General features: G+C 31.8%; 1 protein-coding gene across 1 annotated transcript; it reads right to left on the bottom strand.

Annotated features, from left to right (window-relative positions):
- Nucleotides 1-40,328: 40,328 nt before the first annotated feature.
- Nucleotides 40,329-69,352, bottom strand: LOC135122972 (nose resistant to fluoxetine protein 6-like). The gene is made up of 11 exons (XM_064047470.1): nt 69,022-69,352; nt 68,510-68,706; nt 60,762-60,979; nt 60,654-60,712; nt 49,871-49,878; nt 47,348-47,536; nt 46,767-47,096; nt 41,438-41,625; nt 40,768-41,093; nt 40,496-40,638; nt 40,329-40,445 (listed from the first exon to the last, which is right to left on the bottom strand). Exons 1-11 carry the CDS (start codon nt 69,350-69,352, stop codon nt 40,329-40,331), a joined length of 2,106 nt encoding a protein of 701 aa, XP_063903540.1.
- Nucleotides 69,353-72,089: the final 2,737 nt, after the last annotated feature.

Below are 72,089 nucleotides of genomic sequence, written 5' to 3'. Positions count from 1 at the left end.
ATGTTCGATTTCTCAATGTCTCAGTTTTTGAATTTTTCGATGTTTCATTTTTCGATTTGTCGGTTTTTCGATTTTTTATTCTTCGGTTTTTCGATTTTTCAATGTTTCAATTTTTGAATTATCCCTTTTTTCAATCTTCCAGTTTTTTAAATTTTCGAATTTTCATTTCTCGATTTGCTGATCTTTCAGCTTTTCGATTTTTAAATTTTAGATTTTCGAATTTTTATTTTGTTTGGATTTCTCCGTTTTTTAATTTTACGACATTTTACTTTTTCAATGTTTTAAATTTTAGACATTTCGATTTCTCGACTTTTGAGTTCTTCAATACTTTTTAAATTTTCAAATTTTGATATTTCTGAATTTTCAGTTTTCCGATTTCTCAGTTAATCTATTTTTTGATTTTCCCATTTGGCAAAGTTTTGATCTTTTAGTTCTTCAGTTCTTTTTCAATTTTTCAGGTTTTGGATTTTTCAATTTTTGTTTAAGTTTGCGATTTTTCTACTTTGCTTTTTTGACTTTACGATTTCTCAATTTTTGTATATTTCGTTCAATTTTATAAAATTTTTCAGTTTTTCGATTCTTCAATTTTTCTTCAATTTTTCAATTGTTCGATATTTCTGTTTGGGGATTTTTTAGTATTCTGACTTTTTGAGTTATGGATTTTTCGACTTTTTACATTTTGGATTTTCAATTTTTCGTTTTTTAAATTTTAGATTTTTCAATTTTTCGACTGTTTTATACTAGGATTTCTCAATTTTTCAACTTTTCGAAATTTTAACTTTTAAAATTTTAGGTTTTCCGATTTCTCGAATTTTCAGTTCTTCTATATTTCAATTTTTCAATCTTCGAAATTTTAAAATTTTCGATTTTCCAATTTTTCGATGTTTCGATTTTACAATTTTCCGACATTTGAATTTTTCGATGTTTTTAATTTTAGATTTTTCGATTTCTCGATTTTTCAGTTCTTCAATATTTCTATTTTTCAATTTTTACATTTTTTAATTTTTGCCGTCTTGGTTTTTCGATTTTTAAAGTTTTTCGACTTTTCGATTTTTAGATTTCCCGATTTTTAAATTTTCGATTTTTGTTTTTTTTTTTAATTTTTCGATTTTTAAAATTTTTGTTTCTTAGATAAATCAGTTTTTCAATTTTTCGGTTTTTCGATACTTTGTATGAAAACTAAATAACTATCACAATTGTGACTAAAAGTATGTAAACATTAATACAAAATAAAACACCATGCTTCTAAAACATAAAAATAACTGCACTTTCCCGAAAAAAATCTATGGTTCCACTATAGCAATACTAGTGGAACCATATAAAGAATCTATTCTCAGTTAAACAAAAAAAAAAAAAAAACAGTTGCATGTCAAAATCGAGTGAAATATGTGAGATGTGATATTATGTTTGTAAATAAAAGCATCTAAATAATAACTATTTGGCGCAGAAATTCTGAACGCTTAAAGTCGATATTGGTCTGAGCGTGCTCCGGTCAGTGTATCAAACAAGTTCTCAGGCGATGAAATATGTAAGATATTCCATTTAAAAATAATGAGTTGTGTGGTATGCCTCAAAAACGGAACACTTTGTACAGTAGAAAATAATTTTAATGTATGCTACTTAATGAACAATACAACTTCAGTTCAATAAATTAATGATAATGATAATGAGAAATCGAGGACGGCACGTTTAGTGGGTCAGGTATCTAATAAGTCGATTTCGAATGATTACCTTATTTTTAAATGCTACTTTACGTAATTTTGAATATTCCACATTTAATAATAATAATAATTTTTTCTTTGGAAAACCAAAACCGGCCAGACACGTCAGAAGCAAAGGGAAATAATTTAGAATTACGCGTATTGCTATGATGATGTAAAATATTGATTAAAGACAACAATTTTGCAATGTCTACCTCCATTCGAACACTAGACGAGGGTAATCTGATAATTAAGATTTATTAAAGCATATCATTCAGCTTCCGTATTTATATATTTTTTGAGTGATGTGTAAAAATTTGACTAAGTGAAAATATTTATTGAAAAATGTTGCTTTTCAATTTTTTTTATTTATTTTAATGTTTGACGTTTTTTACAATTTATTGTTAACATTTTTGAAACATCAAGAATTGACCCTGAAATATCTAATATTTCGAACTTTTTGGGTGTTTTGGAACTTATGCTTCAGCTAACAAAAAAAAGTTGCTACATCGCACAATAATGCAATAATTACTACATAATATAGAATGTTTTGTAACGGGTGCAATTTTCTTGTGAAAAAAGTGTTTAAGAGCAACTAAAACTGCAATAAAGCAAACTATCTAGGGAAAATCGTCTCAAAGTAACTTTTTAGTTGTGCACGAATGCGCCTGTGAATTCTGTGGCAAACTGTTTGCACAGACTGTAGTAGTAGTAATTTATGCAGGTTTAAATGAGGGTACGCGAATGTTAAAAATAGCCTTAAAAGCAATTTGTAAATTCGCGGTGTTAGCAAGGAAAGCTGGTATTGACTGAGAAATATTGTGACAGAAACGAAATGAATGAAAGTATTTTCGCTGAATATACAACACCTAAAAATGTCGGTTGAATGAAGCCAGTAAAGTATAACCACGGTGGCTTTCGTCTTAGCCACAGGATTTGTAAACTAACTAACGTCAAATAACGATTACCATCAGCTTAACTCGCTTTGGGCGGAAAACTCGTTAATTGTACGTCTTGTATTAAACGCTATCGCGCTACGTCCTCTAACCGTGGGCCACTTTTTCCCCAAGTACTATGATTTATTAGAGAACATAATTAAATTGCTGATTTAATATCGTTCGCACACGCATTACTTCCGTCATCATTATGAGGGCAAAATTGTATTTTTATTAAAGGATCTTCCCACTCGGATACAGAAAGGGAGCTAATTGGATCTGCCTGACCTGGTTTTGTCCCGAAATCACCACTTGCTTTAGTGCTGTAACCTTTGATTGAGCTGACATTTCTATGATAAACTCCACATCAGATTGATTATTTCCTCGAAAAACGCGACTTTATCAAGCGAAAACCGTGATGAAGCAGCGAATGTAAAAAGCCAATTTTGCCATAAATGAATTCGTAACTTTATGTTTTCAGTCAACTTCTCTTAAAGTGCAAAGTTTTCAAGGACGAACTTTGCATTAACTTTATAAATTATTTATAACTGGTTGAAAAGATGTGTATGTTTACTGGAACGAGCTAACTTCCACGTTACGGACGCCTATTTTTCGATTTGCCGAGTTTTCTTCAAGGGAAAAAATTCAATTAAAGCTCTGGGATTAAAGGACGGCAAAAATAGTAAACAAGGTTTTTTGAAGCTTGACACGATACGCGTAATTGATTTCGTTCAACGTGAAGTTTAATTAAATTTTGTTTCATTGTTATCAAGTTTGTCCCAGTTGAAAACAAATTATTATTGTAATGAAGAGAGGCTGCATTGTATTATTGGTCAAGCTTTGTTCGTTTACCGAAAACGCTTTAGCAAGAAACAATGAGCTTCACTAGTTTGAGATTTCTACTGTAATGTATGTACTGTTTGCCTTAATTGATACTTCTCATTAAACACATACAGAATTCAATCAATACTACGAGTTCACAAAATTATAAGATGACGTCATGCGTTTTTTGGTGAGGATGAATAAAAAATAAAAATAATTATGTACATTTTTAAATGTCTTTTAAAGGCAACACTTTTTTATTTTTTTTTAATTTAAGCTCCTTTAGGAAAACTAGCTTGGTAGTTTTAATTGAGACCCCTTTATTACACAGAATACAACCAGGAGGGGCAATTCTAATTGAAAATAACTAATTCATAAGCCTCATGCTATTATTTAGTAGTTAATAAATCAGCAAATTGAAACATTTTGTGTGTACTATATGCGCGCCCACATAATTAGTGTAATGTACTTGTAATAAAAATTCAAATGTTAAAGCACAAACAAAGCATAGTAATAACAGTCCATTTATTAAACTGTCATGAATTATGAGTCGTATAGTCTATAAGTACATGTGAAAACCGATTGTGTGATATATTGATGTTAAACATAAATCAGAATTTAGAAGAAGAGGGGAACCGCTGCAATAAGATATATTGTACCTGTGACTTGACTAGTGAATATTTGTATATATTTTTTATAAATTGCTAAAAAGTTAGAATTAAAATGAAAAGCAAAGGCCGTATTGATTCGACAAAGCAATACGTAGTTCCCTTGTTTCGTAGAAATGCAATCTGAAATTTATGACAATTTAACTATTTATGTATGTACATAGGATAGTGTACGTTCAAGGCCTATTGTTAGTAGGATAGTTGTGGCAAGATAAAGGATGATTAAAAATTCAGAATTTAATCTTTGTACATATTAAGATCTGCAGAATTTTGTATTCATGAAGGGTAGTTTCTAGCAAATAGGGATAATTGTGGAGGGGTACTTTTTCGCATCAGAGAGAACTTACTTGACGAAAGTTGCATATTTATGAAGAGACTCGAAATGTGTTTAGTCTAATTATTCATAAATTAGTTATGGTAATTAATACAAGGAGTTTGAAGCGAGTCCGTTTTAAATGAGTAGAAATGGAAATTTAAATACTCTTATAATTTACAGACGTACCTGTCTTCGACGCTTCACTAACTTTCCGCTTAATTTCTACAATAATTATTACTAAATTACGAACAAATGAAATAAGTACGGTTTTAAATATTTTCCTGAAATATCTTAATTAAGAATGCAGATGCGAAAGATGCGGAGATTATAACTGGCAATAATGCAAGACGGACAAAGTTTCAAGAAACGAACAACGAAGTTTCTTACCGTTTTTCCAAGGAAAATCCTCCACAGGATTCTGTAAAAGCAGGTAAGAGTATGTTTAACTGACGCAATTCTATCAAAAGGACCGAATGAAATTTCTCCTTCAACTATTTTATCCAACTTTATGGGAAATCCATACGGAATTCGCATCTTGTTTACAATCTGGTCACGCTCAAGAAGGTCCTATAAATTTCTTACCCATTATTTCCACTTTGTATCTCATTTATTTCTGTACTGGATTGAAAATGTTGCGAAAATCTTTAAAATCCCGGGAAGAATTTTGATTAATGTGTAGTATTACGAAAATGAAAAAACGTTTCTCCGTCTTTTGTTGTTTCCTTTACGGAAAAATCGAAAGCACTAAGAAATTCCTCACTCTCGACGGAATTTGTTTATAATATTAAGAACTCGCAGTGCGCAAACAAAGCTTTGGGGTATTTGGAAGACGCAAACTTAGCAATATTTATCGTCCCGTCCCTTACGAAAATCCACACAAATTGTATTTGAAAGTCTATTGTTTGTAAATTGATTCAGAATTCAATCTAAATCCCATTACACAATTAAAACTTGTACAAAAACAATTCACCGAAGTTTCAAAATTAGTTTGTTTCGAATTTCATTAAAATAATATGTTTAGATTTAGGACAAATTTGTTAATTGATCGAGCCGGAGTTCTTTGTCTGTAGCCGACGTCTTTTTAATGCAAAATTGGGGGCCCAAACACTGTTAAAATTAACCGAGTGCGATTGTCTCAGCCACCGCTGTAAAAATAAATAATAGAAATCTCTTTTGCCACGAAAAATAGCGCAGAATTTCTGGCTCATAAATCTCCCGGTTTGTTTGTTATCTTTTAAACCTCCAGTGACAATTTTAAATTACATTCTACTTACTCTTTATCTCTCAAAGTGCTCTTTTTTGAATGAAAGAAACCGATGCTTTCTTCTCACCGCCGATGATTTTCGCATCAAAAATTAAATTGAATTCATCAAATATTCGCGCAATTTTTCTCTCAAACAACGCTCGTTACACAAAAGAATTTAGCATTGCAGTATCGATTGCACAAATGTACAACACAGATTCGCGCTTTTTGCTTTTGTTGTTCGTCCGCTCAAAAACACGCTCCTGAATACATGTAGCCTATTTCAGGGCGAAATTTTCGCGAAACCACCAAATTGTGGATTCCAAACAAGCAAATATATTAATTTATGATCAGTGTGTTGTCTTGCTTGAGGAAGGATAATTGATATAGACTGAAACTTGATTATGCGCGTAATGTTCGCAACGAAATTTGCGTGTGGGATTAGACGATCTTAAATTATATGTAAATGCAATCAAGTCGGCGAAGAGGGTGTGTGGGTGGAGTCTGGCACGATTTTACGTGGCAGTTAAAATTTCCAGGAAGTGGGGAAAGTGTTACGAACTTCAACTTTTAGGAATTAGCTACAGGGACCGGTTTGTAAGCGATATGTCTTAGTTAAATGGAAATCTATTTTTTCCCACTGCGTTGCATTTATTATAGTGTTAAATGATAATATCTACGAGAGTTCTCAGAAAGAAGTTGTTTTTATAAAGGTAATACAAACTCGTGCTGCATAATGTATAACGGTATCTGAATATACTTGCTGGTGACTTCGTGGAACAGTTTTATTGCTAGACTGACACTGATCCATATCATACAGAACAAAACACCGTTTATATTCCGGATGTTAAATGAGTGATACAGATCTGTTTTAAAAAAATAAGATTATTTTTTAACTAACAACACAAATGGATCAATCAAGACTAGTGAGAGTGACTGTTGATTGCAAAACACCATGTCGTCGATTTATCATTGAATTAGACCCGTTGGTTTTTTAATGTTATTAATCAATAACCATATGTCTTTATTTCTGGAACCAAGAACCAAGGCAAATATTTACATAGATATGTTGATAGATAGAAATATCTTCTTAACAGTGAATTTTGGTTTCGCGTAAGGTTCATATAAGTAAGACCAGGTCAGATCAGGTCAGGTCAAAAGCGCAATCATGTCTCTGACACAAGTAACCAAGAGGAGGAAAAAGACGAAGAGCTCTACAAGCTAATGAAGGAGGTAAAGAACATAACGGTGAGAGAAAACCGACAGGGATTGACAATGACTATACCGGAAGATGTTAAGACCAATAGTAATAAGGAAACTAGTGGAAGTGATATTCATCGAAATGGAATGTATGATCGTACTGAAGGCCCCACAAAAGAGAAACAACGAAGATAAAAGCCAAAGACAACCAAAGGGTGACGCAATCATCGTAGATATAGGCGATAACAGTTCCGAAAAGTCGTACTTGGAAACACTTAAAAGACTAAAAGACAACATAAAAGACGAAATGATACTACAGGACAGAAGGAGGGTGAGAATGACGGCGAAAGGGGATTTGCTGGTAGCCGTAAAGGGTAAGGCTGATAACATGAAAGGGGTAGTCAAAGAAATCCTACTTATATTTGACGTATGAAAAATTACTACGTAATTCTTGTCATGAATAAAATACTATACTATACTAAAAAATCCTCCAAGATCGGCATGTTAAGGGGATTAGGGGACCAAAATGAATGTTCTGGAGCTATTTCCAGATGGTTGACCTTCATCCAGATGTTTATTTGGAAGAGACTCCGGTTTCCGATATTGTCAGGTCATCCGCATAACATATCAGTTCCACTCCTTGTGGAAAGTTTCATCAGAAAGGTGATCAGTAGAAAAGAAGAGGACGAGAGAAAAGGCGAAGAATATGATTAAAGATATAAAAAGACAGGACTTACCCTGAAGTTATATGCAAACAGTACCGGGGTAACTCCAAGAAGAAGAGGAGGAAAGATTTTAGTTGGTAGGCACGCCATAGATTAGCGCGAATCCAACACGCTCGGGCACGTTTTGAATACCAATGGTCCGAGTCTCTTTAGAAGATGCCTCTGAAATATAAAAAAGTCAGGTCAAGTCAGGTCAGGCCAGGTCAGGTCAAGTCAGGCATCAATACACATCCAAATAAGAGCGAGGCAGTTGAAAACAAGGTGCTAATAAGATGATAAGACACTAGGAGTTGTTAGGGTTATCTAACATCCTGACATGTGAAAAAAAAAATTAAAAGCCCGCGAAAAATTCAAAAATTCAAAATTTGGCCTTGGCTGTGATCGTCCAATAAAATATAACCCAACGTTGTGTTTTTGAAAAGTGGCGTGCGAGGGTGACTCGTGACTTACCCTCAGGGTGCCCAATGGGGGCCGAATCGCAATCGCTTCTCAGTTCCAAAAAAAAAACTTATTGAACCTTGGATGAAATTTAAATGAAATCAAATTAGACGTTCTGAATCAATGCAAATATTTTAAAATCATGAATTTAATAAAAACAAAGCAAAATCCGAATTAAAGTAACTGGATGCAAATACACAAGTTATTACAGACGTGTGGGGGCAAATTTAAAATTTTGGCAGTTAACAAGAAACTCTTCCCCCCACGACTGTGATTTTATCTCTCGCAAGCACTACCGGACAGCATCTCTCTATTACGGACGTGCCGCACAGCAGGCCGTTAGGGTCGCAAACTCGCAGTTGGGTCTCGACTGTTGGGCCAAGTCGACAGCGTTACGTCATCTCGATCGCCCCTGACTTCTATTCTAACCTGCATCTTTGTGCAGATGGCGCGATAAATCCCGTTAGCTCGACTAAGAACCGCGCACTCCTCTTCTGCCACGTTTTTTTGTATTATTTAACCTCAATTCCACTTAAATGTTCAATTTCTATGACTCTGATATTAAACTACAATTGAACAAGTGTCAAAGTTTCAAAATGAGCAATGCACAACATTTAAATTCTCCATACAATCTGCTGAAATTTTAAATAACTAATAATTCTTATTTGAGATTAAGATTGGACATCAGATAATTTCTATGATGAAAGCATCAATCAACGAAATGTTTACATAACAAAAAAAAACTTTTTCAATCAACAAAAGATCTGGTGTGGAGCAAACTTGTAAAGGTAAAATATTACGTGAAGTTAAAAACTGCAGAACATGAAAGTTTATGCTAAAAAATTTACATGAGATTAATATTGGCCACACTTTATCAACGATTCAAACGAATAATTTATATGATGTTACATTATGCCATGATTCAAGTGATTGGATACTTAAAAGAATTTGTTTTGACGGTTTATATCGTTAACGGTTTACCCCAAACAAAAGACATAATAAATAAACACAAAATGCGTCAGGAGTTGCGAGGAAAGCTTCTCAGTGAGGTAATTATCCAATTTGCGAGGACAATGCGTCTCGGTGAAGTAATTTTTAACGTTGTAAGAAAATAGGTCTCAGTGATATAATCTTTAACGTTGCGAGGAAATGCCTCGGTCATGTAATCTTTAATTTTGCGAGGAAATGCCTCGGTGATGTAATTTTCCACCCTGCGAGAAAATAGGTCTCGGTGATGTGATGATGATATGATGATAACAACGAAGTCAACTGCCTAAGGAGAGAAATCTTTAATCCCCCCGTCAGTTCACAAAATTATAAATTTTGTTAATTTAACTGCCGTTAATGAACTATTAGCAATCTTGTGTGAAGAATTTAAGAAGTGTTATAATGTAACACTTAAGTATATGCATCCAGAAACCTCATTCATAACTTTGTAAACAAAGGGTGTTATCCTGACTAAGTGAATTTCATGAAATCTCCTAGTAAGTATTTACCCGAGCAAGTTCCTTATTGTTAAATTGTGTTAGAACTAGTTAACGATTAAACTCCTAACATGAACTGTGAATTTACAAACAATGAATTAAATTTACACGTGTCGGCGTCGATCAAAAATTCATATTTTCCGATTAGAAAGCCGCAAGAATTAGCTGCGTGTGTTGGAGAAAACTGGGCGCCGTCGTTACGATTAATTTTCGTTAAACAAAGGCTTCCTCCCTTTTATTAACTACTAAATCAACTAATTTAACCTAGCTAACTTACAACAATGACACTTTCACCTCCCTCCATCAAGCCGTCAGCTCGTCTCCCCTCTAACTAGAATCCCCTAGCGAGCTACCAACTACCCAACAAGCGTTAACGTGCACATGGTTGCCTATGTTTAACGATTTTTTTTATTGAATTTTTTTCAGATTCAAATTATTCAAATGTGATTTTGCATCGCTGTTAATTCTTTCCAGCGCGAAATTTTGATTCAAAGTCGATCACAAGTTAATAATTAATAAGAAATTATCGTTTAAAAATACCTATGAAAAATGGCCGAAAAAGCAGACAGACTCTTCGGGGCGTTAGGAACTGATGCTTAACCTTGACGGCCTTGGAAGCAAGAAGAGGAGGATCATGGGATTAGTAGGTCTCTTGATAATAAGTGTATAAGGAATGATGCCCATAATGTGTTGGACGAAAGAGAGAAGGGAAAGGTTCAGATACGGAATTAGAAAAAAGGAAGAAAGTTAGAACCAAATGGACAAACAGCAGAAAAAACGGGAAATACGGTATAGACGAAGGCACTAATTCCCCAGGTCAGGGTATAGGTTAATAAAAAATAGGGGAGATTAAGTTTAAGCTAACCCAGTTGCTGACGGGTATGAAGAATTCGGAAAATATAAAGAAAGCAGAAAATGCGACAATATTTTAGGGTAAGAAAGTCTATGGGAGACGTAAAGGAGCAGAAGAGGACGAAATAGTATGAATTACGGTCGAATTCCACGAAAATTGGTACGTGATCAGCAGTTTTACAGCGGAAATTATCGAAATGAAGAAGAACGAAGAAGAGACAAAACACAAAAGAAAGCTCTAGCTGGAACGATCAGCGAGCAAGGAAATTTGAGTACCGGTAGGAGGTCAAAGGGTCAACCTCATTGCTACCATATCTTCAGGAACCAAGAAGACAAACCATGAGATACTTTTTGCAAAATGTTGAAGTAACTTCGATAGACCGGTTTCTTCATTTCCAAATGTGTATATTACATATTACCAGAATTGGCCGTTTAAATGTCTCCACAAAATTTCTAAAACCGCATGTATCAGCTAATATCAGAAATCTTATATCAGACATGTTGACGGGAGATCTAGATTTAACTTCAGTTATCATTAGGAGGGTGGTGAGATATCCAAGAAATATCAGTAGACTTATTTGCTAACCAATTTTTGTCTCTTTTTATAGTGTATTTTATTTTAAGACCCCATACCAAGTTGAATTCTGGAGTAACTAAGAAAAAAAGGTTTTTTATCGGTAGATTAAATGTAGTCTAAAAAGACTACTGTTTCAAATGAGTTTTCCATAACAAAATTTTGTTATGACGTTATCAACATTTTAGCGAGGACACTTACTATTTCAATTTGAATAGGTGCAATGTACTAGTAATAATAATAGTATTATATTCACAAATTTTTGGGAAAAAATGTAAACCGTTCTTGATTTGATCAATAAAAAATTTGGGGCTCGGTATTGATCTCTGACCTTTCATCTATGAAGTGGGCGTGCTACTGCTGTGCTTATGGAGCTTTGTTTTACAAGACGGTTTAAACAACAAAAATATATAATAACAAAAAAAAAAAAAATAAGATAGATACAAAAACCACAAGTACAATAGTATATTATTCCATAAAATCTAAATGGCCTTTACTGAAAAACATTTTGCGTGGACGTCTTCAAATTGTTGGTGGGGATTATTGGGCATATTTTGATTAGCATTTTGCCGTCTACGCTATACTCCTAAACTACATCTGAAATTTGATAACAATCGATCCAGTAGTTTCAAAAATTATCTGTCTAATAAAAATTGACATAGACGACACATAGTCGGCACTGGAAGACCTATTCTTTAGTATTATAGAGGTCATGAAATATAGAAAAAATATGAAAGCAGCCATTTGCCGAATGTACCCTATTAATATTTCTTTAGCTTATGCTCGGGAAGTAAAAATGTAATTTGACTCTCTTGTTAGAGGACAACTATTTTCTGAATTGGGTTTTTGTTTAATAATTACCAATTATTACAATTTGTAATTTGTATCATGTATTTTTTGAGAGACGATTGTGAACTTACGATGTATAGTTCACAATTAAAATTTTGAATAATGTGTTGGGATCTTTTTGCTGAAACGATTTTTAATGGCTTTAGCTTTGGTCTGTCTTACGACTAGACGTTTCCGATCACTATCACTAGTTATATGTTGGGGGCTCTGGTTCAATTTGACCTCATTGACCTGAATCAGATCATCCATCACTTTTTGTCTGATGACTATGACCTGTGACAGTGAGCTAAAACCGAATGGGCTTCTAGGTCAGGTCACCCGAGACAAAGTGATGAGGGTTTTCGCTCAGGTGAAATGAGCCAGAACCTCCACCATATAACTAATATCGGCACAGTTAATGGTCAGTGTTTTGCCAATATGTAAAAACTAATAAATCGTAACTAATTTAGACTTCAGACTGGTCGATACTCATTCAGGCTATAATTTGTAGAGAATAATAAGGTTTTTCTTGGACAGATTTATTGTAACAATAACGCATACAATTATTTACTAATTAAACATCATTATTCTTTTGGTGAATAATTTAACTTAAATTTTCAAGTACTTACTCACCTGACCTGATCTGGCCTGACCTGACTTATGTAAATATTTTATTTAATTTTTGAAATAATGAAACAGTGGTTTGTGAAGACTCGTGTCCTCAGCAACCCGAACGATAAAGATGAAGAGTCGGAATTTTCAAGCTAATTGTAATCAAATATATTGGGTCGATGAGACGGTCAATCACCACTTTGTTTCAGAAGCGGCTGGTCCATCTCGAATTCCGTAGACTGGAAAACTCAAGTGTTGATCAACATGTCTTTTAACAAGTTCATAGAATAAACGGCAGCTGTTTAAATTCGGTCAAAGCAGTAAATTGTAATCTTTTAAATATCTTTGTGAGCTGAGAGATATTTAAAAATAAAATCAAAGCTCTTCTATCTGTTCGCTTTGATTGAGAGAATGGGGAAGAGGGACGCAGGTGACTTATAAATAAGGAAGTTACCAGTAGGCAGGTTTGTAGTCCATAGTCTGAAAAGTGACATGCTAGATGTTGAAACGCCTCCAGAATTTGTCAAAATTTCGGGAATAATAATATGTTTACAAATTGTACTTTTATAGCTACCGAGACAAATATGTGATCTGGAATGTTTGTGAATCTGATATCCCTTGAAACAAGATTTTTGTTTCCTTTTATTTGTCTAAAATTCGCAAAACGTGCTTTAGTATTTTATTTTCAAAAGCCATGTAGGTGGGTATAGGTTTTGGACATCTTTTTTGAAGTGGATTTGGAACAAGATCCACAGTTATTTAACATATTCGTATTCCTTTGACGTAATTTACGCCCCTTTTTATTTTATTTTGATATTTGTTATTGGAGCAGAAAGGGGTACGTTGAAACCCCTGGGTGGCTGTAATTGATCTCTGTTTAACTTATTGAGTAAATACGTAAATATTTGTAAAAATATGTGCGCTGTGTACGCAGTATTGTGCCTAATTAAAACAAATTAGCCCCTGTGTGTTTGCCATTAAATATATCCCCACATCAATAAAGCGTCGATTTCCTGTAAAACAACACAAAAATAGTCTTCCCCTGGACCATTATTTGAAAATAGAGCACCGTTCCAGCAGGAACGACGAACGAGGTGTATTTTCGTTTTGTGAGACAACGTACAGTCAGACACAATGAATTTTATGAGCAAACTTTCTCCCTTTCATGTGATTGAAATGTCGCTGGATTTAGATAAGATTGCGGTTTTTCTCACGTATGGAATTTTCGAGGCAGTGTTTTACTCGATTTAATAAAAGGAATCTAAAGGACATCAATAGCGACGAGCGTGGATTTATTGAATTCCCTTTCTTTTACTATCACTTATAAAAATAAATAATCACTTTTTATGGAGCCATCAGGAGGAATCCCGGGCAAGATCTCGGTATAAAAACAAAACTAAAAAAAATTTTACGTGGAGAAAGGACGTTTAACAACGACGGTTCGAGTAAATATTTATGTTGCCGTGCCTTTATGTCCTTTCAAAAATCCGACAATAAATCAATGTCTGACGGAATAATATTCCTGCGTTTGATATTTTGATCCCTATTTGATTGCGCGCGGCGTCATTTCGTGTGTTATTTATAATTTGTCTCGTGTTCGCTGAATCCTAGGTATCCTTTTATCTGGTTTGTGGCTGCTGGAAGTTTAGAAAGCAATTTTCGAAACGATTAATGTCTTTTTATGGCTGGAATTATTCGGGTCAGACGTTGTTACGCGTTATTTTGACGAATGAAAAGACCTAATTCTTTAAGCAAAAACACGTTGTTGTTGATGTGCCTGTAAATAATTATTATTTTCTTCTGTAAGGATCTTGTTTATTTATTCGCGTTGGAGAAACCCAGAAACCCTGTTTATTTATATTTTTCAAAGAAACGCGAGACACAATTCAGTCGTTAAGGTTTGTTTACCGAGTGTAATTGGTATTAAATTCGTGTAGGCTAAATACCTAAATGGAAAAGTTTATGAAGCAATCAACTGGGCTATTTTCGCATAAAGACTGATTTTATATTCTTTCTGTTAACTTCTGACACACGCAACATTTCAGTCAGACTAAGATTTTAATTTTCGACATTGTTTTTACTTCTTGAGTGTAAGCTAAGGAAGTATTGTAATCGAGTCCATTGGACGATCGCTACTTTTGGATTTTCTTGACGTTTCATGACCCTCAGAGTACTAAAAAAAAGGTCTTCCCTTTCCATCCATTTACCCGTCTGTCCGTCTGTCTGTATGTCTGTCGTACGTTCGAATTTCTATTAGATAATCTCCGTGTAGATGATAAAACACTAATCAGAATTTGAAACTTGGTGGAGATGATGCAATCCTCAAAATTTACATTAATAAATATTATTTTAGTTTTATAAAATAAGATAATCCTTCACAAGTGGTTCATGAATCCGTGTTGAATTTGTAAAAAATAAAATTTTGTAACAACATTTTGATTTAACTTTGAAACTGCAAAACCGAATGTTCTGAAATCTTTAACCCATCGTTAATCAAAATTTATTCGTTTATCGCCTTCCAAAAAGTGATGACGTCATCTCAAAATTTTGCCGAATAAAGGTGACTCAAAAAAATTATAAATGGGACCATTTATTGTACTAAATAATTCCAGAACGACTCACTCCATTTTCCCAAAAATTTGGGAATACAGTACTGTTATTATTAGTATTACACTGCATCTATCCAAATTCATATGTGTCCTTGTAAAAATGTCGATGACGTCATAAAAAAATTTTGAAATGGAAAACTCACTTGAAACAAATCAAATCTTACAATTTTTTGAAAAATCTGGATGTATTTACCTTCGACCAATTTTTTTGTCATAATTTTTTGTTTTTTCTTTTTCTTCGATTTGATGATTTTTTGGTTTCACAATTTTTTGTTTTTTTCAACTTCGATTTTTTCAATTTTTCAATTTCTCGGTTTTCAAATATTTTAATTTTTCGTTTCTTTCTTTTCACGATTTGCAATGTTTCCGTATTATAATTTTTCAGTTTTCGGCTTTTCAGTTTCTCAATTTTTAATTTTAATACGATTTTTTAATTTTTCGTTTTCTCAATTTTTGAAGTTCTGAATTTTAATTTTCATTTTCCCGAATTTTTAACTTTCATTTTTTCGATTTTATATCACAATGTTTAATTTTTTCATTAGTTTTGTTTTTTCAATGTTTTTTCCGATTTTATCATTTTTCGCTTCCCTAGTTTTTCAAATTTTTAATCTTCGATTTTACAATATTTAGTTTTTTCGACTTTGCACTTTTTCGAATTTGCAGTTTTTCAGTTATTTTTTTCCGATTTGTTCGTTTCTTTAATTTTTCAAAGTTTTCGTTTTATATGTTTTCGTAAATTTATTTTTGAGTTTTCGGTGATACAATTTCGTAATTTTTCCATTTTTTGAATTGAAAAGTTGAAAAATCGAAAAATTTAAAAATCAAAAACAACTGCAAAATCGAAACACTGAGAAAACGAGAAATAGCAAAATTGAAAATGTGAAAAATCAAAAAATTGCAAATCGAAAAAAATAATGAATGAAAAAATTAGAAAGATAAAATAAATAGAATCGAAAAATTGGAATACTCAAAAATTATAAAATGGAAAATTATACAATCGTCAACATTGTAAAGTCGAAAAAATCGTAAAATTAAATATCGATAAACTCAAAAATTAAAAATCGAAAAATTAACAATTACTTATTGGATTTTAAAAAATGGAAAAATTCTAAAATGCTAACACTGAAAAAGTGAAAATTTTTAAAACTTATAGAAGTAATTATTATAACATATTTAAAATGAAAACTAGAAAAATTGCAAATCAATAATTAAAAAAAAACTGAAAACTCAGAAATCGAGAAACTTAAAATTTCTAATATTGAAAAAACGAAGAATTAAAAAAACTGAAGGTTGAAAAATCGTAAACTTGAAAACTGAAAAATTAAAAAAAAGGAATTGAAAAATTCCACATCGAAACAAGAAAAATTATAAAATCAGAGCACTGAAAAACTGAAAATTTGAAAAAGTAAAGAAAATATCAAACTGAAACGAGAAATTGTAACTCGAAAATTGAAGAAATGAAAAATTGTTAAATCTAAAAATTGAAACATCCAGAAGTTGGAAAATCGAAAAACAAAAAAATTTAAAAATGAAAACTCGAAGAGTTACATATTGTAAAATTGAAGAAGTAAAAAATGAAATATTGAAAAATTACATTCCGAAAAGGAACGAAAAAAAAAATGGAAACTGAAAAAAGGGAAATTAGGAGAAAGTACAAAATCGGAAGAATGAGATATCGAAAAATTGTAAAGAAATCGAAACGAGAAGATGTAAGTCGAAAAGTTGAAAAAATAAAAAATTAAACAATCGAAAAATTGAAAAGTCGAATATATAAAATAGTTTTAAAGTCTATTAATTGAAAAATGGAAGAATTCTAAAATTGTAAAATTGAAAGGGTAAAAAATTTTAAAAATTGTAATTGTTATTACATATTTAATATGAAAACTGGAAAAAATACAAATCAACAATTAAAGAAACGAAGAATTGAACAATCGAGAAACTAAAGGAATCTAATATTGAAAAAACGAAAAATTAAAAAAATGTAAAAGTTGAAAAATCGAAAAATTGAAACCTGAAACATAAAGATCCCAAAAATTGAGAAATTTCACATTAAAAAAAAAGAATAATTATGAAATCAGAGCACTAAAAAATTGAAACAATAAAGAAAACAAGAAACTCAAACTGAAAATTGAGAAAATGAAAAATTCAAAAACTGGAACAATGAAAAATTAAAAATTAAAAACTCGTCAGATTGCAAATCGAAAAATTGCAAAATCTAAAAATTGAGACATCCAAAATTTGGAAAATCGAAACTCGAAGAGTTACATATTTTAAAATTGAGAAAATAAAAAAAATAAATATTGAAAAATTACAAACCGAAAAGAAATGAGAAATTAAAAAAAAAATGTAAACTGACAAAAAGAGAAATTCGGAAAAAGTACAAAATCGGAACAATGAAATATCGACAAATTGTAAAAAAAACGAAACTAAAAATGGCAAATCGAAAAATTGAAGAAATAAAAAATTAAACAGTCGAAAAATTGAAAAATCAAATAAATAAAACAGTTTTTGAATTTTTCCATTTTTCAGTTACTAGACTTTGTAACTGAAAAATGGAAAAATTCAAAAACTGTCAAACTGAAAGTAAAAAATGTTAAAAATTCTAATTGTTGTTACATATTTATAATGAAATGTGGAAACATGCAAATTAACAATTAAAGAAACAAAAAATTGAAAAATCGAGAAACTAAAAGTTTCTAATATTGGAAAAACGAAAAATTAAAAAAATGAAAACTCGAAGAGAATTTAAGTATTGAAAAATTATAAACCGAAAAGAAACGAGGAATTAAAAAAAATGGAAATTAAAGAAAAGAGAAACTCGGAGAAGTTTGAAATAAATATGGAAAAATTGTATAATTCTAAATTGGAAGAATGAAAAATTTTTAAAATTCTAATTGTTATTACATATTTAAAATGAAAAAATGCAAATCAAAAATTAAAGAAAGGAAAAAGTGGAAAATCGAGATACCAAAAGATTCTAATATTGAAACAACGAAAAATTAATAAATGTAAAATTTGAAAAATCGAAAAATTAAAAAAATGCCAAATATTGAAAAATTTAACTTTGAGATAAAGAGAATAACAATAAAATAAGTGCACTGAAAAACTGAAAAACTGAAACAATAAAGAAAATAAGAAACTGAAACGAAAAATTGCAAATATAAAAGTTGAAGAACCGAAAAAGTAAAAATCGAAACATTGAAAAATTAAAAATTTAAAACTCGTGGGACTGCAAATCGAAAAGTTGCAAAATCTAAAAACTGAAAAATCCAAAAGTTGAAAAATCGTACAACTGAAAAATTTAAAAATGAAAACTCAAAGAGCTAGATATTGTAAAATTGAAGAAACAAAAAAAATATTGAAAAATTACAAACCGAAAAGGAACGAGAAATTGGAAGATATTACAGTCAGAAATCAGAACAACGAAACATCAAATAACTGTAAAAAAAACGAAGCGAAAAATTGCAAATCGAAAAGTCGAAGAAATAAAAAATTGAACAATCAAAAAATTAAAAAATCGAATAAATAAAACAGTTTTACAGTCTAGTAATTGAAAAATGAAATAATTCTAAAATCGTAAAATTGCAAGAGTAAAAAATTTTAGAAATTATAATTGTTATTACATATTTAAAAACTAGAAAAAAATGCAAATCAACAATTAAAAAAACGAAAAATTGAAAAATCGATAAACTGAAACATCCAAAAGTTGGAATACACGAAAATTGAAGAAACAAAAGATAATAAAAAATTAAAAATTGCCAATCAAAAAATTGAAGAAACGAATAAATTAAAAAATTCAAATTCACTAAATTAAAAATGATAACATGAATACGAAAAATTCTGAGTATAAAGAAGATAAAAAAACCAAAACGAAAAATTTTAAATCGAAAAATGGACAAATTCGAAAACTGAAAAATTTTAATTTAAGAAATTCGAAAAATTGCAAATCGAAAAACTTAAGAAACAAAAAAAGAAAAATTGAAGAACGATAAATAGAGGTTACCAGAAAAGAAAAAATGTTAGAAACCTATTTATAGATTTTCAAAGAAGCTGGATGACCTTCGACCAATTTTTTATTGTAGAATTTGTAAAGAAACAGCAACCCGTCAGGCGAGAGTCTCTGTCGACAGTGTTGTTACAAATCGCTCAATTATATACCATCTTACAGCAACCTCAGTGTGTCTGAAACACGTTTAAGTAAATTTTTTCACATGAGGGAGCGCTGCAAACAGGTTGCGACAAAAATAGCGAATTTTCGTGTGAAATTGCCTTAATTATTATTACAACATTTTATCCCCCAAATTATAGGCTATTATCCCGCTCGCCATATCGTTACCTACCTTTCACAATAAAGCCGGAACACGTAATTTTGCATACCTAACGCAACAAAACTTAAACTTTCCATAACAAGGTGGTGAAAATTAAGCGCATCATAATGGCTCCAGGTCTGCGAAATATGCAAAATGCTACAATTTAAAAAAATAAAAAACCCCGCTATAAGCTTCGTTAGTTTCAGCTTTCCGACACGGGACTTAACACGAAAGTGCTTGTATTTACGGTCCCGACTACTAAGTCAGAATAAAAAGACTTTACCAAACTCGTAACATGCCAACGTCAAGCCGTCATTTCTGATGAGAAGATCCGTCTCTTAATTATAATGTTTTAATGAACACTAGTAAGCAAAGCGCATGTAGTTGACGGTCCCGGAATCCCTTTCCGGTCACCCCGGAAATGCACCCAATCGTGCATTTTTTCCCTAATTTGACGAGACGGCTCCGAGCGGATCTAAGGTTCAAATCGGATATTTACAGCTGGTTTTTCACGGGATTTCTTCTATGCACTGCTCTGCTGAACCAATAAATTGACTTATGTCCTCGATTCCAGGCTTCTCATTTGAAATTATGATGTTTCGCAAGTTTCGTCGCTCCGAAAAAAAAATACACCTCGACTACATTTTCCGACTAGCTCAAGCGCATAATTCGTAATTGTTGCATGAATCCCAAAGCAGATTGTCTCTTCTCACGTACATTCCCAAACATCACGTTGGATGCTAACATGCAAACGTGAAACCGGCATGACTTTAACGATGTTAGAGCAGGGTTGTGGAAATCTTAATATACACACGTTCGCTTTTATTCGGCATCAGATAGTCACATTTGCTTTCTGAATATAGTGAGTTAAAGCCAATTTTATGCGGTTGTTTAACTCTAAAAAGAATTTTTATCAATACAAACGACTTTGAAATGAGTTTACGAAGACATCGGCATGATACAAAAATCAATACTGACGTGCTTTACATTCAAATTCAACTTTACCGCTCAGATTCATAAGGGAATTTCAAAGCGATATTAAACATTTGCTTCCGCTTGGAACTGCTTATATGTTGCCTGCAATTATTGAGGAAAAATAAAATAACACAGGAGACTGGAAACGGAATGGAAGACGAATTGCGACGCGGAGCCACAGAAAAATCTGGCGAAAATGTCATCCGGCTTTATTATTAAATCACCATTTATCTCTACATTGACCTTTTCTTACTTAACTGACTTAAGTAAATAATCTCTACAAAGACTGATAATTGCGTAGATTTCAGAGTCCGGAATTTTTTGGCTAAATAAGAAACACCGAACAAAGTAAAAGCAATAAAAAATAAATTAAAAAAAATAAAACTATGAAATTTGATATATCACTATTAATCACAATTATGCATGAAGCCGTATCTCGGATGTGAAGTTTGCATTTCCTTTAAGATTTACAACACATCTTGTACACAGGAAATTTGCTTTAATAAATCAAAAACAAGAGCGAAACGCGATTTGCACAACATTCACCGGGAGGTGTTTTCAGGAAAATGTTTTACTGCCGCCTGAAAATTGATTTATCAAATCGCGAAAAGTGAAGGTAATAAAGCAAATTAGAATCTTAAACAAGGTTAATCGATGGGGACAAAACAAAGAACAACGAGAATTCCTCAACGTTCACAAGCTTGCTCGTTTGATTATTCGATGTTACACTGGTTGACAAGATCTTTGTAACATAACGCCGTCTGCAGCAAGTCAACCTTTGACCGAAGTTAAAAACCTTTTGTCTCTAAATATTTGTTAATCTGGGAAAGCTGTCCTTGACCGGTCATAATGATTTTTTAAACAGTCAAATATACTACTTTCGTTCTGAAAGAACTGGATCGATTTCTAAATCGGAATATTTATGCTATTTATAAATGTTTGATAGTCTTTTATGTCTCCAACCACGTTTATGACTTCATTATAGGTTCCAGTACAATTTGACGGGAAAAATCAGGCATCAGGCATTGCATTTTTTTTTTTAATAATAATTTTTAACAATTCGAAGTCTTCTTGTCTTGAATTATCCAATTCTTCAATAATTATACATTTTTTTAGATTTTTCGTTTCTTCAATTTTTATTTGCAGTTTTACTTGTTTTCACTTTAAATGTGTAATAACAACTATAATTAAAAAGTTTTTCCACTTTTTAAATTTTATGATTTTAAAATGTTTTTCTACTTTCGAATTTTTCAATTTTTTGATTTGAGATTTATCGTTCTTTATTTTTTCAATTATTCAGGTTTCGATGTTATAATTTTTTGTTTTTTATATTCCAGTTTTTTCAATTTTTCGAATCCTCAATTTTTCATTTTTATTTATTTCCTCTTAGTTAGGATGTGTAACTCCTCGAATTTTCATTTGAAAATTTTTCAGCTTTCCGATTTTCCAACTGTGAATGTTTCATTGCAATTTTTAATGTTTCAATCTTCTGATATTTCAATTTTTATGTATCCAAATTCTCGGATTGCAATTTTTCGATTTGGTTTTAACGTTCTTTATTTTATCAATTTTTCGGTTTTTCAATGTTCTGATATTATTTTTTTTTCAATGTGATTTTTTTTGGATTTTGGTTTCTTGAATTTGTAATTTTTCAGTTTTTCAATGTTCTGATTTTCTAATTTGTCTTTCTTCAGTTTTTGGATTTTTCAATTTTTCGTTTCTTCAATTTTTATTTGCAGTTTTACTAGTTTCCATTTTAAATATGTAATAATAAGTACAATTTTTAGAATTGTTCACTTTTTCAATTTTAAGATTTTAGAAAGCTTTTCAACTTTTGGGTTTTTCAATTTTTCGATTTAAAATTTTTCGTTCTTTACTTTTTCAATTATTCGGTGTTCAATGTTTCAACTTTATAATTTTTTGTTTCTTCTATTTCAGATTTTCAGTTTTTCGAATCTCCAATTTTACATTTTTATGTATTTTTCAAAGTTACGATATGCAAGTCTTCGAATTTTCATTTGAAAATTCTTCAGATTTTCGATTTTCCAACTTTGAATGTTTCAATTCTTAGGTTTTGCAATTTTTCGACTAACAATTTTATGAGTTTACGATTTTTAATGTTTCAGTCTTTCGATTTTTCAATTTTTCATGTCTCCAAATTGTCAGATTGTAATTCTTCGGTTCGGTCTTTTGTTTTCTTTATTTCATCAATTTTTCGCATTTTCAAAGTTCTGATTTTTCAATTTTTCGTTTCTTCAATTTTTGAGTTGAGTTTACTTTTAAATATGTAATAATAACTATAATTTAAACATTTTTTACTTTTTCAATTTTATGATTTTAAAATGTTTATCAACTTTTGAATTTTTCAATTTTTCAAATTGAAATTTTTCGTTCTTTATTTTTTAAATTATTCGGTGTTCAATGTTTTGATTTTATAATTATTTGTACATATTTTCTATTTCAGTTTTTTCAATTTGTCGAATCTTCAATTTTTCGTTTTTAGTTGTTTCTTCACAGTTAGGATGTGCAACTCTACGAGTTTTCATTTGGAAATTTTCAGCTTTTCGATTTTCCAACTGTGAATGTTTCAATTTTTTGATTTTGCGTTTTTTAATGTGTTCAAGTTCTCGGATTGCAAGTTTTCGCTTCGGTTTTTTATTTTCTTTATTTTATTTTTTTTTCAATGTTCTGATTTTACAATTTTTCTTTTTTTGAATGTGAAATTTTTCAGGTTTTGGATTCTTCAATTTGCAACTTATCGGTTTTCAAATTTTCGATTTTTTATTTTTCGTTTTGTCAATTTTTCAGTTTCCGGATTTTTCAATTTTTCGTTTCTTAAATTTTTATTTGCAGTTTTACTTGTTTTCATTTTATATATGTAATAATAATTATAAGTTAAAAAATTGTTCACTTTTTCAGTTTTATGATTTTAGAAAGTTTTTCAACTTTTGAAGTTTTTAATTTTTCGAATTGAAATTTTTCGTTCTTTATTTTTTAATTATTCAAGTTCAATGTTTCGATTTTATAATTTTTTGTTTTTTCTATTTCGGTTTTTTCGATTTTCCGAATCTACAATTTTTCATTTTTATTTGTTTCTTCAAAGGTAAGATATGCATCTCTTCGAGTTTTCATTTTAAAATTCTTCAGCTTTTCAATTTTCTAGCTTTGAATGTCTCAATTTTTAAATTTTGCAATTTGTCGATTCACAATGTCGTTAGTTTACGATTTTTAAAGTTTCAACTTTTCGATTCTTCTATTTTTTATGTCTCCAAATTTTTGGATTGCAATTTTTCGTTTCGGTTTTTTATTGTTATTTCATCGAATTTTCGGATTTCCAATGTTCTGATTGTATATATTTTTTTTAATATAATGTTTTTCAGTTTTTGGATTTTTAAATTTGTAATTTTTCGGTTTTCAATTTTTCGAGTTTTTATTTTTTGATTTGCAGTTACTAGTTTTCATATCAAATAGATATATGATAATAACTATAATTTTAAAAATGTTCCACTTTTTCAATTTTATGATTTTAGAATGTTTATATCTTTGAATTATAGGATTCAAAAATTTTTTATTTGTTCGATTTTCGACTTTTCGGTTTTTAATTTTTCTTTTTTTGAATCAACATTTTTGACGATTCCATAATTTTTTGATTTTACGATTTTTGTGGTTTCCAATTTTTCGATTTAAGTTTCTTGATTTTTATTTAGTTTTTTAATGTTACAATTTTTCGTTTCTTCAGTTCTTTGATTTGCAGTTTTTGGGTTTTCACTTTTTCGATATTGCAATTTCTCGTTTTTGCAGTTTTTGATTTCTCAATTTTGTTCCGAACTTATCGTTTTTCAAATTTTAATTTTTCAATTTTTTAATTTTTGAATTTTTCGTGAATCCAAATTTTGGGGTTGCAATTTTTCGATTTGGTTTTTGATTTTCTTAATTTTATTATTTTATCGGTTTTTCAATGATCTGATTTTATAATTTTTCTATTTTCAATGTGAAATTTTTCAGTTTTTGAATTCTTCAATTTTGCAAATTTTCGGTTTTTTAAATTTTCAATTTTTTATTCTTTCGTTTCATCAATTTTTATTTGCAGTTTTACTTGTTTTCATTTTAAATATGTAATAATAACTACAATTTAAAATTTTTTCACTTTTTCAATTTTATCATTTTAGAATGTTTCGGTGTTTAATGTGTCGATTTTTTTTCTATTTCTTTTTTTCAATTTTTTAAATCTTTAATCTTTCATTTTTACTTGTTCCTTCAAAGTTAGGATATACAACCCTTCGAGTTTTCATTTGAAAATTTTTCAGTTTTTCGATTTTCCAACTTTGAATGTTTCAATTTTTAGATTTTTCAGTTTTTTATTACTCCAAATTTTTGCATTGCAATTTTTCGATTCGGTTTTTTATTTTCTTTATTTTATCGATTTTTTGTTCATTGTTCTAATTTTATCATTTTTCTTTTTTCAATGTGAAATTTTTCAATTTTTTGATTTTCCATTATTCCATTTGCAACTTTTTGGTTTTCAATTTTTCGATTTATCAAATTTTTGAGTTCTTAATTTTTCATTTTGTCTACTTTTGATCTGCAGTTTTACTAATTGTCGTTTTAAATATTTAACAATAACTACAATTTTTACGATTTTAGAATGTTTTCATTTTTCAATTATTGGTTTTAAATTTTTTTTCATCTATTCGACTATTAATTTTGTGATTTTTAATTTTTGAATTTGTCGTTATTTAATTTTTCTATTCGATTCGTTTTTCTTTAGAATTTTTCAATTCATTATTTTTTTTTGAGTTTTTAGTTTCTCAATTTTTATTTAGTTTTTCAATGTCCCAATTTTTCGTTTCTTCAGTTCATAGAATTGAAATTTTTCGATTTTGCAATTTTTCGTTTTTTCAGTTTTTTGATTTCTCATTTTTTCCGACTTTTCGTTTTTCGATTTCTAATTTTTCAATTATTAAATTTTTTAAGTTTTTGAATCAAAAAATGGAAAAACTGCAAAATTGTAAAGCTGACAAATCAAAAATGTTATTAAAATGTATAAAGGAAAAACATTGGAAAATCGATACAGTGGAAATCAAGAATCTGAAAAACTGAAGAACAAACGAAAAATTTAAAAATCGAAAGAGTGCAAAATTGAAAAAACGAAATGTTATAAAATCGAAATATTGAAAATTAAAGAAATCAAAAAATCGAATAATTGAGAAATCCAGAAACTGCAAAACTGGAAAATTGAAAATTGGAAAATTGAGTAAACGAATAATTATAAAATCGAAACAAATATTGAACAAATAAAGGGAACGAAAAAATGAGGAATTTTCTCAAAAAATCGAGAAAATGAAAATTTAAAAATCGGGAAACCGAAAAATGAAAATCTTGAAACTTGAAAAATTGAGGAAACGACAAATTGAAAAATCGAAAACTGAAAAATTGTGATAACGAAAAATTGCTAAATTGAAAAATTGCATATCGAGAAATTGAAGAAACGAAAAATCGAAAAATTTGGAGGTTGAGAAATTGAAAAATTTGAAAAATTAAAGTTGAAACACTGAAAAATTATGAAATTTAAACAGTGAAAAATGAAAGAAAATGAAAAAACGAAAAATTGTGATATCAAAAAATTGTTAAATTAAACAAAAAGAAAATACGAAAATTGGTTGAAGGTAAATAAATTCAGATTTTTCGAAAAATTATAAGATTTGATTTTGCAAATTTTATTTTTATGATAACTTTTATAAGTAAAAATAGAGATATGTATGTAATGTAATTAACCAATACAATAAAATGCCTTATATTTTTTTGAGTCAGCCTGTATAAGTAATTCTAACAACTGTGATAAATCCCCGCATAGACGCATAATATTGTGCACACTTTAGAGAGGATTTTATTGGGCAAAATTTTAAATTTTGAGATCACATTTGAGAGCATTCAATTTTGCAGTGTCAATGTTAAATCGCAACATGTTGTTTCACAATTTTGTTTTTTTTTTCAAAAATCTGGTTAAAGAAAAATCAACACGGATTCATACACCACAAGTGCAGGACTATCTTATTTCATGCAATTAAAAACAAAAAATTGACTGTAGTAAATTTTGGAGATGACGTCATCCCATTGGTGGTGGGGATGATTAGCCAAATTTTGCTTAGCGTTTCGGAGAATATGTGTCTAATAAAAATTGATATAGACGACAGACATACAGACAAAACGGGGGACCACAGGAAGTAACACACACATCTTTTATATGGAAGTTTTGAAATTTCACACTCGAGATAACCCTACGTGTTTTAAATTCACATTGGGTTGCTAATAAAGTGACCCATTTTTCAAATAAGTGTTAAAAAGTGTCCTTAAATTTGTCGACTAGTGTTATTATTAAAGTCTTTGTGTGTTTTAGCTTTCTCGTGGCGTGTCGTCAACGTTGTTGCTTGAAACGGAAAGTGAATTCTTTTTTAAACTCAGCCCGAAGCTTAAAACGAACCAGCGGGTGGTAGTTACTTTCTAGGTCACGTTTAGGTAGGGTGAAAAAAGGTTCCGAAGGCTAAAATTAAAGAATAAGCCTGTCCCTAGTAATGTATCTATAAACATAATTTGTAGGGGACCACTGATATCCCACAAGCTTAACAACTCCGGAGTTCAAAGGACCCTCGAGATGACCTTAAAGAGCTAATCACCGTTGAGATCTTGCGGATATATAACATTGTACACGTGTAGAGAAGACTTGGATTACGTCGTGCTAGACCGGATTTAGTTACTTCAGGCGTGTTCAAAATAGAAATTGTTTACTGAACAATGCCAGTGTTTACTGCTCTAAGCAAACAAATGTATTTGCGCTTGGTAAATCTCTTGTTCATTCTTGGGAAAATATTGCTTCTTTAATAGCTTTAATCCGAGTTGCTAATGCCTCGTTTTTATTGTTCGAATTATTAATTAGCCAAATCTCGTGCGGATTTCCATCGGCGTATGTTTGCCTCCATGTTACGTCAACTGGGGTTTGCAAAATCCAGGATCTATTAATTTCTTAAATTGGCTTAATTAAAGTTAGATTAAAATCATACTGCCGCCCGAAACTCTTATCGGTTCCGTTCAAAGGACTTAATTAATTGACGAATATCCAAATCTTAACCCGTTTTAGATGTCGTTTAAGTTCGGCCTAATTATTGTTTGATGGTGTTTTCTCTTGAAAAAAGGAAGGTCGTGCTTGATCGATAACTGTGTAGTGGAGGTAGTGCGTGGAATTTTAAGTGAAAATGTCGATAATTTTAAATTTAAATTCGGAGATAGGAAGTTCGGAATTAAAAAAGGAATTTTTGTTGATGCTTTTATACTTTACCTTCTAGCAGTTCTTGCACTTGGGCGACAAAACATGACATGACTGTGTTTAGTTGACAGGATTATTTTAAGTGGAAAATGTGTTAATTAATAACAGCCGTCACGGGATTTGAAATAATGCGATTTGCAGTAAACACCCCTAGAATGCACTAACTGCATCCTGAGCTTATCCGAGCACTCGCATTATTCCAATTTTTCCATCCGATGGGTGTCGAGAAGATGGAAGTAAAAGAACAAAACGCGTAAATTCATTAGCTTAAACTTTGTTTAATTACAGGCGAACTTCCATTTACGTCGACGAGAAATGTAACGAATTTTTAATAAATCACTAGCACAATTTCCTGGCAGGAATAATCAACTTTAATGTGTTTTATTCCCGACGGTGAGGACACGCCTAAATAATGCGTTGCATGCATGCGGATATATTTCGGTTCATTTCTTTTTATTACTTGTCATTTCCTATTTTAATAAACATAACGCACCGCTTCGCCGCATCAAATAATAATGAGTCTCAAGCTGGATTAAAGCTCGGCCAAACATCACTCACCTTGACCCGGAAAACTTCGCCCGAAAATTTGTGGGGTGACTGATATTATCTAAACATTGCGTTATTTCAGAAACTTATGTTTCTGAGCTGTTAAGCAAAGGAAATCGCTAGTTCCACTAATACTCATCATTGTGCGATGCTTATCGGCGCAATTTATTTTCACGCTAAATTAGCTGAGCGAATCTGATTATTGTTTAAAAAGGACATGTGTTTATCAACTTGGCTGGGTTTGGGACTATTAAGTCCCATTTTGATGAGAAATTGGAGTACAAAGTCTTGTTAAACTTGTAATTCCTGTTCCTGTGATTCCACTGGACTAATTAATCCTCTATTCGACCTTTGAACTATTGAATAATTTAAACCATACCCGAAGCATTGTTACTACGGGGTTCTTGAATTTGCGTGTCATGCTTTAAAATTCTCAGAACGATTTTATCGCCCGAAATTTTATTATACTTACGTTTTTTGCATAAGCTATGAAGTTCCGACCGCATTTTTTTTCAAAAATTAGCAACTTTTAAAATGCATCTTGGAAATTTTGACGAGTAAATGCGTACTAAAACTTGAGGATGGAGTTGTGTGGCTTGACGGATAACGTATTTAACACAAGAGTTGTGATATGTGACTCGTAACCTCACTTCTGTGTCATGTTGGTTTATGTTGTGTGTTTTGGGATAACATCAAGTGAGAAACTCAACTTAAGGTAACTCGCAACACCACACCAGTTGTTATTCAGGACATTTATTTCAAAGTCTGTTTCACCTGCGCTTTATACACACGAAAATAATTTATTTTTGACTGTTTTTTCTAAAATCTAGATTCAAGTAGTTATATTTAAACTAAAACACGTAACCAATGCTGATGTACAGTGGTAATAAAACACAATTTTGCATGCATTTCAAATTTAGCACTTTTGTTTGGTCTTGAATATTTATTAGACAAAGCCTTTGTTTCGCGTATTTTATCCAGACAAAAACAGTTGTAAAGTGGTTAATTTTAATTAAATTGTAAACCTTCAGGTTTGAAATGAACGTGCATTGTTGCAACTAACAAGTGTACACTTTGTTTTTTTTTAAGAAGCATGTGCACATTATTTGCACTGCTTATGCTTACATTGTTTTATTAAGTTAATACAAAATGTAAACAGTTTGTGAGACGTTTAACAATAAATACAATTCCGTGCTGTACATTGTAGTGCTAAAGTTTGAAATACGTTCAATAAAACTGAAAACAATACGTGAAATGTAATAATAGCTTAATTGTGCACCTGTCTTCAGAACTAGAATGTAATTATGCATTAAATGCAATTGTTTGATAGAAATGATGTTGTTTGCAGTTGAGTAACTAAGTTCCCTTAAAACATTTCAATTTTCGTTGACGTACTTACACAGATCTAGTTGATGTATTTTTTACACTGTTGAAGAATGATTATTATTATTACGTACACAAACACTTTGTTATCCCCATGGCAATAAAATTTTTAACATTTTAACTGTGGAGATTTTTTGACAGCTGTAGGTTCGACCCAAGAAGATTGTTGTGATTGTGTTAGAAAATATAATACGAAAGAATTAGTGGATAATCTGTTCAATTTTGAGCCTACTTAATACTTCCCGAGTGTAAACCGACTTTCAGGTTTTCTCAACGTTTCATGACTCCTAGACTATGAAAAAATAGGTCTCCTATTTTCAGCTGTCTGTCTACAGGATAGATTGTATTTATGGTTTATGAGCCTGTCTTGCGTTTTTACTCTAGACATTGAGTTTTTTTTTCAAAGAAAATCAAAATTGTGTAAAAACTTTCTATAGCAGTATGAAGGAAGGTCTTTCAGTCCCTACGGAAAATTGATGACGTTATCACAAGAAACTTCAAAAATGTGTCCTGACAACAAGTGTTATTTGGTTCTATTATGGAGACAAGGGAATTTATTAGATGCGTAAAATTTCAACTTTTCTTGACGTTTTATGACTCCTGTCGGTTGTCTGTATTGAGTTTTATTAGACAGATAATCTTTGAAATTACTTGATCAATTGTTGTAAAATGTTGTTATGTAGATTAGGAATATCATGTAATTGGTAAAACTAACCGAAATTTGTCTAATCATGCGGATCAATAATTTTATGACGTCAGTACAACATTTGCCTGAGTAAAGAAATTTTAAATTTTATGGAATAATGAACTCCCGTGTTTAAAGTTTATGAATCCACCTTGATTTTTCTATTATTTTTTGATCGACTAGTGTCGCTGAGATATCCCTGGCCTGTTTAGTTGATGAGGTCGCTTTCACGCCATTGGAGTGGCGCCTTTTACGGGGACGGTTGCTCGGGCGCCAGCTCTCTCTGGGGGGTACTCTAACCCGGAGAAACGGTTCTCCAGAGGTCTCGTGAGCGGCCGCAATACAAATAAATCATACGATAGGTACAATTTAAAAAGACGTTGAAATAGAACTCGGACTTCCGGTTTCGAATTTCGCGTCGGGGTGGCTGTCATGCGAAAATTTGCTGCGTTACAGTTTTTATCGTTTAATCGTTCCTGTACTTAGATACATATATGAAGTTTGACAAGTGGGTCTCGAAAGGCTCACCCCATTTTTTCGAAAATGTAAGAATATAGCAGAGTCGAGTCCGTCTACATTTAATAATAATAAAATAATAATTATCAAAATAACAACCCTTTACCCAGAATAATATTTTGGTTCATTGTAGCTTAATTTATTAATTAATGGGTTCTCTCCTCTGCTTTGAGAAGAAAAAGTCAATCTAATTTCATTTTCTTTTAACACAAATGCGCATTTTGATCTGCCGCTGGTTATCTGTACGTGTTTAATGGTGTTGTGAGTATTATTTACGCCACTAGATAGCATGCTTTGTTTTGTAATCAAGTCCATCGGACGAATGGTCACTTTTATGTTTCCTCTACGTTTCATGACCTCTACAGTACGAAATTTTTATTAGACACGTAATCTCCCAAACTGCTGGACTGATTGTTATCAAATTTTGTATGTAAGTATATTAGAAATATCATGTAGATGGTTAAATGCTAACCAAAATTTGGCTAATCATCCCCACCAACAATTTGATGAGGTCATTTCAATTAATGGTATTTTAAAATGATTGGAGTGTTACACAAAAATATACTCATATACTTGTAGTGTACGAATCCATTTTCAGTTTTTCCGCTAAACGTTCAAATTTCGCAAAAACATTTGCAAGGTATAATAACGTTTTATTCCCAACACAGTTTGTACGTCTCCGTGGCGCATGGGTGTATCGCAAAGAACGGCGACCTGCAGTACTGCGATTGTGGTTCGATGCCGAACTTGTCCCTTTCATTTTTACTTGTCGTAACAAGTACTAGCCCCGCCCACCCGCCCCCTATTTTCTTAGAGTGTATGTCGTTTGCCACAATCAATCTTATCTTAGCAAGTACTATCTTTATCTCCATTCCATTGACATTTTCTTAGAAAACTTTGGGAAAACAATTCTGTGACTTTTTAATTTCCATTTTGCACTAAATAAAATAACGCAGTGAAATTGAGAAACGAGGTGGGCGGGGCTAAATTTAGCTTTTTTCTAGTTTCATGAGCAAGCAGTAGGCCCACCCATCCACCCCGTTCTTCGTTCCAATGACTACTTTTAATATTGTTTAGTCCTATCTCAGCAAGCTTTAGCCCCGCCCACCCACCCTTCTTTTTTCTTAGAGGATATGTCATTTACCAAAATCAATCTTATCTTAGCAGATACTAAGCCACGCCCACACACGCTGTTCTCATTCTAACGATTTTATCTCTCTTCAATTGAGATCGACTTTTTATTCGGACTAGACAAAATGAATCACTAAAATGGAGGCGGGGTGAGTGGGCCTGGTGAACTATATGTTCTTTTGTAAAGTGAGAATAGGAACTAATAGAACGTAGGCTGTTAAACAAAACCTAAATCATAATTTTTTTGTTATACTACTTATTTGCTATAACATTTATTTCTTATTTCTAAAGAAAAAAAAAAAAAAGAGGGAATGGGTGGGTGGGCGGGGCTAAGTTTAACTTTTTCATACAGAATCTTTTATAAGCAAGCAATAGCCCCGCCCACCCGCCCTCTATTTTCTTAGAGGGTATATAATTTGCCACAATCAGTCTTAAAACAACTTTCGACCAATTTTTTTTCTTGCATTGGTATAACGCTGTGTCTACTTTTCTTTTCTACTGTGACTAGAATTATGTTGATTACGCCATCACAAGTTTTTTGTTGGTCAAATTAAGAACGAGTCACCCCATTTTCTCAAAAATGTGAAGAATATGCTTGTCTTTAAATATAATAGTGATAAAATAAAAATTATAATATTTAGATAATTTGTTCGATTGTGATTTTATTAATAATAATTTTAGTCCTGTTGTGAGAAAACAAACTAATTCAAACCAAACTAATTTGTCCGTGACATTCTTTCGATGTATAACATAAATAAACACTTGAGCTTCAGATTGCTATTATCTAGTGCTAACGGACAAGGGGTCATATTTATGACTCTGGTTTTTATTTTACAGCGGTTATCGCAAAACGAAAATCGCAAAATCATTTTATAATTTTTTTAACGAGAAGGATTTGTCGGATTATACTTCGACCAATTTTTGAATGATCCAATTAAGAACCTCATGTTCTAGAAAATGTGAGAATATCCACGTTTTATTTAATTACGATCAAATAAGAATAATAATAATCATATTCAAAACATTTTGTTCCATTGTTACTTAATAATTTTAGCCTTCTGTTTTGAGGAGACAACTCATTTAAATTAAACAAATTTCTACATGACATTTTTTCCATGTATAAACATAAACAATCGAAGTTAAGCATGTGCACTAAAAATAATACACTCTCAGGGAGTTGGAAGTATCATTTACACCACTGGTTTTTACTATGGAAAGGCTATCAGAAAACACAAATTTTTTACAATTTTTCAAAGAATCGGAATTTGTTGGATTGTATTTCAAGGGCGAGGGAAGTTCTGTTGCAGTACTCTTGAACCAATTTTTTACCTCTACTTTAACAGTAGAGAGATATCCTTTAATTTAGCTTATAGGGATTATCATAAAAAAAATTAATTACAAAATTAAATTTTATAATTTTTAGAAGTTTTTGTTTTTTTCGCTGACGTACTTATGCAAATCTACTTGATTTACTTTTTTATACTGTTGAAGAATGGTTATTAAGAACACAAACACCTTGTTAACCCCAGGACAATAAAATTTTTAACGTTTTAACTATGGACATTTTTTGACAGCTGTAGATTCGATCCAATAAGATGCGTTGTGATTGTGTTAGGAAGATATAATATAAAAGAATTAGTGGATAATCTCTTCAAATTTAAGCCTACTTTATACTCCCCGAGCGTAAACTTATCTTCAGGTTTTCTTAACGTTTCATGACTCCTAGATTATGAAAAAATAGGTCTATTATTTCCATCTGTCTGTCGTCTGTGGTGATCACTGAAACTACACAATAGATTGTACGTGTGGTTTATGAACCTGTCTGGCATTTTTACTCTAGACATTGAGCTTTTTCCAAAGAAATTCAAAATTGTGTAAAAACTTTCTACAGTAGTATAAAAGGAAGGTCTTCCAGTCCCTACGGAAAATTGATGACGTCATCACAAGAAACTTCAAAGATACGTCCTGAAAACATGTGGTATTTCATTGTCTTATGGAGACTAGGGAATTTATTAGATGGGTACGATCTCAAGTTTTCTAGACGTTTTATGACTCCTAGAGTACGAAGAATTAAATCTCTCGTTACTGTCTGTTGTCTGTGTCAAGTTTTATTAGACAGATAATCTCTGAAATTACTGGACCAATTGTTGTAAAATTTTGTATTGTATATTAGAAATATCATGTAGGTGGTTAGATGCTAACCAAGATTTGGCTCATCATCCCTATCAACAATTTGATGACGTCATTTCAGTGAATGGTATTTTAAAATGATTGGAGTGTTACACAAAAATATACTGATGTACTTGTAGTATACGAATCCATTTTCAGTTTTTCCGCTAAACACATTTGCAAGGTATAATAACGTTTTATTTCCAACCCGGTTTGTACATCTCCGTGGCGCAGTGGGTGTATCGCAGAGCACGGCGACCTGCAGTACTGCGATTGTGGTTCGATGTTGAACTTGGCCCTTTCCTTTTTACTTGTCTTAACAAGTACTAGCCCCGCCCACCCACCCCCTATTTTCTTAGAGTGTATGTCGTTTGCCTCTATCAATCTTATTTTAGCAAGTACCATCTTTATCTCTCTTCAATTAACATTTTCTCAGAAAATTTTGGGAATACAATACTGTTATTTTTCAATTTCCATTTTACATTAAATAAAATAAGTCAGTGAAATTGAGAAACGAGGTGGGCGGGGTTAAATTTAGCTTTTTTCTAGTTTTATGAGAAAGCAGTAGCCCCACCCACCCACCCAGTTTTTCGTTCCAATGACTGCTTTTAATATTGTTCAGTCCTATCTTAGCAAGTTTAGTCCCGCCCACCCATCCTTTTTTTTTCTTAGAGGATATGTTATTTACCAAAATCAATCTTATCTGAACAAGTACTAGCCCCTGCCGCCCACCCTTTATTTTTATAGAGGGTATGTCATCTACCAAAATCAATCTTATCTTAGCAGATACTAACCCCCGCCCACAGACACTGTTCTGATTCTAACGATTTTATCTCTCTTCAATTGAGATCGACTTTTCTTTCGGACTAGACAAAATGAACCACTGAAATGGAGGCGGGGTGAGTGGGCGTGGTAAATTATATGTTCTTTTGTATAGTGAGAATAGAAACTTATATAACGTAGGCTGTTAAACAAAACCTCAATCACAATTTTTTGTTATACTACTTATTTGCTATAACAATTATTACTTATTTCTAAAGAAAAAAAAAGAGGGAAGGGGTAGGTGGGCGGGGCTAAGTTTAACTTTCTCATACAGAATCTTTTATAAGCAAGCAATAGCCCCGCCCACCCGCCCTCTATTTTCTTAGAGGGTATGTAATTTGCCACAGTCAGTCTTAAAACAACTTTCGACCAATTTTTTTTCTTGCATTGGTATAACTTGGTATAACGCTGTGTCTACTTTTCTTTTGTACTGTGACTAGAATTATGTTGATTACGCCATCACAAGTTTTTTGTTGGTCAAATTAAGAACGAGTCACCCCATTTTCTCAAAAATGTGAAGAATATGCTTGTCTTTATATAATAGTGATAAAATAAAAATTATAATATTCAGATAATTTGTTCGATTGTGATTTTATTAATAATAATTTTAGTCCTGTTTTGAGAAGACAAACACATTCAAACCAAACTAATTTCTAGGTGACATTCTTTCGATGTATAACATAAATAAACACTTGAGCTTCAGATTGCTATTACCTAGTGCTAAAGGACAAGGGGTCATATTTATGACTCTGGTTTTTATTTTACAGCGGTTATCACAAAACGAAAATCGCAAAATCATTTTATAATTTTTTTATCGAGATGGATTTGTCGGATTATACTTCGACCAATTTTTTAATGATCCAATTAAGAACTTCATGTTCTAGAAAATGTGAGAATATCCACGTTTTTATTTAATTACGATCAAATAAGAATAATAATAATCATATTCAAAACATTTTGTTCCATTGTTACTTAATAATTTTAGCCTTCTGTTTTGAGGAGACAACTCATTCAAATTAAACAAATTTCTAAGTGACATTCTTTCGGTGTATAAACATAAACAATCGAAGTTAAGCATGTGCGCTGAAAATAATACACTCTCAGGGGGTTGGAAGTATCATTTACACCACTGGTTTTTACTATGGAAAGGCTATCAGAAAACACAAATTTTTTACAATTTTTCAAAGAATCGGAATTTGTTGGATTGTATTTCAAGGGGAAGGGAAATTCTGTCGAAGTAGTCTTGAACCAATTTTTACCTCTACTTTAACAGTAGAGAGATATCCTTTAATTTAGCTTATAGGGATCATAAAAAAAATTAATTACAAAATGAAATTTTATAATTTTTAGGAGAAGTTTTTGTTTTTTTCTCGATTTAAATTGTATGAACTTCGTAGCATTGGGGAGGATTCATTGCAGATCTCTGGAATTTGTTATATGTTTTTTTTTTCTTTCATTATGGCACTATAATACGCTCACATAACATTTCGTACAAAATTGATTAATGCATAGTAAATATTAGAAGTATTTTTAAACCATGCCATTGATATTTTTACACATTCCAGAATCAGTTTAAAATCATTTAGTGGGTTTGGAATTCATCGAGATATAATTATTAATACAAAAACTAGAATTTATCGGAATTAATGATTTTGAAAATAATCGGAATTCGATTACATTCCATTTAATGCGTTTTGGGGGAGCATTTTTGACATTAATTCTCGTTCATTAAATGGAATTTTTGAAATGTTCTTGCGCAAAAAGCAGTTACTGGAATTAGTTTGGAATTAAAGAAATTCTTTGAAATTCCCTGGAATTCTTTAGTGGTTCGCCGAAGTTATTTGTCGGTGAGTCACTGAGAAAATTGTTTAATGAATGGCTTGAATTTATTACGAAGAAATGGAATCACATACACATATTTCACGAAAATTACTGAACTCAAATTTTAAATGAATTTGAAACGAAATAAGCTTAGACACAATTTTGATCATAATAATTTGGAATCAATGGAATTGACAAATATCTGTACGTATGATACAGGGAATATAAATATTAGTAGAAAAATTCATTATAACTAAATTTTTGAGGAAAAAATTCGTTGATGGGTACGGTATTGGCTGCGTCTGAACGCAAAGGAAATTAACTGTCAAACCCAATACAGCCTTATTAGTTGCGTTTTTACTAAATAAGTTTTTTGATGGTTCGATTTAAATGCCATTTTATGGAATATATGTCACTATAAAAATTCAATTCGTTTTAAATGTTATGTACGTGATTTATGGTATTTTTAAAATGCGAGCGATATCATCTAAATAACTTGTAATTATGCCGCTGCTGAAAAGATTGACGTGTTGCCTTTGCTTACTTGTGTTATTTTTTAAAAATATCAGTGCATAAAAATAGTAATTTCATTAAGATATAATTTATTAATGCACGATCTGTCACACATAAAATGTCAGCTAAAATAAGTTTCCCGTTTCATCAAATTTCCTGAAATTTATTATGTCACAAGTAAAAAGAATCCTCCTATTTACATCTCTACAACCTTGATGAGAGTTTTTCCGAAACATTTACCACGTGACAGCTTCATGATCTAGATAGATGTAGTATGAAACACGAAAACGTTCTTACTAAAATTTCACTGGCGCTTATTACGCAGTTTCAGACATGCCAGTAGGAAAGCAGGGTTTTGAAATATGCCTGAAAGTACTTCGTGTCGTAGTTTAATCAGTTAATTTTTCCTCCTCAGTTTCTTTGTTCTTTTGCTTTTAAGTTATGAGGCCAAAACTCCTCCTAATAGATTTTCTTTCGGAAAAGGCGTGTTGAAATCCCCATAAAAGATAAGACAAAACACATTCAAAGTTAGTTAATTTTGTGTGTTTGTTCTCAAAGCAATCCTTTCCCACCCCTGTCTGGGGGGTGAAGCTGCGAAACAAGACGGCGAATGAATAATTAAAAAAAATCGACGTGTTCGAGTAGTATCGCGTGCAACGCGGGAATTTATTAAGTTAAAAGTGTGATTTGTGGCAGCCAATCTCTAGAGGAGCGGCCCAGACACAGAGCGTAGATGATTCCCATGTGATTTATTTCTCGGTTTAGACTCGAAAGCTAATTTACCTTCCATTTTCGTTTGACGTGTCGCTTTTCCTTGATATGGCCAAATTTTGGGGGCGCCGAATTGTCTTCAACTGGAATCCATCGAGACCAGATTAGAATATCTCCCTTTCTGTTTGAAGTACTTTCCATTATCATTCATTCGCGAATAAGAAAAGGATTTATCATGCTGCGAGGAATATTAACATCGTCAGACGAAAATGTCCGAGCATTTGCGTAATTTATCGCGAATTGAAACGAGGGCTCGCATAAACAAATCGACTTAAATTAAATTATGGCCAGCACATGTGACGCAAAATAATTCATTTCTTAATGGATTCTTTATTGCTAGATTTATACAGAGCAGACTAAATTATCTATTGAAATAAAACAGGAAATTTTGAGATGACGTCATTAAGTTTTTGGAAGGGATACACTAAAAAATTGAATAGTTTCTCTATAGACGGCGATTTATTAATTAAACTACACCGCATGAAACGATCCAATATCGTGCTAAACTAAAAAAAAATTTAGATGGTCCACTTAAGGGTGTTACTGTTACGGTTCGTATCATCACGTAAGTGCCTTTTGGTAAAATAAAAAAATTCCGTAAGTGTCTTCGCCAAAACAATCATCTCGTAATTACTGCTAAAACTTTAAGCGCCTATATCTTCCAAACGTAATTTTGTACTTATCTCACATTTAACGGTCTTCAGCGAGCGCGATGACTTCATAATCAAATTGTATTATTCCACAACAAGTTCCAGCACAAAAATTTAATTACTGTGCTCATTAATTTTTAATTAAATTATCTTGAGCTTTTCCCTCAACGCTTTTTTTAGCCCGGCCAGATCTCGGGAGGTGAACCGGCACGGTCCCCGAATGTCATTCCATTTAACAATCTATCTACAGATTGAAGTCGCATATAGGTCACGCGATTCTTACGAATATTCACATTTGCATAATGTGTTTCAGAATGTATCCGCGCACATGTTGCTGTGGTCCCATTTGACTTGCAAAATGTATTCGACATTGCCCCACATTGTAGTCTAATGAAGTACACATGCATATCAAGCAGCTATGAAAAGAAAAATCGATGATGTATGGACTTGTTAATGTCTCGCAACATTCGGGCCATGAGCCTTTTTTCTTAATAGCGGAATCTACATTTGCAGGAACGAGAGGAAAATGGAGGAAAGTACGCACCAGGGAGACATTAAGATAATGCGCATTATTTATTAAAGGGGCAAAAATCAATCAGGGGCTCATTCTTGCTTAGCGGATGGTGGCGACTTTGGACCTGCAACAGAAACGTGCTTTCATTGGAGATGTTAACACATAAACTATACATAAAAAGTAGTAAGACTAGCTTTAACGTATAGACATTAGTTTTTATAAATGATTATAGGGTCGTAGTAGGTCATGAAAACGTGCCGCCTCTCAGTTTTTGGCTTTACTAAATGCCCAAAGTGCTAACCTATTCTGACTGACATGATCCCTCTTATTATTGTAAGTATTTAATGACTCTTGAGATATTAATTGAATTCAGTGTTTCGTTACGCGAGTGACATTAAGATAAATCTAACGACAAGTGTAAATTAGGTTCTGTATAGATTGTGTAAAGGCACAATAAAGGTCTCTTTATCGTAACCTAAAGCTAATAGTTCCTAGTTAAGTGATCGAGAAAGCCCCGCCTCCCCATCCACACCGCTAACTAATTTTCACGTTCTTCAATTTCATTAGCTGCTGCGAAGCGCTTAAGTGGTGGGAGTAAGAGCGAGAGCTGTCTATCGACCAATCGAAAATGTCTCATTCTTGTCTGACTTTCTACAACTAGTGCGAGATTTGGTTTGGAGTATTCAAAAGCGATAATTTCGTGAGTTGTCGCACTTCTTTTTAATAATAAAATATGTGTTGATAGCTATCGGTGTTTTTATTATTGTTTCGCATGTCACCTTTGTTCACGCTGTGAGTGCGTTTAACCACTTAATTTCGCTTTATTCTGAAAAAAAGTTTGCTCACAGCAAACCGCCTTGAGGCGGCATCGGTGTATCTTATCGACTCATCCTCTCCGAACACTTAACTTTTGAATTCAGCGAAAAAGGAATTGAAAGCGGAAGTTTGTTCTTGATTCATTGTTGGTGGTTATAATACTCAAAATGAACAAAAAGAAATTCACGGCGAACAATTTTAAACAAACTTAATCAGATGAATCTATCTGAAAAGAAGTAAAATGTTAGTGTGAATTCTAGTGGAAAAGCGTGTATTGTAAAAATGACAAAAGCCACCCCATTTTATTCTACATTACAGACATTTGTGCATAAAATCGGCTTTTATGGGAGATTGGAGATAGTCTGTTTGAATAAAAATCTTACGTTTTTCTCCTCAGCAGCACGGCTTCGATTGTTAAACAAGGATATTCAAAGCAGAGGGCGAAAAGTGCTCCTGCGACTATCATTATCACTAAATCTCCGAAGCAGTCGTACAGCTTAAACGTAAAATGTTAATAAAGTGGAAATTATATCCGTTCGGGCTCACCATGTGGAAGTCTGAAAAATAGGCAGGCGTTTTAGCTGATCCGTCCTTTAAAAACTGAAAGCACATATGAAAAAGGAAAACGCCGTAACCCACTCTGCCCAGTATACGGAATACGTGCAGGGATAAAATGTCGTTTACGAAGCCTTAAAAAACGTGGTATTAAACAAGCTGATGAAATTTTTTTCGGCATTGTTGCGGAGATTTACTGTTGTTTTGTTGAAACATGATTAAATGTGGGCAGGAAGATGGCGCGAAAAAATGATTTCTATTACCTCCGTATCCATGAACGCAGGCCCACGTAATCCAGGCGATCCCTAAAACCCAGGCCGATCTGGAACAAGAAAGGTACAGCGACGATTCGATACGATTGTAATCGTGATTTTCTTCTTGAAATACGTGAGAACCCACAACAACAGAACACATCAAAATTATTGTTATTATCCAGCCGAATACGTTGATTCCGGGCCTCGTCTCGATTCTTTTTCCTTTTGTTTTGAATATCGTATATCCGAAACCTAATCCTATTACGTAGGGCGAAGCTCTAACATGCGGAGCTATATAATGTCGCTGGAAATATCTTGTTTCGAAAAGCTGCTTCCTGAAAAAATCACATTTTAATCGGGTTTCCGGTGATTACTCGGGCAGAAACTGGACTCCAAAGTAAGTATATCCAAAATCTGAATGCAAAGTAAAATCTGGTTCGAGCAAATTGACCGCAAATAAGCTGAAAGGGAACAAAGCTGAGAATACTAGGCCGAAACGATTACGTGATCCGAATCTATTTTACATTTCCGAGAGCTCGCAAAAAATTTCATAAATGAGATTATTACTTCGACAATACATTTGTAAAGCTAACGGAAACTTACACCTTCTTGGTTGCTCTAAACGCGTAAGTGACACATACATTTTTTTGGAACACTATCATAGAAATGGAATACTTACGTTAGAGGCATTCCACCTGGATACTCGTTCTCCCAAGCCAAATAAAAATTAATTCCAACCGAGAAAATATATACAACAATTAAATTTATGGAACCCACCAGTGGCCATTTCCATAACGGGTATAGAATAATTGGCGAAAAGTAATAATAAAGCATTTCACATGTTAAATACCACGTTTGAGGTATGCACTGGAAACTGGTCAATTTAACGTACGTTTAAAACAAAGCTATGGAACAATACGTTTCGAAAAATAGAGTTCTGCGTGCCTTCACACGACGGTTAATTTAGCTATTGTACGTTGTTGCATTGTGAGTTAGTAACGCTTTTATTTTTCATTTTAGATTTGTTTGAAAAGCTAGGAACGGATTTCATAGGAAGTTTGAGTTATGTTTTCCATGTAGAATGAATGATATTAAATTCTCTCCGGTTACGTTGTAAACTGGTAAATAATGAAAGCTTGGCGATGGTGTATCAAGTTACTTAACGAAATTATTCCTTTAACCGTCAAAAGTTTATAACAATGTTATTTTTATAATTTAAATACTTAGAAAATTGTTCGCAAAGTAATCGTTGAAACAAAAGTCCAAGATCTTTTATGAAATTAATGCCAAATGAATTTTAACTTCTTAATACAAAAGTGCGTCAGCAGAATCGTTCATACAACAACAAGTTTATTTGTTTAGTTTTCTGTTTTGTGTCTGTTAAATCAGTCTATAGTTAGCAAACTAATTAAAATTTTAGCTTACATTATAAATTTACCTAGTAGCCTGTCATTCGTGATTGTTTCCTGAAGCTTGTGCATTGTCTAATCAAATTTGATGATATTAAGGTTGATAAAATAATTTAGTTACGTCTGTTGCAGCTGTAAATATGTCAAACGCACCACATCTAACGTTTGTTGCTGGTTCTGTGTTACTGTAATTTGCATGCAGTTAACTAGAATTAAATTATGTTTATTTCAAAAGTGACACCCTACGTTGTGGTTTTTTTAAACAGAGCAAACACAAAATCTGGAGGACAAGTACGTGGATTTATTTTTCAATTGAAATTGCAGTCGACAAATAACATACAGAGTCCATATTTCTATACCAAAAAACCTGGCGCATATTATACCCTTTACCCTGTCTTCGCAATCTAGCCAGCTGTTAAACCAAGCTGCGCGTTTCAGGCGAGCAAGTCTCTTTTTGCTTTTAATTTTCTGTCTAAAGTATTTCAAAAGTACCGTAGAAATGGTGAATGCGCCGGGACACGTTTAGGTTTGAGCAAATTCTCAACGTAATATTATTTTCTCCAATAGCTTATGGCATAAATGTATACACTAGCTCGAACACATATTGTTTCCTAAAAGTTGTATTTCAATAGAATAAATTTAGTGGACGGATTTTATGTGTTCATATAGTAATTTAACCGTCTGCTGCACCTGCATGATTGTCAAGCACATATCGTTGGATACATCACAGCGAATTGTTTGTTTATTTTCTGTTCATCACTTCTACACGTAATTATCAACTAGAATCAAATTACGTTGCTCAATTACCACACAACGCAATGTATATCCAGAACAGTGTAGTTTAGTCATGATTCTGGCAACAAAAGAAAGGATGAATTAGGTGTTTTGTTATACCACAAGGATAATAATCAGTCGTACTGTAATCAATGTTAAATTAATTGAGTTGATGGTGTTAAAAAAACGTTACGCCTTAAATTGACATATGAAAAAATTAAAAAAATTGAAAGAAACTCGTGGTTGGGTCCCGGCTATGGACCTATTCTAGGCCTGCATCCTTTGTGCAGATGGCGCGACCTCCAGCTCAACAAGGAACCGCGCACTCCGTTTCCACCACGTGTTTCTGTGTTATTTACCACAATTCCATTTAAATGTTCAGTTTCTATAACTCTGATATCAATTACAATAAGTATTAAAGTTTCAAAAAGAGCAATAAACAACATTTGAATTCGCCATATACTCTCCTGAATTTTTGTTTTAAATAGCAAAGAATTCTTATCTGAGATTAAGATTGGAGATCAGACAATTCATATAATGGAAGCATTAATCGACAAAATATTTACATGAAAAAAAAACTAGTAAAGATTTATAGAAAAATAAAAACAAAAAAGATCTGGTGTGAAATCAAACTTGTGTAGACAAAAATTACGTGAGGTTTGGAACTGCAGAGCATGAAAATTTACGTTCAATTTAAATTATACAACAAAGAAAATTATTGAGGCTAAAATTGTGAGAAAAAAAAAATTGTATGTGGTGAAAAATTGCAAAGCTTACAAAATTACGTGAGATTAATATTTTATGTCCATTCGCGTTATTGGTTAATTTTTTAAAAGTGAAGTTATTGAGCTGCAATGTGGGCCATTGTTTTACATTCCACAAACAAACACAAAAAACATAGCAGAAAATCTGGAGGTTCAAAATAGTGTCGGACGAATGCGTCGTTCAAGAAATGCGTCAAAAATATGTCTTTCAGAAATGCGATCAATCCTGTGGAGCTGTGTAAATAATGTTCTAACTAAATCAAAGGAATAAAATGCACGTCCCACATGACCCTCAATGTTGTTAGTTTGTTCAACGAGGTTTTACAGTTCAAACAGTTGCTCGGTTTGAAAATACACTTTCAACATGGCCGCTGCCAAAACAAAGAATTTACCTGATGTTAAATTCTGCCACACTTTATCAACGATTCTAAAAAAGAATTTACATTATGTTAAATTATGTCACACTTTATCAACGACTCAAACAAAGAATTTACATTATATTAAATTATGACTTGATCCAATTGACTGGTTCCTTAAAACCATTAGCTTGAGAGTTTATATCGTGGACTGTTCCCAGCTAATTCCAAACAAAACACATGATAAATAAACAACACAAAATCAGGTGTTGCGAGAAAAGCTTCTCGGTGATGTACCTCAGTCCACGATATTATGAATTCTACCGCACTTTCCACGGTCTTTTTCCAGAGTGGGGCAACGTTAGGTTAATTTAACTGCCGTTAATGAACTATTAGCAATCTTGTGTGAGGAATTAAGGAGTGTTATAATGTAATACTTAAGTACAAGTATCCATAAGCCTTATTCCTGACTAAGTAAATTTCACGAAATCTCCTATCAAGTGCTGTTTCTAAACAACCCCCGACTGTTAAATTGTGTTAGAACCAGTTAACGATTGAAATCCTAACATGAACTGTCAGTTTACAAACAATAAAACAAATTTACACCACATGTTAGCGTCGGTCGAAAATCCGCATATTTCCGCTTGGAAAACAAACGCAAGGATTATCTACGCGTGTTGGGGAAACTGTGGTGTCGTTGTCGTTACGATTAATTGTCGTTAAACAAAGGCTCTCCCTTTTTTATTAACTACCAGGCCAACTAAACCTAACCTAGCTTACTCACCACGTGGTTTCACACACAAGACACAAACCAAAAGTGACGCCACCGAACAGAATGACGCATCTACCAAACCAGCCAACTTCTACCAATCCTCTCACTAAAATTCCTTAGCAGAACTACCAACTACCACAAAGAACTCTACGTGCACATGGTTGCCAATGTTTGACGATTTTTTTTTATTGAATTTTTTTTCAAATTCAAATTAATAAACCACAATATACTTTATGAATGTGAAGTTTTATAATTTTACAAAGAAACTGAACTTGTTTTATTGTCCGGATTTCCAGGGCGAGGGGAATTCTGTGTAAATAACTTTAGACCATTGTTTTTACATCCCAAGTGTAAGCCAGGCAGTATTGTAACAGAATCCATCCGACAAATGGCTACTTTGGTATTTGCTCGACGTTTGATGACACCTGGACTATGCAAAAATAGGTCCCCCGTTTTCATCTGTTTGTTGTCTGTGTCGAGTTTTATTAGCTAAATAATCTCCGAAACTGTCGAACCGATTATTGTCAAATTCTATATGTATTTTAGGAATTTGATGACGTCACCTCAAAATTTTGCGTAGTAAATGTAAACTATTTTATTTGGGAGAAATAACTCTTTTCAGTAAATTACACAAAATCAGTCAATTACTTTTAAAATAAAAAAAAAAATTCTCTCGTCTGAAAGCTGCTTAATTGAAAATGAAAGTTTTAGGTATTTATACAGGGTGATGAAAAAATCACGTACAGGTTCAATGGTACGTTGTTAAGAAGGCTCTCAGAACTAGAAAAAAAATGGTTAAAAAATCGGAACCAAATTTTTTAAGATATTAAACTTTAAAATTGTAATGTGAATTTAGCTGAAAATTTAAAATTCCGTTAAAAAACGGCAAAAATGACGGTCAATTTATAACTTGAATCCATAGATTTCTTTTTCACCCCTTTTTCAGGCTTAGTTAACTTTTTGATTAAACGTTAAATTCTCGGAAAATGTTCCAGTTTAAATTTTCATATTATTATTATCTTTTTATTATTTCAGAGTTTTCTTTCCATTTCTGTTATCTGAAATCAATAATGTTTGTCGTCGTTCTTTCATCGATTTTGCCTTGTACGGATTGTTCTGTTAGGCAAAAATGGTAATAAATAAATACGTAAATATTTTTTACGTAACATTTAAAACTAGGTTAATTTACCAAATTAAATCTTAATAGTGGAGGGTTAGACTTCTGTACATTTCAACTTGTTAGAACTAATGGCACGATCTGTGTACATAAACATGGATGCCACTAGCCAAATCAAACTTAACAAGAGTTTAATTAAATGTCACGTCAACAAGATGATACGAATCTACCAAACTCCTGCAAGAAGTAGGGGAAGGTAGGTAAACTTTAATTTTAACGTGTTGTACTTAAGCACAACTTTTACAAGTCACAAACAAATAATCGATTAGTAAGCAGTCTCCAATATTTGGTGATTAATGTTGTTGAAATGAAGTTGAAAATGAAATAAACTTTTGGATAAAATGAGGAATATAGATTTTTATTCCCACCTTGCTTTATTATTTCAAAATTCTGCTTATTATTGTATAATACTTATACATTATTCCGTTTTTTCATAGCTCAGACAGCATATTTCCGGAGGCTCCGTTGACCCCTTTTTTAATTTTATCAAAATGTACCAAGTGTTGTGGTAAGATTTAGTACGCTTTGTTCATTAAAAATGTATACCATTTTTAATTCCATTAACAAACGCTGCAACTTTGTGCAAAGTTAAGTTCTTGCAAAGTAATCCTTCATTAAACTAGAAACAGTGTTGATAACATTTCGGTTTTTGTTAGGCTTCCGCTTCGAAATGTGGCTCGATTTGCTTTTATCTTGCCCCAGTTCCAGCTCCTCTTTTCAAAAAGTATTGTTCGACTTTCGTGCTTTAAAACTAACCAAAAAGTTGGGATTGACGTAGTTCTGGACGTGGAGGAGTGCGCTCCACCAGAAGCGTCGACATGGCAACTGCATCCCAAGGTAGGTTTCACGCCATAAAGGCCCCGATCCAAAATGCTGGATGAAAGAGGAATAAACGATGACGGCCACCGAGAGAGGAAGAGTGATCCTTATATAGCGATGAACGTAAAAAAGGACCACATTAAACCTCTTATTTTTCGTAACGGTTTCAAAGAAGCCGTAACTGACAAGCATCCCGCTGACAAAAAGGAAAGAATCCACGCAAACTGTCCCTCCAATTATGATCGCGCTCGTGTACTTCAGAACCCACTAAAAATAAAAATTATGTAGGCAACAAAGCGAAACCGCTGTCTTCGAATAAGCGAAATAATTTCGTTTATTTCGCACAGGCGGGTTATCTGCTGTCGCCTGCCGAAAATATATCAACGAAATTTAATTAAATTCGCGCAAAGTATCGAACTTTTTGCGATAGGTACGTAGCTCCACACACAATAACTTTTAACAGTGGAAGTTTTTATCTAGACGGACGGCCGGCACGCTAAAAATCGAATTTCACTCACGTCGATCAAATCCAAGGAATTAATTGATGGAAAGAGCATCCCACTCATAAACCTATGGCCGAACATGACGTAACACACGCTGATAAATCTAATCCCATGTAAGCAATTCAATTCCGATTGATTGCTTCCTCTCGACAATAACCGCCTGCCGTTCGAAAACGCTGAAAATATTCTAACAAAGTGATTAGACTGACCTGGAAACACATCGTTATTGCTGGCTGGTCGCGGGGACGGCGCCACTTGAGAGCCCGGGGGAGGATACCCTAGATGCATTTGTCATCGCGGAGTATCAACATCAATTTCAACACCTTGATAAAAATATTGTGGGCACTGAAGCAGTTTTGTGTTTTCTTTATCAACGTAGATCCGGGGATGGGAGATATAGGCAGTTCCGTTTCAACTGACTAATAATGAAATTATTTGCACTGTTGCCTTCACAGGAAACAGATTATACATAGAGAATCCACAAAGGGTTTGTCAACTAATGATGCTTACACATCCTCTGATTTTTCTAATCAAAATGTTTCATATAATATCATACAAAATAAATAGGCAAAGGACTCTTACGATACTGTTTTTTTATCACTCAATAAGGAAGATTTAATTTTGAAGGATACAAGTTTTTATCCTTCCAACAAGGAAGGCCGCCATTAGAACAGCTCATAACGGAACTTAAGCAACAAGCAGCTAAATGTAAATTAGGTATCCTGCGAGATGATGTAAATGCATGATCACGCCTGGAACCAAGGACCAAGGAAACAAAGAAAAAATATTGCAAACCGGGAGTCCGGAATTGGAAGCAGCGATTAATCTCTACATTACAATTGAAACCGCTAGAAATCGAACCCAATCTATAGAACAGAGGACTTCGATGTTCACCTTCGGAGTGAATATCGTTAGAAAAGGAACTGTTTATTCACTGGTGAAGAAGAGTTGCAAACTACAAAAAAAATCACATAGTTCGTACTACATTTCAGGTTATGACCACTATATAACAGATCTTTAGTCAAATATAATATTGCTTGAGGAATCTTACACAATATATTTTGTAATCACCCTGTCTTTTAAAAAGTTTTAAACACATTTTAAGCTGTTACTAAAAGATGTTAGATAAAGTCTTGTGTGGCACAAGTGTTTTATTTACATTTATAGATTAGTTGACGGTCTTTTGGCCTAACATTTTTCTGACTTGACTTTGTTTTAATAGAGATATTTGTACCTTGCAAATATAACCAAGTTTTATGGGTCGTAACCGAACCTTACCATACAAAATATTTAAAATAATGATAATAAAAGGGAGATGGATGTATACAGTGGCGGCGTAGAGTGGTTTGGCACCCAGGGCGGTTTTAAGTTTCTTGTTGCCGAAATAACTCTATACACACTAAGAAAAAAGCAAAAATGTGGCCCCGCTCACCCACCCTGTCTCAATTGTGATGAAACTTAACTGCAAAATTCTTATTTCTCTACGAGAAATTAAAAACATGTTTTTGAGTATCGTGTTGTTTAAAGAATAAAATTAATTGCAAGATCCATATTTGTCGAATAGAATTGTTTTATTGAGAAAAAAGGAAAAATATAACGCCCTCCCACCCGCCCCATCTCCACTGTGATCATTTTTTTAATCGTCGAGACCCAAAGGAGCGGAATTTAAATACAAAATTCTTTTTATTTCTCTAAAAGAAATTACGGTGTAAAACACTTTTTTAACTACCCTGTTATTCAAAGAATGGTGTGTATATTAAGAAAAAATTAAAGCCAAAGACTAAATCCCACCCACATCTCCCCTGACCTAAATAATAATGAAGTTTTCATTCGTTGGTAGATCTAGGGGTGGAGCATAATTGCAAAATCGATATTTCTTTACAAAAATTTACCATTTTAAACGTGTTTTAAGTTTCTAAGAATAAAAAAAATCATCACAATTGATACGGGGTGGGCGGGGTTTATATTTTGCTTCTTTTTCTTAATATACATAGTATTCTTTGAACAACACGATATTCAAAAATATATTTTAAATTTTTAGTAAAGAAATAATTATTTTGCAGTTAAGCTCCGTCCCCTTGGTTCACGGCGAATAAAAAAACATCAAAATTGAGGTGGGGCGGGTAGGCGGGCTTACATTTTGCCTTTTTGTTTTAATATGTGTAGATTTATTTTCACAACATGAAACTTAGAACATGTTTAAAATGGAAAATTTGTATAAGGAAATATCGATTTTGCAATTAGACTCCACCTCATAATTGCAAAATCCATATTTCCTTGCAAAACCATTTTAACCATGTTTTAAGTTTTTTGTTATGAAAAGATGGCTATGTATATTAAGACAAAAGGGCTAAATATAAGCCCCGCCCACCCGCCCTATCTCAATTCAGATGATTTTTTTTATTCGTCGTAAGTCGAGGGGCGGAGCTTAGTTGTAAAAACCTTATTTTTCTACGAGAAATTACCATGTGAAATATGCTCTTCAGTAATCGTGAAAAGAAAACTAAATGAATTAATTAAAAAAAAAGAAGCCCCCACCGACCTCTCTTTTACGCCGCCACTGGATGAATACTTCTCTGACAATAACAAAAAAAAAGAGAGAGTAAAGAACAGGAGGATATTTCAAAAGGACTAAAAATCTAATAAGAACCACAAAGAAGAACGAAGAACATTGAAGCAAAATGGATAAATTGACAGGATTGATGATGGAATTGATGAAAAAAGTATCAAAAGAAAATCAACATTGAGAAATGAAAATAAACAATAAAAGAAGAGTGCATGAAAAGAGCATGGAGAATAATATAACCAATATGGGAAGGAAAACTTAGAACTTAGAAATAGAACGTAGATACAAACAACAGAGAAGAATTAAGAAACGCAGTGGAAACGTTCATGATACGAAAAATAGGCGTAAGAGTAGAGGTCAAAGAGACAATCGAGATAGGGCTCACAATCTGCAACATTGAGCTAGGAAATATGTAGAAAAACGCAAAATAACGAAAACGGCATTCGAAATACAACAAAAAATAAGACAAATAGTGGCACAGGAAAATAGTAAGGGAAGTGAAGTCAAAATTAAATACAAAAAATAGAACATACAAGCAAAGGAGTGCATGGTCAAAGTTCAAATTTGATTTAGTGATTTTTGTTTTGCAATTACTTCTATAAAATAAAACCAATGACGTATAAAACACCCGCACCATGGAGAGCCAAATTTCAAGAGGGCGCGATCTGCACAAGTGCCGAGAATATAAGATATATTTAAAGCAGATAATCAAAGAGAAAATGTCCTTTCAGTAATAACGACATGTTTAACTTCAAGTGTTTATGTTTTTATTACCAAAGAACTGGACGAGTAGCACGTTCATATATTTACCAGTCATCAGCGGCTGCATGAGTTTCTCTTAAAAGAAAATGAAATTTGATTGATTATAGGCCCAATTCTGAATCAAACCCGTTAAAATTTAAAGGTTGTTAAAAAAGAAACAGCCAATCAGATTTACGAATTTAACTCGTTACTATGGAAATTTGCAATTTAACACCCTTTAAATTTAACAACTTCGATTCAGAATTGCCCCTTTTGTCTCCTTAAAAAGAACTGGTTAATTAATTAAGCTACAACAAAACAGTTCGAACACCATTTTGGGTAAGGGGCTGGTATTATTATGAGAAAATAGGGTAAACCGTTCTCAATTTGATAAAAAAAAAATAGGAACGCGATGGGCTCGAACCACTGACGATCTACATGAAATTTCTAATATATAGGGTTTTTATAAATGATTCTAAGGGCGTAGTTGGCCATGGATTTCAAAAATCCCGCTTCACTGAAATTATGCCTCATTATCAGAGTTCTCACTTGTCATTTGTAATTTGCCATTTAAAGTCATCCTTTTTATTGTTTGAACGCTTTTCAAGTGTGAATTACACTAATTCTCGTTGATCGAAGCTCAAAACAACAAAACAGTCGTTTTTAAAACTCTTGGTGCTTGCGTACGAAAATTCTGTTTTTGTGCTACGAAGCGAAGACCGTGAAAGTGGTTTAATCTGTTGAACAAGACACTTTCATTGTTTATGTCTTGTTATCGCCATGGGACATTCGTAAAGGAAGAGTGGGTGTTTTCTGTAATCGCTTGTAAGCAAGAATATCTAGCCAAATCCGCAAACATGTACGAGTTTCATCTGCAACATGAAATTGAACAATAGGTATTGATGAGAGGATTACAGAACGTTTTTGAAATGAAAAAGACAGTGAACATGTGGCTTGAACAAAATTGTGAACATTTTCAACATTTACTACGATGTTTGTAATGAATTAGTTTTATTTTTTAATAAAATATGAAACATTTAGGCAATCAGTTATACAGATGCGTGTGGTTTTTGTCATGCGTCCTTGGGCATTTAGTAAAGTTCAAATATGAGAGACGGCACGTTTTCGTGACCTACTTCGACCCTACAATCATTTATAGAAATCCTTTATTACAAAATTTTACAACAATCGGTGCCGTGGTTTCGGAGACTATCTGTGGCTAATAAAACAAACAGAGAAACGGACGAAAACGGGAAACCCTCTTTTTTCGTACTCTAGGAGTTGAACGTCGAAAAAACATGAAAGTAGTCACTTGCCCGATGGACTTCTTTTTCTTCCTTAGGTTACGCTCGAGACGTAAAAGAAGACAGATTAAAGGAAAACGCCAAAAGAAACAAAAAGAAACTGGTGGAGGACATGATACAACAAGTGAAGATACTAGGAATTGCATTACAACAAAAACAAAGAGGTATGAGAAGAATACATAAAGTATATTGGATATTCCGGACAGGAGTAGATCAAAAAGAAGAAGCGGAAGAAGGGATAGGAATAATAATAATAATACCAGATAAGTTAAAGGACATATTTTAAGAAGGCCATATAAATGAAAGAACGTCAAAGATAAAAATTAAGATATTTGAACAAGAAAATTGGACAATGATAATAGCTTATGTAGAAAAAGAAGATACAACAAAAGAAACTAAAAATAAGTATGGCGCAACAAGCAATAGGTGTGGGAGAGGAAAAATGATAAAAATAATGAGATACTTCAATGGCAGAATGCGAAACCATAATACACACATAGAAGAAATTTTAGGGAGAGAAAGAAAAGAAATGAAGAACAACAACGGAGAAAGAATGATTGAAATTTGTATGGAAAATGATTTATTAATAAGAAACATTAAATTGAAACACAAAGACAAGACAAGTATGCGGCAGCATTACGTAGAAAAATGAAAAATCAATAGTATAAGAGAAATGGATATAGGAAGTGGGCACTATTTGGTAAAAATGGGCAAGGCGAAGATAAAAAAATGTAAAAAGAAGACATATTGAGGCAGACGATAAATAGTTATAAGCTTGAAGAAAGAACATTTAGAAGGAAAATGGAACAACTTCAAAAGTAGCTTGCTGGATGTGGCAAGAAAGAGCTATGGAACTATAAAAATAACAAACAAAAAGATAAAATGAACGGAATGGTGAACCCCACAAATAAAACAAATTATCAAAAAGAAAAATAATAGTTGATAATAGGAGATATATAAATACAAATCAAGCAGAAAATTATAAGGCATCCAAAGGAAGAAATAAGATATGACTAACATAAAAGACAAGGATGGAAATATATTCACAGGTGAAGAGAACGTAATGGATAGACGATAAAAACATTGACGGAGGATGATCCATATGAAGTGGAAGAGCACGAGAAGCAGAATGAATGACAGGAGATAGAAACAGTGCAATATGAAGAATTATCAGAAGCCATATCAAAGATGAAATTAGGGAAAGTACCTGGAAAAGATAATAAATCCTCAGAAATAAGAAAATACTTATATGTAATCGAAAAACGAAAAGAAAAATTAAACAAGCTAATGCATGAGATAATACAGGAAATAAAGTTAACAAAAGAGTGGATTAAACAAAAAAAAGATAAGAGAGATTGCAATAATTATAAATGTCACACAATACCAAATATTCCCGGAAAACTCTTGGCAAAAATAATGGGAGAGAAGAATTAGAGAAAATATTGAAACTAGTGTAGAAGGCACTCAATGTGTGTTTAGAAGAGGAAGAAGCATTCAGGACTTAATATTTGTGTTCAGGCAAGCCAGTGAAATGTCTATAAACAAGAAGAAAACGATACATAACTTGAAAAAAGCGTTTTACCGAATAAAAAGAGAAGACATATGGAAAATCTCAAGAAAAAGACAAATGAATAAAGGAATAATAAAGCTATAAAAGAAATGTACAAACAGAACACAAACGTATTCGGAACCAACAAAGAAAAATCTGAAGAATTTAAAACAAAAAGGGAGTAAAACAGGGATTTGCTGAGTCAACTGCTATTTTCAATAGTATTGGACTAAGCAAGAAGGAAGTCAAGAAAACGATACCCCGACAAAATAGCCGCGTCTATATAGCCTCACGAGAAAAGAGCCCGAGTTCTAAAAATGTCCACAAGTGAGCAAAAATACCACATACAAACCTGACATAACCTGACCCGACCTCATCTAATCTGACCTGATTTGACCTGTCCATTGTTTCAAATAAAAAAATTCAATCATTTTTGTGAATAAATAAAACCAGAAAGTACATAATACAAAGCAACGGAAAAATAGATCCTAGGAAAAAAAATAAATAATAATGAAAATAGTTGAAAATTTAGTAAAACTATCTTTGGAAAGATAGTTGTAAATCGAATTCTCTTAATATTAAGGTTTCAATAAAATATGTCCTGTGGTAGAATAATGGCACTGACATCATTATTTCTAGAATAAATTAATACATTCAAACTTGGATGACAAGATCTTTACTTTGTAAATAATCCACATCGCCCTTAAAATTTGCTTACAATAAGATGAATTAAATTACTGGGAATTTTGCAAAGAAATGATTAAAACAGCTCTCTGTGGATAAAATTTGTTATTACGTTTATGATTTTTGTGAGGCAGACTTTTGTTGAATTACATAATTTCTTTTTGCATGATTACACTTTTTCTGTACTTTTTTTTACAGCGGTAAATGCTTTAATGTTATAATTAGTAGGATTACTTTTACGAAAAACACGAGCTTCAGCATAGAATGTTCATTTTTTCACATCGCTCGGATTCCATTTGATTTTAACATTTTCATTATTATTCATGAGGGTGACGATCAATGACCACCCTTTGTAAAAACATCAAGTAGCTGATTGTTAAATACCGCTGGGTGTTGTAGAATTAAATATCATTATTATGTTGGGGCGATTGCGAAATTAAGTTGTCAGCTATTCTAACTGAAGTGATACTAGTTTTAGTATAAAATAGAATTAAGGTAACCTCTTGGAACTTTATAATTATTGTAGACAAATTATACAGTCTCATTTGAAAAAAAATAGTATTCACTACTTGTTCGATACAGCGTTAAACAAATATATTTTTGTTAGCAATGTTGACAGAGCACACATCAAATACAAATTCGAGATAAATTAAAAATTACTGGTTTAGTAAAAAAATTATCACGAACATGTATATATTTTTCCCCGTTTAGATTAGCCACCCTTCACATTAGCAAAGCACTGGATGTTTATAAAAAAAACAAAAATTTTTTGGAAATTAATTGCCACGTAAATTGACTAAAATAAAATCATTCAAACAATGTTTCTCTGCTACAACTGTGTGGATAATGGTTGAAAAACACATTTCTATTTAAAATTAACCAATTCGTGTATGGATAAAGCAAGAAATAAATTAAAGAAGTCGCACTCTTTAAAAACAGAAACAGGCTTTAAATGCAGGGAAACTGGAAGTGTCACCATCAAGTTTATGTTGTCCTGAGACTTTATTTTGAAGATGGATTTTCTGAATAATTAGCTCAGTGGGAGCAACCTACGTAGTTTTACGTTGAGAATATAATTCATGGATCACATGACCCCATTTCTTCCAATAGAATTTGTTCATGCCCTTAGTTACATGTCTATCACAGCGATAATAATTTCATTGCCTTATTGTGGTCTGTTGCTACCTAAATTTAAAAACTGTCAAATTGACAAATTTTAGAATTTCATAAATTTTTTTGTCTTTTACGGCTTGCCAACGTTGGAGGCAAGCTCAAAACGACCAAATCAACTCTATTATCAAAAAATGCGTTCATTTATTATATTCTCATGTTGAATATAACTCGTGATATGATTAATAATAATCGAAGATATGGCTCGTGAAACCGAAGCAGCACATTCAACTCGTGCTTCGCACTCGTTAAATCTGCAGCTCGGTTTCACTCGAAATATTATCGATAATAATCATATCACTTGTTATATTATAATTGATAATATTTCCTACAACTCATTTGTTTTGATGACTTGTTTCCACATTATTTTATATAATTTTATATATACTTCGTTTGTGTTGATAAAATCATAAACTGGAATGAATTAAATTTGCGATTCAATATTTGCAGCATGCAGAATTAGTAGTAATATTATCGCTGATGTTGATATTCATTTGTATTTCGACTACAACCAATATGATCAAACTGAGATTTTTTGAGTCGTTTGTTTGCCTATTGATTTATACGGAAGTTTTTTAGATTGCTTGAATTTACTGCGTTCTTTCGTTCTGGCCACTAAATTAAAAAAAAACTTGCCCTCTTAAAACTTTAACATCACGCTCGGTTTTTTATCTGAAGACACTTTTTGCTTTGCTTTTAGTATCTGTTTTCCTCTAAAGAATGTGTTTCATCTGTTTTCGACACAAATAAGAGTTTGTGAGCACGTATGAGGTATTGCTAGAATTTCTTATTGGTAAATACCGGTAGCTGGTATCACTATATTAGAAATTTCGGAACGTGTATTAAAATTTATTGGTTTATTTGTAATTGTTTTTACCTATAATTTTATTGGTACGTGTACGTCTGCTATGAATCAAGAAATATGAAGTTCGGATTTTATATTTATAAATATTCTCAAATAATGTTTGTAAAGTCTGAGGCATCCAGTTCAAATCTACATTCTTTGATGTCACATTTATTGGAAATATTTATTTATTGAATATATTTGCAATTTCTTTAAAATCGCTGTGTCAACAGTTTTCAACATTATTTTCTATATCTATACAATGTGAAGTGGCCGTTTTTATTCTACCAGTGTTTATTTGTTGTCCATATTGTTTCTTTGTTGTTGTTTATAACTAAAATTTGATTTTTTCTTTGTCATTATTGTTTTCCTTAGTTTTGTTCGTTTAATTTTTTTAGTTCCTGAGCGTACGCCGTTTCCGTCTGTCCGTCTGTCTGTCTCTGTGTCTACCGTCTGTTCGAATTTTTATTAGACATTTAATCTTCGAAACTACTAGACCCATTGTTGTCAAATTTTATACGCATTTTAGGCATATTCCTACATTTTTTCAATTCTTCGTTTATCGATTTTTCAGTTTCTCAGTTTTTAATTTTTCGTTTTTTCCATTTTTGGTTTCCTCAATTTTTCAACTTCTTGAATTTTATTTTCAATTTTTCCAATTTTTGAATTTTCATTTGCTCGATTTTATAACGCAGTTTTTCGTTTTTTCATTTTCTTTAATGTTTTTCCGACTCTATAATTTTTAAATTTTTCAATTTTGGAAGTTTTGAATTTCTCAAATATCCGATTTTCTGATTTCTTTCATTTTCAATATTTCGATTTTACAATATTTCGTTTTTTCGGTTACACATGTTTTCGATTTTGAAATTTCTCAGTGTTCAACCTTCCAATTTTTCAATTTGTCGTTCCTTTAATTTTTTCAAGTTCTTGATTTCCAATTTTCAGATTTTCAATGTTTTCATTTTATACTTTTTCGTAATTTCATTTTTGATTTTTCAAATTTTTTGGGTGGAAAAGTTGAAAAATTGAAAAATTAAAAATCGAAAAACTAAAAAACTGTAAAACATTGAAAAATCAAAAAACTGAAAAATGGGCAACTGCAAAATGGAAAAAGTGGAAAGTTAAAAAATTGCAAATCAAAGAACTAAAGAATCGAAAAATTGGAAAAAGAAAATACGAATCGAATTTCAGTTTGACAAAAGAAAAATTATAAAATTAACATTGAAAAACCGAAAAAGTTTAAAAAACAAAGAAAGTGAAAAACCGAAATGAAAAATTTAAAAAATTGAGAAATCGATAATCTGAAAATTCAAAAATTCCAAACTTCAAAAAACTGAAGAATAGAAATAATGAAGAAGTGAAAAATCTAAACATTGAAAAATCGGGAAATCGACAAATCTATAATTTAAGAACAGAAAAATTGAAAAATCGAAAATCTGAAAACCAAAACATTCTAAATTTAAAGAGTGAAAAAACTGAAAATCGAGATATTGAAAAATTAAAACCTGAAATAACGAAAAATTGGGAAAATTTTTAAGTTGAGAAATCGAAAAATCGAAACATCCAAAATATCAAAAGATCGAGAAATCGAAATAACCCAAAATCGAAAAGTTAAAAACTGAAAAATCGCAAAATTTTAAATAAAAAGAATCGATAAATCGAAAAATTGAAAAATCAAAAAAATCGAGAAATTGAACAATCAAAAAATCAAAACATCAAAAAATTGAAAAATCTAAAATTTGAAAATTGGATTAACTGAAAAATAAAAATATCGAAGAACTGAAAAATCCACAAATTGAAAAATCTAAAATTTAATGAATTGAAAAATCGAGAAACTGTAAATTCTAAAACGGAAAAAACCAAAATTAAAAAATCTGAAAGTTGAAAAACAAAACAATTGAAAATAGAAAAGTTGAAAAACTCAAAAATTGAAAAATTTCACATTGAAAAAAGAAAATTTATAAAATCAGAATATTGAAAAACCGAAACATTTTAAAAAGTAAAGAAAATAAAAAACCGAAACGAAAAATTTAAGAAATGAAAAATTGAAAAATTTAAAAACTGAAACATCCAAAAGTTGGAAAATTGAAAAACTGAAAAATTTAAAAGTAAACTCGGAGAGAAAAAATCCTAAAATCTAAAAAAGTAAAATTTAAAAATAAAAAAATAGAAAAATCAGAATCTGAAAAATCAAACATTTCAAAATTCAAAAAATAGAAAAATAGAAATAGTGAAGAACTGAAAAATCGAAAAATTGAAAAATCGAAAATCCGAAAGTCAAAACATTCTAAATCTATAGTAAAACTAAACTGAAAATGAGATATTGAAAAATTCTAAACCTGAAATAACGGAAAATTGAAAAAATTGACAAATTGAGAAATTGAAAAATTAAACATCGAAAAATTGAAAAATTGAAACATCAAGAAACGAAAGATCAAAATTGAGAAACCGAAAAGTCGAAGTATCGAAAAATCGAAAAATTGAGAAATCCAGATATCCCAAAATCGAAAAATCGAAAAGTTAGAAACTGAAAAATTGAAAAACTTAAAATAAAAAAAAATCGATAATTCTAAAATTGAAAAACTGAGACTTCAAGAAATGAAACATCAAAATATCCAGAAATCGAGAAATCTAAAAGCTGAGAAGTTGAAAAATCGAAATATTAAAAACTGAAACATTGAAAACTTAAAATTAAAAAAATTGATAAATCGATAAATTGAAAAAGCGACAAATCGAGAAATTTGTCGCTTTTTCAATTTCAATTTGTCAAAAATCGAAACGTCAAAAAAGTGAAAAATCAAATATTTAAAAATTCGAATAATTGAAAAATAAAAATAACGGAGATCTGAAAAATCGAAAAATTGAAAAATCTAAAATTTAACGATTTCAAAAATTAAAATATGGTAAATTGAAAAATCGACAAATTGAAAATCGAAATATTATTGGTAAATTCCAAAACCGAAAATTCGAATAATTGAAAAACTGAAGAAAAATTGAAGAATTGAATACCTAATTAAAAATCAGGAAATCGAAATTCGAAAAATCGACTGCGAAAAATTAGAAATTTAAAAAATCGAAAATTCGAAGAATTGGAAAACGGAAAAATCGAAAAATCGATAATTCGAAAATCCAAAAAATCGATTAATCGAGAAATTGAGAAATCGAAAAAATTTTAACATCGGAATATTGAGAAATAAAAAAATGAAAAAATCGAAAAACGGAAAATTTGAAGAATCCAGAGATTGAAGAATCGGAATGTTGAAAAGTTGAAGATAAACTGAAGAAATGAAACATCAAAAATCGAAAAACTGAAAAATACAAAATTGAAAATTCAGTAAAGTAAATATCGAGAAATCGAAAAACATAAATTCTAAAATCGTAAAATCGAATAAATGAAAAAGTGTTAAAATGCCATGATTGAAAAATGGAAATATTCTAAAATCGTAAAACTGCAAAAGTGAATAATTTAAAAAATTACAATTATTATTATTATATATTTAAACTGAAAACAATAAAAATTGCAAATCAAAAATTAAGGAAACGAAAAATTTAAAAATCGAGAAACTGCAAATTCTAAAATTGATGAAACGGAAATTAAAAACGTAAAATTTGAAAAACCGAAAAAGTGAAAATCCAAAAATTTAAACATTTCAGATTGAAGAAAGAAGAATTCGAATAAATAAAAAAACAAAAAACCTAAACGAGAAATTGCAAATGGAAAAACTGAAGAAATGAAAAATTGAAAAATCGGAAAATTGAAAAATTAATAATTTAAAAGTCATGAAATAGCAAAACGAAAAATTGCAAAATCTAAAAATTGAAACGCCAAAAGCTGAAAAATCTAAAAACTGAAGAATTTAAAAATAAACTCGGAGTATTACATATCGTGAAATTGAAAAAACAAAAAATTTTAAAATCGGAACATTGAAATATCGAAAAATTGTAAATATAAAGAAAATACAAACCGAAATAAGAAACTGCAAATGGAAAATTTGAAGAAATGAAAAATTAAAGAATGGAAAAATAGAAAAAAAAATAAAAACTCGAGAAATTTTGAATCGAAAAATTGCAAAATCAAAAATTTGTACATTCAAAAGTTGGAAACTTGAAAAACTGAAAAACTTAAAATGGAAAACTGGAAAAATTGCAAATCGAAAAATTGAAGAAACAAAAATCTGCGGAGTGTTATTTAAAAATCACAAAAAAAAATGTAATAATTTTTCAAAAAAGCTGGATTTATTGGGTAGCACTTCAGGGGTGAAAGAAGATCTGTCGAAATAGCCTTCGACCAATTTTTTAATCGCGCTTTGCTCTCTTTTGCCTCCCCCATTTCACCCTACTAATTTTCTCTTTATATTCAGTTTGAATAAAAAATCACGTTGTTTCTTACGGTTGATAGAAAGGGCACGTGCCGCCCCCCGCCTTCCAGCGCCGCCCCGTCCCTAAAAACGCACCATTCCCGCTCATTAAATCAATAATTGTGCAAACTAGAACAGCAAAAACCACCCCTCCCGCTAAAATCCTGAAAAGTTAAATTGGATTAAGCGTTACCGCAACTGCACAATCCTCACAAAAAAGAATATTCTCCTGAACTCCACTGCGGTCGAGTCGATAAAGTCATGCAGTTTTCTTCTTTCAGCGTAACTGTTATTTCTAATCCCTGTGCAAGTTCCATTATTGTTCGGTTGAAATGGTTGAGAACGTCAGCAGCTGGACACGAATCGGGAATGCAAACGGACCAGATTAATCTCACGCCCTGAATTACGCTGCTTTTTATTTTCTCGAAGCGCTGAAAATGTTATATCTTACCGGCAGATTATTTCACCGCTGAATGGAATAGGGTCGTTTCACGAATTCTGCGAAAGGTGCTTGGAATTCGCTGAAATTTTGCACATACAAAGCGTAGATAACTTCAAAACGAAACAGTTTGCCTAATTTGCGATTATTTTACTGGTACGTAACAAATTTTTAATTTCGGCCGAGTTGGTAAAACTTTGTGGCACGAAAATTAAAAGGAGTGTAATTCATTGTATTTCAGCGGGCTTCTGTGTACGCTTATTTGCAGCTAAAGATTCATAAAAGTGACATTAACAAAAGTTACAAAGTTTTCTTTGTTAAAAGAGTGTGACAAATCGTTGATATTTACAAAAAATAATTAGGAACCATCACTGCTCCCTGAGGAGGACTGAAATTTATTTGGTTAAAATATTAAATAATACTAGAGTTTTGCTTGTGAATGTAAATATGTAGGTCAAATGCACCAGTAGTGCTACGATTTATTTATGTATTGCATTGTTTCACGAACGTCGCAATACGTAATTCCTTTATATTCAAATCCCTTAGAGCTGATAAGCGACAACAAATTTAAAGCTTTTACTAGAGTAATTAGAGACAATTATTTAACGAAATATGCTTCTAAATCACCTGAGAAATTTGTAAAACTTGTTTTTAGAATTTGTGCTGCTATATTTCGCTCCCGTGTGGTTCTCATTTTTTTAAATTTTTTCTCTGAGAATTGACTACAATTTTATTACTTAATTGAGTTGGAAAATTGTGTTTATCACGTTTGGGAGGTAAACCAGGTGTGTCGGAAAATTTAAATTGTTCTAGATATAATGGTATGTACATGAAGTAATTAACACTACTTCTTTGATCATAGTTGGCTGTATAGCGGGGGCCTGGGAGGCGGTTGGCTCGAAGCCCGAGGTCTCGCATCGTCGCCCAACTTTTTACGATTTTTTTTAATGTCTGTAAAGTGATACTTTCAAACTTTGACAATTTGAATAATTGACGGTTTGAAGAATGGGTGTTGATATTTGTTTGTGGGGTGGATGAACCTGTAGAATTATAAATAAAAGATGGCCGAGATGTCCACAGAATTAAAAATAAGTGATAGTGCGTGTGTGAGAGTATTTGTGAATAGGTAAATTTTGGGTTTTAATATTTATCTCTGCTTATACAACACTTGTACAATTTGCATGAACAAACCTGTTTGCGTTTTAGATGTCTTACATATATGTTTTTATACAGGGTGATCAAAAATAAATAATTTTTCGATTGTTGCGGCGCCAGCAAAACGTATACATATACAGTGTTGAACATTGGTCTATACAAATTTTGGATATCAAGCTGGAATTGTCAAAGATGATTGACGTCAAAAAAATTGGTTGAAGGTTATTTCGACAGAACAATGAAATTGAAAAATCGAAGAATTTTAAAATCGAAAAATTGAAAAACTGAAAAATCGAAATCCACAAAAAAGTAAAAAATCAAGAGATCGAGCAATCGAATCATAAAAAAACTTAAAATATGGAAAAATTTAAAAATCCAGAAATTGCAAAATTCCCAAAATTGAAATGTTGAAATATTAAGAAATCAAAAACTCGAAATATCAAGATGTCAAGAAATCGAATCAAAAAACTGAAAAATCGAAAAAGGTAAAATTTAAAAAATACAAAAATTGAAAAACCAAACTGAAAAATAAAAAATTTAAAATTTGAAAAACTGAAAAATGCAGATATCGAAGGACTGAAAAATCAAAAATAGAAAAATCGATATAGACAAATCGACACTTTTTAAAATTGAAAAATTAAAAAAGTGAGAAATCCAAACATCAAAAAATCGAAAAATCGAAAAACTGAAACAATTAAAAGGTAAATCTCAAAGAATTTAAAAATCGAAAACTGAGAACTCGAAAACTCCATTTTTTAAAAATCGAATAATTTAAAAATTTGAAAATTGAAGATTCGAAAAACTGAAGTGACTAGAAATTGGAAAATCGGAAAATTGAAAAGTCGAAAAATCGAAGTCCGAGGGGTCGAAAAACCAAGAAATTGAAAAATTCCGAAATAGAAATGTTGAAATATTAAAAAATCGAAAACTCAAAAAATAGAGGTGTCAAGAAATCGAATAAAAAAACTGAAAATCGAAAAATAGAGATATCGAAGAACTGAAAAATTGAAAAATAGAAAAATCGAGAAATCGAGAAATTAAAATATCGAAAATTGTAAAATTGAAAAATTGAGAAATGAAACATCAAAAAATCGAAAAATTGAAAAATTGACAAATCTAAAATTTAAATCTCAAAGAATTGAAAAATAGAAAAGCCGAAAAACCGAAGACTGAGAAATCGAAAAATTGAAAAATCTGAAAATTGAAGAATCGAAAAACTAAAGTGACTAGAAATTGTCAAATCGAAGAATGGAAAAGTCGAAAAACAGAGAAATCGAAAAATGGAAACGTCGAAAAAATTAAAAACTGAAACATCGAGAAACGAAACTTTAAAAGATCGAGAAGAGAACGCGAGAAATCGAAAAATTGAGAAATCAAAATAGCCCAAAATTGAAAAATCGAAAAGTTAAAAATTGAAAAATTTATAATTAAAAAATCGTAAATCGGAAAATAGAAAAATTGAAAAACTGAAAAATCGAAGTCCACGGGGTCGATAAATCCAGAAATTGAAAAATTCCCAAATTTAAAATGGTGAAAAATTGAGAAATGGAAAACTTAAAAAATTGGGAAATCTAAAAATCGAAATGTTGAAAATTTTTAAAAATGACAAAGCGTGACCTCAACAAATCGAATCAACAAATTGTGAAATAAAAAAATTGAAATATCGAATAGCTGAAAAGTCAAAAATTCGAAAAATTGAAAAACCGAGAAATCGAAAGATCGAAAATTTAAAAAATTGAAAAACTAAAGAATCGGAAAACTGAAAAATCGAGAAATCGAAAAATTCCTAAACTGAAATGGTAAAAAATTGTGAAATTGAAAAGTTGAAAAATCGTTACATCGAAAAATTGGAAAATCGGAAAATCGAGAAACAGAAAAGTGGAACAAAATCAAAATACCGAAAAATCGAAACATCGACAAATTGAAACACTCAAACATCAAGAAATGAAACATCAAAAAATCGAGAAATCCAGAAATCGAAAAATCGGGAAATTGGGAAATCGAAATACCAAAGTTCAAAAAATCGATATATTAAAAATTGAAAGATTGAAAAATTGACAAATTGAAAAAAGTCGAAATCCGAAAAGTCGAGAAATAGAAAAATTGAAAAATTTGGACTTGGAAAAATTGATAAATTGAATATTCAAAAATTGTAAAACTTTGAAAATTTCGATAAATCTAAAACTAAGAAGTCGAAAAACCCAAAGATCAAGAAATCGAAACATCAAAATAACTAAAAAGTCTGAAAATCAAAAATTCGAAAAATCCAAAAATAGAAATATTGAAGAGTGGAAACATCGAGAAATCGAAACAACAAAAAATTGAAAATTGAAAATTCGTAAAACTGAAACATCAAAAAAATGAGAAATTTCAAAATGAAAAACCAAGGAAGCGAAAATTTGAAAAATCGAGAAATTAAGAAATAAAAGTATTAGAAAATTTGAAATCTGAAAAATCCAATGAAAATTGAAGAATTGACAGATTAAAAATCGACAATCCAAGAATAGATGTCGAAAAATCGAAAATTTAAAATATTGAAAAATTGAAAAATCATAAACCCGAGAAATCGAAAATTTGCAACATTGAAGAATTGAAAAACTGGGAAATCGAAAAGTCGAGAAACCGAAATTAAAAAATCGTTAAACTGGAACATCGGAAAATTGAGAAATCCACAAATGAAAAAAATCGAGAATACGAAAGTTTGAAGAATCGAAAAATTGTAAAATTCCAACACTGAGTTATCAAAAAATCGAGTATTCAAAAGGGAAATTGAGAAACTAAAAATAGAGAAACTGAAAAACCGAAACATTAATAAAAGAAAAAGGAATAATCCCAAAACTGAAATGTCGAAATATTGAGAGATCGAAAGTTGAAAAATCTAAAAATCGAAAAGATGGAACTGGAAAATTCGAAAAACTTAGAAATCGAAAAATTGAAAAACTGGAGAATCCAAAAATCGAGATATCGATAAGTCCACAAATCGAAAAGTCAAAAACCTAAAAAATCGATTTATCGAGAAATTAGGAGGTGGAAAAACCGAAAGTTTAGAAACGTCAAAAACTGAAAAACATGGGAAAATGAAGAAACCGGAAAATAAAAAAATTTAAAGTTGACCAAAATATCGATTAACCCAGAAATTGAGAAATCGAAAAACCGAAAATTAGAGACGTCAAAAACTGAAAAACCGAAAAATAAAAAAATTGGAAAAATCGAAAATTTGAAGAATCGAGAAATTGAAGAATGGAAATATTGGGAAATGCGAAAACTCAAACATCAACTTGAAAAATTGAAGAAAACTTGAATCGACCAAATTGAAAAATCCCAAAACTGAAACATGGGTAAATTGAAAAATTGAAAAAGTGAAAAATCAAAAGAATCAAGAAATCGAAATGGCTAAGAGCCGATTTAAGCCCAATTAAGTATTTGATTGCAAATAAATTTTTAGGACAGAATTAAAGTACCATGTGATCGACTCTACGCCAATTAGACGTCGCTATATATATAAACGCCTGATACTTGATTAACTCAATCCCAATTAAAATATTCTATAAACGGACTCTTTAAAAACCCCTTGAAGAATCGAAAAATTGAAGAATTGTAAATCTGAAAACTTGAAAAATCGAGAAATTGAGAAGTCAAAAAATTGAAAAGTCGAAAAACCAAAAAATCGATTAATCGAGAAATTGAGAAAAGGAAAAATCAAAAATTTAGAAACGTCAGAGCGGGAAACTCGAAAAATTAAAAAATCGTCAAACTGGAACATCGGAAAATTGAGAAATCCACAAATGAAAAAAAATCGAGAATACGAAAATTTTGAGAATCCAAAAATTGTAAAATTCCCACACTGAGTTATCGAAAAATCGAGTATTCAAAAAGCTGAAAACCGAGAAATTGAAAATAGAGAAACTGAAAAACAGAAACATTAATGAAAGAAAAAGGAAAAATCCAAAAACTGAAATATCGAACATTGAAAAATGGAAAGTTGAAAAATCAAGAAATCGAAAAGATGGAAAATCGAAATATCGATAAGATAAGAGAAATTGACAAGTCGAAAATCCGAAAATTTAGAAACGTCAAAAATTGAAAAACCGAAAAATTTAAAAATTGAAAGATCGTTCAACTAAAACATACGAAAATGAAGAAATCGGAAAAAAAAAATCGAAAAATTGATTGGCCCTTTAAAAACCGAAAATAAAAAAAAATCGAAAAATTGAGATCAGAAACCTGTAAAATCGAAAAATTGACGAATTGTGAAACTGAAATATCGAAATATCGAGAAATCGAGAAGTTCAGAAATCGAAAAGTCGGAAAACCAAAAGATCGATTAATTAAAAAGTTGAGAAATAAAAAAATCGAGAATTTAGAATTTAGAAGCCTAAGGTAAAAACTGAAAAACCGAAAAAATTAAAAATTAAAAAGTTGAAAAATCGTTAAACTGAAACATCGGAATATTGAGAAATCAAAAAATCGAAAATATGAAAAATCGAGAAATTGAAGAATGGAAATATTAGAAAATCCCTGAACGAAACATCGAAAAATTGAACAATTGAAAAGAACTTGAAGAATTAATTGAAAGGTCTTAAAAAAATCGACGTCTAAGAGCCGGTTTACAGAAGCTCAGATAAATATTTGATTGGTAATAAATTTTTAACACTGCAGAAACCTAAAAAATTTAAAAATTGAAGAATAGTGAAATTGAAAAATCAAAAATTTTAGAAATTGAAAAGTCGAAATTGTTATATATACGACTATGTCCAAAATTTTGATTTGTCTTCCAAAAATCTGGATGCCTATGGTAAAAACTGAAAACGGATACATAAACAAAAAATAGAGGAGTACATTCCATTTGATATTCCTAACAGACATACAAAATTTGACAACAATTGGACTGAGAGTTTTGGAGATTATCTGTCTAACAAAAATCTGGACAGACGGCAGACAGACAGATAGCCAGACAGACGGAAAACTATACTAAATATGTTCACTATATAACAAAAATATAACGGGTTTCAAACTAAGTCGACTTTGAATTTAAACTGACTTACGCCCCTTTGCGTTTCAACGGCTCATATATAAAAACCTATTTTAAAAATAAGTTATGCACATAATGGAATTTCTTCTTGAAAATGTAGACAACGGTAATCTAAGTATTAAGAAGCAAACATTTTTTACCAAACACATTTCATGCAAAGCCACACATTTACAAGTACTCAGTTTCGTTTCAGAAGCTATTTTACCTCATACATTGCATGTACAAAAAGTCCACAAAGCGTATAATCTTCACAGCGCCAACGAATTCCCACAATTCGTGAAATGACCCGGCTGTAGTAAATTCAGCGGGAATTCTGCGGTGGTAAATTTAAAGATATGTGCACCTGGATGAGTTGAGGGTGTACAAATATCGCTAACATGTACGGGTTAATTTACCCATTCAGCAGTGTTGGAGCTGCTGTGGCTTTGGAGTAATGGGGCCTTTACTGGACTTTTAGTGGGATTCTAATTGGGGCATCTACCACAAAGAGGATTCTTAAAACTGTTAATGCAGAATCTTGTTTAGGGAAAATGGAGATTTGGGGCGTGTGGAGAGGTATGATTATTATATTACATGGATCGTTAAAATCAACAAGCACTTTAATAGTTTAACCGACGAATTGTTTCATCCCTGGTTAAGCACTAAACTCAATTTTGTAAGTCTCGCAGGCATAATTCAAAAAATGTAGCGTAGATACACAAAGTAACATCAAATTTTTTTAGTAAAAAATCCCCTACAAACTTACTGATTTTGTAATATGTAAATTCAAGCATGTAAAGATTAAAATAGTGTTCTTTTAAAAGCAGCAATTGAGTAAGTTATAGTTGGTTATATTTTACATTATTTCCCAGCAGCTATTTGAGGTTTGAATTAGCGAAGCTAAACCGGAAATATTCCAGAAATCCCCCTGGAGATAAATTTTGCGTTGGTTTGTTTCTTTAACGATTGAGTTTAGTGTGTTTACACTTCCGAATCGAAATCTGAAAATAAACAAGGCAAGGATTTGTGTAAATTTCAGAATATTTAGATATTTTTTTTGGGACGACAATTTTCAAAAACGAATTTTCTTTTGCCTTTGGTTTCAAATCCAAGTCTAAATATAGACACCCTCTTCATCTGAAATAAAATATTTGCACTTAATTTTACAGAGTGCAAAAAATTCATGCTCTCGTAAGAAAAACCAAAATAGAAGTCATAAAAAGGATTCACAACTTGCATTTTGCATCCGTGTTAATGAAATTGAAAATTCTTGCGTGTTATTAAGTTTCCTAGAATCGTAAATATTTTACGGTAAGCGTATTCACGAATTTTGTTAAATTAAGCTGAAATTGGTACCTTATGAGACACATTCCGGAATCCTATTACAGTCTTGAGTATAGTTTCTCCAGGAATTAGTCGAAAACTGCAGTGTTTTCCACGTAGAGGACCATTTTCTGTTTCTTTATAAATGCTTAAACATTGCTCGAAGGCGCCGTATTCCACCATGTTCCCCATTAGGACACCCGGTTGTAATTTAGAGGACGAGTCAAACACTGAAATGGATAATGCTCTTTTTAGATTGCATCGTCTCTTCCTGCAGCAATGCAAAAATGCGACCCCATTCCTTAAAACATGCACTATCCCTAGAAATAAACGTAAAAAACCTGTTTATATTTCCTCAACAAACAAGAGACCGCGACGCTCCATTTGGAAACATTAGAGCCGCTGAAGGAAATATCCATCGAAAACAAGCAATGTTTTGTTTTAATATCGAAGCAAAATAAAGATACGCCATTATCGTCCCAATATTTCATAAATATTTTCGTTATATTTCTCGGCACCTAATTATTTTTAACTAGAATACCTACTCCTTAGAGCCCACGGTTCCAGAGATCGAAGCCCGTTCTTGAAATCTTCGACTTGCCTTTTGCACAACAAATCTCGAGGCGCGTTGAGGGCATAAGTGGCAATAATTTGATTCATTATCAAGCCTTGTTTCATTGTTAATTTCACGGCCCCTTTCTTATTCGCCGTTCCGTTATTTTTCGCTTGGGTTGCGATTTTTTCAGGAAATGCGGCCACATTATAAGAAAACGCCTTTGATGGGGTATTGTTTCGAGGAGCTGCTTTTGTGGCATTTAGAATGTAACAAGTTACAATGCAAGCTTGTAAATGTGTGACGGTTTTGGCTAAATTCATCGTGGAGAACAAAGTTAGAGTTTTACTTAGCCGCTTATATAGAATACGGTTGAGGTATAATAAGTACGCGTCAAAACTTTGATGTTTCTATTATGTAGTCGAGCTGAAACTTTGCATGTGTGACAATTTAATGACACTAAAGGAGGTGAGTTTCCCACTTATTAGCTGACTTTACGGATTGTTACATGCAGTAGAAGACAGAAGAGGGTCTTACTGTCTCAAAAGTTGGGTCGTTTCAACTTGTGGTCTCAGTAAAGGATGTTGGGTTAGGGCGGACTCTAATTTTATTTTGTTAATATATCGAAAGTTGGAACTAAAACTATTACTATGTAATTAAATTTCAATGTCGCAGCTTTTTTCGTGACATTTGATGAACAACATTCATACTATGTAACGTCAAATTAATCAGCCATTAGTTTTAATTATTGCACGAATGCATTATGTTAAGTAGACGAAGTAATGATGTTCATTATTTCCAGAATTAATATGTTCTATAATTAATATGTTGTAAATGTATGCGTCAGTGGTAGAATTTCAAGTTCATTATAATTACGTAATTAATGATGTTATAACCGGATCGTAACACGTAGCTCTCATATCGTTGCACCCTCGGTCTGATTTGGTTATAGTTATTATTCTGTCTGTTTCTGATTACCATAATTTATGATATTTAAAACACAGTGGTGTAAATTAATCGTTGCTAATTAAACCTTATTTATTGCAACAATTTATTATTAGAAATCTCTTAAACGAAAATATCAATTGTGAAACGATCGTCAGTCGTTATGTTTGTATTTGAGGTATTATTCTTGAGAAAGATTTCTCCGTGACGTCATCAAATTTTTGGTGGGGATAAATACAGTCATTTGGATATGTACAACGAGCAAAAGTATATATATTTCTTGAAGTTTAACAATTCGGTCTAAAATGTACAGGGTGATTCAGAGCACTACTGCATAATTTTAATGGCTAGTTATACACATTCTAGAAAGCTATGCTCAATTCTCAAAAATTGAAAGATAGACATTTTAAATTTCCAAAGTTATTAATTTTTTATGAATTTGAAAAAGTCTTAAGTGCCGCAGTGTTTTTTTTTTATTCGGGAGACTCTTGGGTCCCATGGTGTATTATTTTCGACGCCCATGCAGATTTTTTTGTAAATTCTTTAAAACAATTTTCGGGGACTTTGGTGTTCTATTTTTGGAAAACTCTGACCTGTGTTTGAGTCAGTATTGAGACCCCGTTATTTTTTTGAAAAATTTAAAACAATCTTGAGGTTTTAGGGATTGTTTGGAAAGAATTTGAAAGTGCTTTGGAGCCTCTAGTGTCTTTTCTTATAATAATTTAGTTAAATTTCGTACAGGATAGGTCATTTGCTAAAATCAGTCTTGTCCTAACAGGTACTAGCCCCACCCACCCTCTTTTCTTAGAGAGTATCTAATTTGCCAAAATCAGATTTATCTTAGTAAGTACTAGCCCCGCCCACCCGCCCTCTCGTTTCTTTGAGGGTATCGCATTTGCCAAAATCACTCTTATCTTAGCAGGAACCAGCCCCGCCCATCCTCTCTTTTCTTAGAACGTATGTCATTTACCAAAATCGGTCTGATTTACTTATTAGCCCCGCCCATCTACCCTCTCTTGTCTAAGAGGGTAAGTTATTTGCCAAAATCAACCTTATCCTTGCAGGTACTAACCCCGCCCACCCACCCTCTCTTTTTCATTTGCCAAAATCAGTTTTATCTTAGCAACTACTATCTAGGATAAGACTGATTTTGGCAAATGACGTACCCTCTAAGGAAAGAGAGGGTGGGTGGGCGAGGCTAATAGCTGGTAAAACAAGAAGATTTTGGTAAATGAGATACCTTCTAATGAAAGAGAGGATATTATATTCGTAAAAATATAATAGACGCATAAAAAACTATATATGTATGTAAATATTAAATAAAAGCATCTCTTTACTTCCAAAGCGTAAACTCAGTAACAGAAATAATAGGTTCCCCGTTTCCGTCTGTCGATCTGTCTGTCTGTCTGTCTGCCGTGTCCCAATTTTTATTAGACAGATAATCTGCGTAACTACTGAACCAATTCCCAATTTTATATGCGTATTACGAAGAAACTGTATATAGTAAAACGTGAGTCCAAATTTGGCTAATTCATCCCTTGAGTTTTTACCCTTGACATCGAGATTTTTGGGAAAAAACTCAAAATTGTATTTTACAATTTAACTGTAATATTGCAAAAGCGAATGTATTGAAATATTGCAAACGTTTTAGAGTAATAGGAAGGGAAAAGAGAGAAAATGTTCCTTGGCGTCATTTTCGAATTCTGCGAAATAAATGTTTTTTAAACTTCATAAAATAACTAGCTTTTGGCCTGCGGCTTCGCTCGCGTAGACGATTCGTTGTGTTGAAGAGCTTTATTGCTAAGTTTCAAGTAAAAATGTGTTAAAGAGCATTAATACAAAATTTCAAGTAAAAATCGCCATAAAAATATATATTTTTCCTCACACAAACTTTGCCACTCCCTTTCACCTTCTTAGGGGTGGAATTTTGAAAACATCTGAAATACGTCTTTTATTATTTGTGTTGAACAGTATTAATACCAAGTTCCACGTAAAAATGTAAATTTGCAATAAAAATATCTTTCCCATATAAATTTCGCCACCACTTTTCACCCCCTTAGGCGCTGAATCTCGGAAAAATTTACAATAGAAATATTTTTCACATACAAACTTAGC

This window comes from Zophobas morio, unplaced genomic scaffold (genome assembly GCF_036711695.1).
Source record: "Zophobas morio isolate AGI-343-1 ecotype UQ-CSIRO unplaced genomic scaffold, CSIRO_AGI_Zmor_V1 ptg000002l, whole genome shotgun sequence".
Lineage (NCBI taxonomy): Eukaryota > Metazoa > Arthropoda > Insecta > Coleoptera > Tenebrionidae > Zophobas > Zophobas morio.
Note: the sequence above shows the minus strand (reverse complement) of the source record. Positions and strands in the feature narration are given on the sequence as shown.

What these genes read in the sequence shown, in the direction of transcription:
- LOC135122972 (XM_064047470.1), bottom strand. Translation starts at nt 69,352, where the DNA reads ATGAATTTAGCCAAAACCGTCACACATTTACAAGCTTGCATTGTAACT. An exon ending in CTGCGTTCATGGATACGGAG is followed by an intron (nt 40,639 to 40,767) that starts GTAATAGAAATC and finishes ACGTTTTTTAAG; the next exon opens with GCTTCGTAAACGACATTTTA. An exon ending in ATTTTTCAGACTTCCACATG is followed by an intron (nt 40,446 to 40,495) that starts GTGAGCCCGAAC and finishes TTTACGTTTAAG; the next exon opens with CTGTACGACTGCTTCGGAGA.